Below are 72,089 nucleotides of genomic sequence, written 5' to 3'. Positions count from 1 at the left end.
TCCCCACTCCGATACAGGATACTCAAATGGCTCAATCATCCCATCAAGCTCATTTTACCGACCTCGGAAGGATGACAGGCTGAGTCAAACCCACCTGGTTTGATTAATTATCCATCCATCCATCCATTGGGACCATACTCTGTCCAGAGTGTTGCTGCTGCCGAAGGAGTCTCCTGTACTTTTGGGCACAATCGTGGATGGGTCGTTCCACAGGATACTCAAATGGCTCCATCATCCCAACAAGCTGGGACTGATTTTGCCGTCCTCAGAAAGATGACAGGCTGAGTCAACCCGACATGGTTTGATTATGTTTGTAACCATATCCTGATGCTGTGTGGACTATGATTGCCCACTGACGGACCTCTGGAAGCTTATATATGTTGCTGCATTTGAGCCTGGGGAGTAACTGCTGAAATCTATCTGTCTGGGTTCTTCCTCACATCTTTGCTCTTTCTTCTTTTCACACTTCTTTCTACTTTTTTCAATTCTCTATATTCATTCTACTTCTTGCTTTTTCTTTTCATTTTTTCTCTTTTATTCTGTCAGGAGATAAACATTGCCCGGATAGGTCCGGAGACAGACAACTGTAATATTGGGGGGAGGGGAGAGAGAGGAGGCGGGGAGGGGAGAGAGAGAGGAGGCAGGGAGGGGAGAGATTGGGGGGGGGAAAGAGGCAGGGAGGGGAGAGAGAGGACGGAGGGGAAGCGAGGAAAGAGGGGAGAGCGAGGAAGGGGATGGAGGTGGGGAGAGTGACGCCTCACCAAACATTGTTATATACTTTGGGAGGGAGGGTGTGAAGAGGGGTTGAGATATAGAGAGATATAGATAGATATAGAGATAGAGATAGAGAGATAGAGAGATAGAGAGATAGAGAGATAGAGAGATAGAGAGATAGAGAGATAGAGAGATAGAGAGATAGAGAGATAGAGAGATAGAGAGATAGAGAGATAGAGAGAGAGAGAGAGAGAGAGAAAGAGAGAGAGAGAGAGAGAGAGATAGAGAGAGAGAGAGAGAGAGAGAGAGATAGAGAGATAGAGATAGAGATAGAGATAGAGATAGAGATAGAGATAGAGATAGAGATAGAGATAGAGATAGAGATAGAGATAGAGATAGAGATAGAGATAGAGATAGAGATAGAGATATATATATATATATATATATTGGAGGAAAAAACAAAAAAACTTGAGGGGTGGAGTTGGCATTAGCAAAGAGAATGATATATTATGCAAAATGACCAAACACACACACACAAAAAAAAAAAACTCATGTCAGAACAGCTGAACACATAATGACACAACATAGTTTGTAATGTTATCCGGTGGCACATCTGCAAAAACTTTGCTATTGAAGTTCCAGAAAATTTGTGGGAACATTAACCCAAAGCAAACACTGAAAATATGGAAGTGCCGCTCAAGTACGACCGAATGATCCCATCGAGCATGAACATCGAAAACAAACCATTGCAACCAGATATCACACTTAGATACAAAAAAGAGAAGGCGACATTGCTAATTGAGGTGTTAATACCAGTTATTTTGAACTAAACGATGCAGAAATCAAGAAAATGACCAAATACCAAGACCTCAAGAATGAAGTGAAAAGATCCGAAAAGCTGAAGAATGCCAAGGTTGTACCAGTGAGAGTTGGAGCTACGGGAATGATGACGAAGAACCTCACAGAGATGCTAAAAACCATCCCTGGGAATATTACGACAAACAAACTACAGCTGTCCGGTGCTCAGTGACGATCCTGAAGAGAACCCTCGGCACAAAACTTTATGAACAGAAAACTTCACAGCTTGATCCATGAATCGTGACCCCTTACCAAAATGAAGGTGGATACTTTGAGCCCACGCATGGAGGACTCCATTCCACATTCTGAAACCCCATATGTGGACACCAATCAACGACACACACACATTGAGGTGGCGACTTTGAGACCTGGTACATCTCCGTTTTACCTCCTGAAACCCACCCACCACAGGTGGAGATAGCCGGTGATGGGGAATATTCCTTTTTCAACAAGTTGCCTTTTCTTTTACTGTACTCACTGTTTTTTACCCATGTACTCGATGCCTTTTTATATACACAATTCCTTATATTCATTTCTTTGAATTCAAAAAGTATATAATCACATTTTTACTAAGACCTATAACCTAATGTTTTATCTCCCACCTATCCTCCACTCCCCTTCCCTGTCTGCTTCTTAGTATTTTGCTTGATTCTCACCAAGGCGAGCTATAGGTCATCATGCTCTCTCATTGTTATCCCAGACCCCTCCACTCCTACCAAAGCATATATATATATCAGGAAATGTAAACTTAGTTTAGTGCAAATCATCATGGATGTTTACATCTCAGTGTTTTGGACTCCGTGGTTCCGCGAAATAAATGTTCTTTGATGAAATGTACTTTTCCTTGTGGACAGTGGATTATTTGTGTATTGCAAATCGAGTTGTAGGATTTACACCGAGTCGGTTAAGATAACAAAATTCCACAACACCAGCAACAACAGCAACTTGCACGCACGCACACGCACAGTGAGATCTGGGGTGGGAGCATTTAAAACCCATGCTATCTTCCTGGCAAAGGTCTGTCTGCGTACATGCAGCGACCTTTGCACCCCATCGGTTGGCTCACTCTGAATCTGATTCGTATATGCTAGCCCCTCAACAGAGGGGGGGGGTTGGAAGAGAGATAGAGGGGTAGAGAGAGAGGGAGGGAAGAGGAAAAGGGGGAGAGGGAGGGAAGAGGAAAAGGGGAGAGGGAGGGAAGAGGAAAAGGGGGGGAGGGGAGGGGTCAGAGAGAGGGAGAGAGAGAGAGAGAGAGGGGGGGTCAGTGTTGGAAAGAGGGAGAGGGGTGGAAGAGAAGGGGTATGGTTGGGATGGAGAAAGGTGAGGGATTCCGGCAGATGTGATGCCCAGTTTATCGTCCATCTGAGAGACGGCACACACGTTGATGAATCACCCTGCCTGTGAAAGACTGGGATGATAGTTTATAGCTGGATCGGCATTTAAATCCAGACGACAGAGTGAGCATGCATACCTCTCGGCTTTCCCACCATGGTGTGGCGATTCATAATTTCATAACAAAATATTTTCTCATTGTGATCATATAATATATTTTGCCTTCCTACCTCCGGGCCAGAACTGCGGAATCTCCATGGAAACTTGTAGAACACGTGCCAAGTGTTCTACAAGTGGCTTCACTTCAAGTAAAAGTGGCTTCACCAAGCAAGACACGAAATGGTTGAAGAAACTTTTAAAAGTGAAACGTTTTTTATTTGTATTTATCTATGCTGAAGTGACAGGTCATATAATGGAAGAAGAAAAAGGGAAAACGCCATGGAAAATAAAATTGCACATTTCACTGAACAACAAAAAATTTTTACTGGAGATGTGTAAAGTGATTTAGACTAATTTGGGTACGCTGATTTCAAAAATCATAACCGTTTTGCTGTATCACGTCAGGATTTTCAGGAACAGAAATATTCCCATTGCCTAGAAGTCAGGATTTCAATGAAATTTACAAAAATTCATTTATTCATTTATTTCATCATGAATGCTTCAAAATTATAGAAATTACAGAAAAACTCCACTAGAATGTAATTAAAAATGCTTTAGGCATTTGGCTTTGCGTTTGTGCTGCTCTGTGTCAGTTTCACGATGCAGGAACCAGCAGAAATCGCCCATCATGTTCGGGTTGTGCCGCCCTTGGTAACGCGTCTCCATGAGTGAAATCTCTTGGTGGAATCGCTCGCCGTGCTCGTCCGAGACTGCTCCCAAGTTGTCAGGGAAGAAGTTCAGGTGCTGGTGTAGGAAATGGATTTTCAGGGACATCCTGGAGCCAAGTTTCCTGAAGGACTCCAGCAGCTGCTGCACTATTTCTTCATAGTTGTCCGCGCGCTCGTTCCCCAAGAAGTTGTCCGTCACAGCTTGAAAGCTCCTCCACGCTGCCAGCTCTTTGGAGTTTAGAGTTGTCGGAAAAGTTTCGTCCTTCATAATCTGTCGGATTTGCGGTCCAACAAAGACACCAGCCTTGATCTTGGCCTCCGACAAGGTGTTGCCAAACTTTTCCTTGAGGTATAAAAACCCACGCCCATTCAGATCCATTGCCCGTACAAAACTTTTCATCAAGCCGAGCTTTATGTGGAGTGGTGGAAGGAAAACCTTGGCTGGGTCGACAAGGGCGACATGCTTCACGTTGTGTCGACCAGGTACATGCTCTTTTCGCTCTTCCCAATCTTTCTTCGTCCAGTGATTCTTGTCGTCTCTGCTATCCCAGAGACAAAGGAAGCACATGTATTTCGTGTAGCCTGACTGCAGCCCTAACAACAGCGCCACCACTTTCAAGTCTCCGCAGATGTGCCAGTTGAAGTCATTGTACTTGATGGAATCAAGCAGCTGCCGCATAGTCTCATAGGTCTCTGTCATGCCGAACGCGTGAGCCAGTGGGACTGATGGTTTCTCGTTGCCATTGTGGAGCAAAACAGCCTTCAAGCTGTTCTTCCCTGAGTCGATGAAGAGGCGCCAGTCTGCAGGATCGTGATCACACCCAAGTTCTTTCAACAGACCGTTGATGTCACTGCAGAATGTCATCGTGTCTTCCATCTCAAAGAACTCAGCCATGTCTCTGTGACGTGCTCTGAACAAGGATATCTTGGTGTTAGGTTCAAGTAGATTCCACTGCTGCAGCCTTGATCCAAGCAGCTCTGCCTTCGCCTTTGACAGCGAGAGATCTCTTACAAGATCATTTAAGTCTCCCTGGTTCAGAAGGTGTGATTCTTGAGTGTCGGGTTCCAAGGTTCATCATCACCATCCTCTTCACCACTGCTTACAGCTATGTTCTGATCAGCTGGAGGTGTTGGAATGGGGTTCTCGTCATCATGAGGCACAGGTTTACGAGCAGAGACGCAGTCAGCGTACTTGATGTGACCTTTATTCTTATTGTTGAAGCCGGCGATGCTTGTGCAGCAGAAATAACAATCATCATGATGATTCTGCGGCTCACGCCATATCATGGGCACCGCCAATGGCATGCTCGCGCGCTTGCCCACCAACCACTGAGTCAAGGTTGTGTGACAGCTTGTGCAGCAGATGTGTGGTGCCCAGCTCTGTTCTTGGTCCCCCACCTTACACCCGAAGTAGTGAAAGTAGGCGGCCTTCATTTTCACTGCTGTTGATATACTTCGCTGTTGATCATTTTGGTATACCGACCACAGACATAACAGAAGTTGTCAGGATGATTGGTACAGGAACGCCTACTCATCTTTATCTGAAAGAAAGAAATATAACACAAGTTAACAACAATTGTACGAAATAGACATGTTAAAGACATATGTAAATTTCATTGAAATCCTGACTTCTAGGCAATGGGAATATTTCTGTTCCTGAAAATCCTGACGTGATACAGCAAAACGGTTATGATTTTTGAAATCAGCGTACCCAAATTAGTCTTAATCACTTTACACATCTCCAGTAAAAAAATTTTGAAATTTGTTGTTCAGTGTTTTCAGCAAGCCAGCCACTGCCTGTTGCACCGCAGAACAACACGTGGCCAACGCATGTGAGTGACCCTTGAACTTTGGTAAAGTCAATGGATATACAGTATTCAGTGACTGTGAATATTGTAGAGTACTCAAGAAACTTAAGCACTCCAATGAAACAGTTGATAAGAAATGACTCAGTTGGCATGCGATTAGCAATCACCAAACTGTCATATTAACAAGCTCAAATGAGCTAAGATCCTCGTCCTCTTAATGATGACGTCATAAAAACGAATATGACGTCATTGTGATGTAATGATTTCGAAGATAATGGTATAGGCGATTTCCATTAGCGGCGATATTATGACGTCAACTTTTTTTCTCGGAAGAGTTTCCAAAATCGGAGATGGTTACTGCCTGCGCGTGGGCTTTCTGCATATACATGGCAAGTTTCGCAAAGATCCGATGAAAACTCTGGGTTGTGAAACAAAAAATGTCAAAAAATAGGAATGACGTCATAAAAATTGATATGACGTCATAGTGATGTATCATATGTGCGGTAATTAATCTCTGCTAATGCCCTGTTCGATTCCCGCAAACAGAATTCAAAAAGCTGCCTGTTTTGGAGATAATTTTTTCGGCGATTTCCATGAGCGGAGATATTTTGACGTCATAATTTTTTTTCTTGGAGGAATTTTCAAAATCGGAGATGGTTACTGTCTGCGCGTGGGTATTTTTACATATATACGCCAAGTTTCAGGAAGTTTCGATGAAAACTGTAGGCTGTGAAACAAAAAAGTCCACAAGAAGAAGATGAAGAACAACAACGTGAGTAAGACTGAGAGATCCTCCACGAGGATCTAAAAATACACCTTCCAGAGATGCCCAAAATGTCAAATATGTCCGAATTGGACAAATGAACACTTTTTTCGGAGTCAGAACTGCTTGCAAGTTCAGTTCTGGAGCTTAAATTTTGTAATTCTGCTTAGTTTAAGAGATTCCCATGGTGATCGCATGTGCGGAAATGAAATAAAGCAAGAACACTGACGTCTCCTAGCTTTTATAAGCATTGTAATGTCCCCAGCAATTCGTAGTTATGATGAATAGGCATTCAATAATACGAGTGATGGAATTGAATAAAAAAAAAAAAACTTTGTCGTTAAAAAACGTTGCGGCCTGTTCCAAGTTAAGGCATGGCTGAACAGGCCCAAAAACATGGCGGCTTCAGACCCCAGCGAGGTTACCGAGAAAATGCCTGAGACACCATAGAGAGCGGTGACCGAGGATGTGCCTAATAAAGGATATAATTAAATAAAGCCGTTAATTATCTTCAAAAGGGATGTTTTAATTAACCCAAGCACCCAATTTTCACTCTTGCACTTCCTTCTTAGTCCGCTTGCAAAGTTTCAGGCTGCTGGGTTTGATAGTTTTGGAGTTATGGAGGAGACACACTGACTGACGCACTCACACACGCACGCGCGCACATGCACGCACGCACGCACACACACACACACACACACACACACACACACACACACACACACACAGACATTTCTCAGTATAGATACTTTTAAAAAGAAAGAAAGAGAAGTAAACCTCAACATTTCGGGTTTCATGGCTTAAGACTTTTTATGATGAAAAAAAGGATAAAAAATAACCATCAAACATCCAGCCAGAAATCAATAACAAATCAAAACAAGAAGCGAATACTTCGACATCGCGCGGCTGGGGGCAGTAACAGTCTAGGTTAAGAATGATGAAACAATTTTGCAGTTATAAAATTTAAATGTAGACACGGTGAATTAGCATGCATGATGGGAAGAGTTGTGACGTTGGACAAATTTATATTTATAGCCCTCAGATCAAAGGGACGTGGCCATAAGTGTGACAGAAGACAGTATATAACAGTATATAACAAGAAGACACAGGACAGAATAGCCAATTATATAACAGAGCGATGTCGCCGCGCTGTAATAATGCAGCATTTCTTTGATTAAAAGAACCCCTTGTAACTGTTAAAGCTTTAGACACCATTGGGTAGCAAGCATAAGCCATGATTTCTCGTACATGTGAACTAAAAAGAGAGTTTGAAGCATAAAATACATTAAAATTAGGAAATTTCACACAAAATATACATGTATGCGATCCCTGGATAATGGTGGCTGTCATCTCCGGATGTACGGTGAATTAGATTCCAAGATGTTTGGAGTTGTGACGTTGGACAAATTTATATTTATAGCCCTCAGATCAAAGGACCATAAGTGTGACAGAAGATGTGACAGAAGACACAGGACAGAATAGCCAATTATTTAACAGCGTGATGTTGCCGCGCTATAAAACAAGGGCAAATGTGTCCAAGAGCCGCGTCCTAAAAGTTTTGTCTTCACCAGAAATAGAAGAACAAGAAGAAGAAGAAGAATAACAACAACAACAACAACAACGCGGAGCTCTCTTAGAGCCAACGTTCACAACGTGACGCGGCTAAAAACTTATGTGCCAAAAAAACCAAAAAAAAAAACAATGAAGAACAACAGTTACAACGCTGCGCGTCAACAACTAACGGAACAGGAAGATTATCACTTCCTGCTCAGAAAATCAACTTCCGGCATTACACAGAAAACGATTCAGCACAAAAAACGTCGCTCTTCCGCATTAACCCCACCCACAATTCACCCGGCAATCTCCACGCACAATCCACCCGGAAATCTCCGCCCACAATCCACCCGGAAATCTCTGCCCACATCACACCCAACAAGAAGTGTGACAGAAGACAGGACAGAATAGCCAATTATATAACAGCGCGATGTCGCCGCGCTGTAACAAGAAAAAGAGTAACCAGAGATTGCAGACCCTCACCAGTACTTGTTTTGTGTGGCGTTTGTGTTGTTTTGTGTGGCGTTTGTGTACTGGTGTGTTACATAATTATTGAGACATAATTACAACTGCCACTTTATAACTGCTGCCAGTGATGACCGGGTACCAAGACATCCCACTTTGATGCAACCCTGCTTTGATTGGACACCTGACCCTGACCTATGATGTTCACTGTTATAATTCAATTAAATTTAGAAAGGGATTAAATAAATTCAATTCAAATCAAATGGAAGAACAAATAGGTACAGTCCTGCATTGGAGTCATCAGAAGAAACCCAAACAAGCAAAAAGCAAAGATGAAGTCATCAGGAGGAACCTGGAGAGGATTCGCATTTCAGGTGCTACTCCTCTACCCACAAACCCACCCAGGCACAGCCAAGTGAGCCTTATTCAAAAAAATTCAAAAATAACCTAGATCCCCAAAAAATTAAATAATGCTGGCTGCCAGACAATATTGTTACGAATCTGGAAGCCATGTGCACACAGACAGCCAGAGTCCTCATAGTTCAGTTATTTCGACAAGTATGTGTTTATAGTTAGAATCCTTCCTTCTGTCTAATGGGAATTACATGTGTACACTGAGTTTTTTTTTTAGCTCGGTTTTTACAACAACAACTACTTCTACATCCACTACAACAACGCCACCTCCCTCATTCTTCCCGGTCGCCATTGCCCACGTGTTTTTGGCTGAAGGTGTGGGCGAAACCTCCATCGCCTCAGATCGAGGCTCCGCCCCAAGGCAGGGCATGGATGTTTCCTCCGGCGAATGAGCGAAGTCGAGCATGACACGCACGCCCCAGCCAATCGGGAGGTGACCACGAGTCATCCAACAACCCCTCGTCCAATCATTAGGCGAGTAGCGAGGAAAAGAAACCCCTCCCACCTCAAGAAGAGTGGTGCGGACCAGGGTTCGGCAGAGAGTGATGGTGGCGACTGCCTAGCGTCTGGAATGATCGGCGTGTTCTGTCGGATGGTCTGGGTCTGCCTCGCCTGGTGTCGCCCGATCAGGGAAAGCTTGTCCGGACTTGATCGCCGGTCGCCTCGTCATCTCTCGCTTCGACCGCCTTCGTGCTGGCTGGCGTCTGACGCTCTTTCCCTCCTCCCTGGAGCGTGGTGCTGCGTTGTTGTCGGCGGGTTCAAGTCCCGCCACCGGACAAGCTCGACCAGACCGCACGAGGCGGACAGGTGCAAATAAAGGCCGCGGCCATTGAGGTCCATGTCTATTTGGGTGTGCGTGTATGTCCGTGGGCCCAGTCTGTTAAGTAGAAACTGTCTCAGTGCCCTGTGTTCATTGTACATTACATTTTCATATTCGGATAACTGCTCTTTGCGTGCTCCCCTGCCCTCCCCGATTATTGTTATAAATAAACCCCTGTTAAATGTACCAGCTCGTTTTCTGTGCTTTCCTTCATTGGCCTAGCAAGGTGCGTATTGAGAAATAGTAATGCCGTTCATGCCGTAAATTGTTCATTTGGTCCGGCACGGCTTTGGTAACTCCCACTCGGTTACGCCGGATCCGAGTCGGTGATAGCGACTCGAATCGGACAAAGTCGGCCGAGGGTGTGGTTTCCCCGGTAGTTGGACGGCGTGAGTACTTAGGTAAATTGGAATTATACAAGTGGACCCTACCTCATGCCATCGAAATATTGGTGACCACGGTCCTCTAAGTGACCCGTGACCTTTCGGAGTTGTCCGAGAGTCACGACCTAAATTCCGGGTGTTCGGTGGGAGACGACTCCACTGCTCCACCTAGTGGTCGTTCATCGCCACCGAACCCCGGCCCACAACAATATGTCTGATGAAGTTGAACTTTAAAACATGTATTCCCCATTGCGACTAGTTTCACTTCGATTGAAAGTTCACATAATTGTGAAGTTTCACTTCGATTGATGAAGCGGTTCCAGAAAAAAACATTATTTAATATTTTTCTTCAATCCAATATGGCTGCCACTCCATGTGACCTATCATATTCCTTTACAAACCTGTACACCCAAGGTTTGGGGAACATTTGCGTGAAGTTTCCCTTCGATCTGTCCAGTTGATCTGAAGAAGAAGATTTTTATAGGTTTTCAGATAAATCCAATATGGCTGCCAAACCATGTGACCTTTGATATCATGTGTGTGAACCTTTTGTTCCGCATGGATAGGCGGTCATACGTGTAGTTTCGCCTCGATCTGTTCAGCCACTTTAGATGAGATTTTTGAAGGTTAAAAAACAAACAACAACATGGCTGCCGAATCACGTGACTGATGACGTCATCAAACTTTTTTCTGTGCACCATTTTATCCCTGTACGACCCTCAAAATATTTCATACTGATCAGATGTAGCACTCTACATATGTAATTATGACGTCATAACGAAGGCACCTATGATGTCATTAAAACAAAAACTCACTTATTCCCCATGAGGAGTACATGCTTTGTGCCAAGTTTCAATTTTTTCCGTGGTGCAGTTTCAGAGATGGAGGTCCAAATTTTTGCGTTTTTCCAACAGAGCTGTTACACCACGTGACCTATGACGTCATACTTATTATTAAAACTTTCTACATGAGCTGTCACAACTATGGTGAAAATTTCGTCTCAATTATCCAATAATCAGTGGTGAAGAAAAACACTAAATTTCTGTGCAGACAAACAGACAAACAAACAAACTGACAAAAAACAAACAAACTGACAAACAAACTGACCCAAATTCAACACCCTCTCTTTCAGCGAGGCAAACAATAATCAAACAAGAAAAAGAGCAATCATAGATTGCAGACCCTCGCCAGGACTTGTTTTGTGTGGTGTGTTGCATTGTGTTGTGTAGTTTTGTTGTGTTTGTGTGGTGTATTTTGGATGGCGTTTGTGTACTGGTGTGTTACATAATTAATAAGAGACATAATTAGAAATGCCACTTTATTACTGCTGGCAGTGATGACCGGGTACCAAGACGTCCCGCTTTGATCGGACACCTGACCCTGACCCATGACTATTTTATTTTTATTCATTATGAAATTGAATTTAGAATGGAATTAAAATAAACAAGTCTGAAGACGACGATGGTTCACGAGCGGTATTTGACGATGTAGATTGTTTCAGAAGTCAAGGATGAGACAATGTGATAATGTTTGACCAAGTTATAAAAATGATCAACATGATGTGGTACGAGTGACAGGTTATTAGCTGCAAAATGTCGAAAACCCGGTTTTGTTCAACAACTTAAAAAATTTGACCTTTGCATAACCTTTAAAGGTCACAAAACAATGTTGTGGACATTAAAATAAGGAAACAGGATACGTACTACAGCTTATTGGAGTCAGTTCGTCGAAGAAGGTCGAAAACCCGGTTCGATTCCCACAACTTTGAAAATTTGACCTTTCTGAACTTTAAAGGTCAAAGGTCAAGAATTATGACTGGATCACCTTACGGGATCAGATGCAGCAGAGCGTAACTGCCACGGATGTACCGGTTAGAAAACAGATCGTTGGGGATAACGTTCCGGCGAGGCTAGGATACGGACCATGCTGGACCAATGAAGGAAAAGATGAAAATGAGCTGGCAACATTTCTATATAATGCATTTATTTAAAATTAGGCAAGGAATGGTATGTGGTACATTAAATGGAGTTTATTATTATGTAGAGGAGAGGATAGCAAGGACTTGTGGGGTGCGAAAAAAGGCAAGCAATTTACAAAAGCAGACACGGAGCAGACTTATCCGTATTACTTACACACAAACCCAAGAAAGATGAGATTGCCAGAAGAAAGAGAGCAGATGAGGATAAACGGCCTCGCAATACCTGGCACGGTTGGCCGACCAACACAACCCAGTACGCTTTCAGGAAGGTAGGAGGGAGAAATACTGGTGTCTAAGGTGTGGGAGTGGGAGGTGCGCTTTCCGATTGGGCCGCGGCGGTCCGAGCCATGTCCTGCCAGGTTCCTGGGGCCCGAAGCGGTCTCATTCGCACATCCGGCGCAACACGGCCCCGAGCCCCACAGTGAACTCGCGGACCGCCACCCTCCACCGTGACCCCCATCCCTCGCCGCCCGTCCTGCCGTGTTCTGACAACTGGATGAGGGTCGTATCAATCCAGCGTGCCCATTCGGGTCATCCCCAGCAAGATTCGGTTGGTGCTGTTAACATACTTGGCTTGTCTCTGCATCACACAGTCCGAGTGACCTGAGCTGCGCAGCACGCCTTTATTTGGTGGCGAATTGTATCAATACAGAGGTACGAGGAGGCGTAGGATAATTTTTCCCGTGTGCGGGAGATGTAGGTGGTCGAGGTGGTGAGTTTTTGGTGAGCGAAGTTTGAGCAAGGTGAGACACCGTTTCTAATTGGCACGCAGATTTGAATGAAAGGGCACACTGGGCAGCGTCTTTGTTCTTGTCATGATTCTTTCATGGGAAACTGCTTGCTTGCTTGATTTGAACCATGGATAAAAGGAAAGGGTTGAAATGGAAATCAGAATAGAAGATAGAGATATAATTATTAGAACTAGCTATTAGACCCATGCAACACACTTCGTCCTGTTAACTCACTAGACATGAGGGGAAGGTCTGACTGCATGAAGACTAACAAAATAACTGCCTGGGGATCATTGTATGTTGGGTGCCATTGCCTTAGAGGCATGTGGTTTTCCAGAACCGCAACAATATATTACTTAAATCCAATATGGCTGCCAAACCATGTGACATCAATTATTCCTTAACAACCATGTACACGCATGCCTTGCGAACGATTTGTGTGAAATTTCCCCTCGATCTGTTCAGCCGTTCTGGTGAAGATTTTTATATGTTTTTGGGTAAATCCAATATGGCTGCCAAACCCTGTGACCGATGACATCATATGTGTGAACCTTTTGTTCCTCGTGGATAGGCGAAGATTTTTTTTTAAGTTTGTAAAAAGCAAAATAATAATATGGCTGCCGAATCACGTGGCCGATGACAACATGAAAATTTTTTTTGACCATTTTATCTATAGATGACCCTCAAAATTTTTCATACTAATCAGATATAGTGTTCTACATATACAATTATGACATCATAACGAAGGCACCTATGATGTCATAAAAATTACACTTATTCCCCATAAGGAGTACTTGCCGTGTGCCAAGTTTCACTTTCTTCCTTTGTGCGGTTTCAGATATACAGAGGTCCAAAGTTTTTCCGTTTTTCCAACATGGTGATCAACCGACGTCATGAGTATCATTAAAACATTCTACATGAGTAGTCGCATCGATGGTGAAAATTTCGTCTCAATCCGACAAGCAGTTGCAGAGAAAAGTTCTGTGTGGACAAACAAACAAATGGACCCAAATACAATGCCCTCTCCTTCGGCGAGGGCAACAAGGCAATAACAATGAATGAAACTCAACAAGAGTCCGGCCACAAATCGATTAAAGGAAAATCAAAGTTCAAAACCAAAACTGTAACCACAGATGGCTGATCCCCATTAATTCAGCCACCCCAGAGGGGGACAACAATGAAGGGTGGGGAACTTTCCCTCGGAGAGTGAGAGTGGGAGCGGGAAGGAACAAGTGGGGAGGGGGAGGGGGAGGGGGATAGCTGGGGAAACCCTCCTCGTGATCTGACATGTCCTGTCCCCTTTCTACACTGGCCCTGGATGGGCCATCATGCTCGGGAGGGCTCTTCACCCTGCAGGCTTCTTCGCATTGGTACGTTGGTGATAAATACTCTGTGGGGCTTGGCCTTTTTTTGTTCTGGTATTTTCTACTTTTGTACTGGGAGGAGGACTTTTGTACTGCCAGCCTCTCCTCTGGCATTTATTCATTGTCCATTCTCCCATGTTTATACCGGCATCCTCGTCGGAGGAGCCATTACTTTTAACCCCCAGCAACAGTGCCTCTTGAATGGAGGTTATTCCCCTCCAACCCGCCACCGGAGCAACCACCTATTCCATAGTGTTCTCCCCTCCCACCTCAATGGGCCCGGCACCTGACATAACCACACCCATGACCTTTGTTGCTGGGGGTGAGGGGACTGCAGAGTCCTCATTGCTCTCCTCCCCTCTTTCTTCCATCCCTTCTCCTCCACCACCACCCCCACCTTCCCCATAGACACTGTGGGGAGGGAAGAATAAGACGGGCAAAGCAGGTACCACCCATCGACAGGAGGAAGTAACTGGAACGAATGGGACGCAGAGTTTATAAGAACTCTACGCCCCATTGACTGGTCATTGTGTGTTGCTGATTGGCCATTGTGGCCTATTGTTGTTCTGTCGCTTGTGGTGATCTACAGCTTTTGAAAGGGATGATTGTGCTGATCTTGTTCATCTGTTCTCTGTCCAATGATTCACTCTACTCCTCCGTCAGCATAATGACCTCCCACGATGCCCCCATCATTTCTGTGATATTCTATCTCCACATAAGCTTCAATCAACTAAATCGTTCAATCATATTCAGCTTCAATCAACCTCAGTATATGAAGGGAACCCCCCCTCCCCTCCCCGTAAACCCCATTGGACCCCAAGTTTTTTTTAACAGCATGAACAAACTTTGGTACATCACGGGTGACGATGGTTGTGGTCACGTTTCATCAGAACTGCGTGTGCAGTTTCTGAGAAGAAAGCAAATATCTATTTTGGGGGGCAATCCAATCCCCCATAGTCTCCTTTGGGGCCCGATTTTATTTTATTTTTTAACGCCGTGAACAAGCTTGAGTACATACAGGGTGATCAGGGCTGGATTCAGACCTTTAGAGGCCCTAAGCACTGAAAATATTATGGTACCCCCATATACTGTATATGTAATCCAAAATAAAAACAATGCTAAACCGTAAAATGAAATTTTATTTTTCGAAATGAAACAAAACTTACACTAAGGTATATTTACAGTAAACGCTACGGCATCAGTATTACATTGCATAAAAAAATGTGTAAAAAAATAAATTCTTGTATAGGCCTATGTGTTTTTAGATCCTCCCGGAGGATCTCTCAGTCTTACGTTGTTCTTCATCTTCTTCTTGTGGACTTTTTTGTTTCACAGCCCACAGTTTTCATCGGATCTTCGTTAAACCTGCTATGTATATGCAGAAAGTCCACGCGTAGGCAGTAACTATCTCCGATTTTGGAAATACTTCCGAGAAAAAAAGTTGGCGTCATAATATCGCCGCTAATGGAAATCGCCGATACCATTATCTCCGAAACTCGGCAAGCTGCTTGAATTTTGTTTGTGGGAATCAAGCCGGGCATTAGCACAGATAATTTATCGCAAACCTGATACATCACAATGACGTCATATTCGTTTTTATGACGTCATCATTAAGAGGAAGAGGATCTTAGCTCATTTGAGCTTGTTTTTTCATTTATTGTGGGGCCCGCTTTTTGTGGGCCCTGGGTTCAGCTGCAACATTTTCACCATGGTCCATTCCATTGTAAATCTGGCACTGGAAAAAAAATGTGGGGCCCCTCTTCCCTTGAGGCCCGAAGCACGTGCTTATTTTGCTTAATGGTTAATCCAGGGATGAGGATGATGAAGGTTGGCGTCAAGTTTATGATTATTCCACATTATTCCACAAAATGGTCATACAAAACAGGAAAAACCCTCTTCACTTGCAGCTACAAAAAAGTACCTCTTCCCTTGCAGAAACTGCTGACGATTAACATATTGCAGCAACTATGAGTATATTGTAAACCGCTCCTTCCCAATTACATATCCGTGTGATGCTTGGCATAATCGCCAGGTGTCAAAGGAAGGGAGTACTCAGTTTTTTACTCTGTTTGTTTTCTTCTTGTTTGTCAGGGTGATATCTCAGCTATCCTTTGAGTAAAGAAGTTGAAATTTGGGGACAAAAGTGAAGATGTGCTTTGGCAAAAAAAGTTTTTTTTTTAATATATGAATTTATTGATTAATTACTTAATTATTAATTGTTATTTATTTTATTTCTCATCCAGGCAATTTCTCAAGCATATTTTGAGCTCGGCAGCTGATATTTGGACATGACAGTCACCAAGTGATATGGCTATTAAAGGTATTTTTGATTTATTGATTAATCAATGAATTATTCATTTTTTGATGAATTACTTCATTTTCAAAAAGTTACAGATTCGGATGAAACAGTGGTGGTTTAGATATGCTATTCGGCAAGTGACTGTTCTCTGTCCTCTGTGTGTGTGTCATTGTGTGTGTGTGTGTGTGTGTGTGTGTGTGTGTGTGTGTGTGTGTGTGTGTGTGTGTGTGTGTGTGTGTGTGTGTGTATGTGTCAGTGTGTGTTTCTCATCCATAACTCCAAAGCCATGAAACCTTGCAACCTTAAACTTTGCATGCATACCAAGAAAACTCCATGGAAGTGCATGAGTGAAAATTGGGTTAATTAAAACACCCCTTTTGAAGATAATTAACTACCTCATTTAATATATCCTTTATCAGGCGCATCCTAGCTCACCGCTCTCTGTGGGGTATTTAGGCGTATCCTAGCCTAGGTAACTTAGCTCGGGTCTGAAGCCACCATGTTTTTTGTCCTGCTCAACCATGCTTCGGCTTGGAACAAGCCGCAACAAATTTTAACGATAGTTTGTTTTTTGATTCACTTTCCTCACTCATATTAGCAAATGCCTGTTCATCATAGCTACGAATTGCTGCATACATCACATTTGTAAGTGCTATAGTTTTTAATTTAGGACCTCAGAGTGATTTCATGCATTATATGATACAATTTTCCACGACCTACTCTCAAGGACGAATTAAAGTATATCATCAAAATATTCTTTCGGTTTTGAGGATCGCATATTGCCCGGACTAAATAAGCGTCGAAATCTGGAGTGAAATCTGATACATTAAAGAAATAACGAGTCTTATAACTCAGCTGATATACCGATTGACTTAAAGCAAACCAGGTTATGGTCCCTGCATCACCTATATGTACACAACAAAATGTGAAATTTCCAAAGCATTCAACTTATCCTTTTCTACTCTTTGGAGAATTATATTGAGTGAACAAAATATTTAGGAATGCGCCAAAATTAACGAGCTTCATTGAGCGAAATGATTGAATGCATTCACTGCGAGACCTCACTCCCTGTCCACCAGAGGGACTGCTTATCCATAGCATCTGCCAGATCTGTGTCGATATTTTCAGAGCTTTCACAAGATGCTCCACAAGGAATCAAAGTGTCTCTGGTGAAAAACGGACGTTTTAAAATAAATTTATAACGTTTGTGCAGACTGCGAAACGATGCATCAGGTGACGCGTGCACAGACGAGCAGGCAACGTGGCGGATTATCTACAATGATTATTTCATGGGCGATTAAACTTTGCGATGTCTCCAGGGTTGTTCTACATTAAACAGCAACTCCATTGTGGATAAAGTCATTATTTCAACGAACTGATTTTATTTCTTTCACTGATGTGGGTGCAGTGAAGACTGGCTTTAAAGTTAAAGGGATCCTATGTGGTATGTAGCCACATCTTGGCCAGCCGTTCCTTGTCAACCATTTAATCGGAGTGCTTACTTGAGTGCTTAAGCCACTTGCCGAGTGCCATGCAGTTGATAGCAGTACCGTGCCATGTCAGAGCGAGTAGTCCGCGCTCGCCATCCCGGGCGAGTGGTCCTTGCTCCGCCATTCCGGGCGAGTGGTCCGTGCCCCATCATCCCGGGCGAGTGGTTCGTGTTCCATCATCCTGAGTGAGTGGTTCGTGTTCCATAATCCTGAGCGAGTGGTGCGTGCTCCGCCATCCCGGGCGAGTGGTTCGTGTTCCATCATTCTGAGCGAGTGGTTCGTGTTCCATAATCCTGAGCAACTGGTTCGTGCTCCGCCATCCCGGGCGAGTGGTATGTGCTCCATCATCCCGGGCGAGTGGTTCGTGTTTCATCATCCTGAGCGAGTGGTCCGTGTTCCATCATCCTGAGCGAGTGGTCAGTGTTCCATCATCCTGAGCGAGTGGTTCATGTTCCGCCATCCCGGGCGAGTGGTCCGTGTTCCATCATCCTGAGGGAGTGGTCCGTGTTCCATCATTCTGAGCGAGTGGACCGTGTTCCATCATCGTGAGCGAGTGGTCCGTGTTGCATCATTCTGAGCGAGTGGTCGGTGTTCCATCATCCTGAGCGAGTGGTTCGTGCTCCGCCATCCCGGGCGAGTGGTATGTGCTCCATCATCCCGGGCGAGTGGTTCGTGTTTCATCATCCTGAGCGAGTGGTCCGTGTTCCATCATCCTGAGCGAGTGGTCAGTGTTCCATCATCCTGAGCGAGTGGTTCATGTTCCGCCATCCCGGGCGAGTGGTCCGTGTTCCATCATCCTGAGGGAGTGGTCCGTGTTCCATCATTCTGAGCGAGTGGACCGTGTTCCATCATCGTGAGCGAGTGGTCCGTGTTGCATCATTCTGAGCGAGTGGTCGGTGTTCCATCATCCTGAGCGAGTGGTTCATGTTCCACCATCCCAGGCGAGTGGTCCGTGTTCCATCATCCTGAGGGAGTGGTCCGTGTTCCATCATTCTGAGGGAGTGATCCATGTTCCATCATCGTGAGCGAGTGGTCCGTGTTGCATCATTCTGAGCGAGTGGTCCGCGCTCCGCCATCCTGGGCAAGTGGTCCGTGTTCCATCCTCCTGAGCGAGTGGTTTGAGTCCCATCATTCTGAGCGAGTGGTCCGTGTTCCATAATCCTGAGCGAGTGGTCCGTGCTGGCCCATCCCGGGCGAGTGGTACGTGCTCCGCCATCCCGGGCGAGTGGTTTGTGTTCCATCATCCTGAGCGAGTGGTTCGAGTTCCATCATTCTGAGCGAGTGGTTAGTGTTCCATAATCCTGAGCGAGTGGTCCGTGCTCCGCCATCCCGGGTGAGTGGTTCGTGTTCCATCATTCTGAGTGAGTGGTTCGTGTTCCATAATCCAGAGCGAGTGGTCCATGCTCTGCCATCCCAGACGAGTGGTTCGTGTTCCATCATTCTGAGCGAGTGGTTCGTGTTCCATAATCCTGAGCGAGTGGTACATGCTCCATCATCCCGGGCGAGTGGTCCGTGTTCCATCATCCTGAGCGAGTTATAATGAAATAACACCTGATTTCTGAGCCGGTTGTGTTTTCGTGTTTTCTTAATTACCGAGTCAAATTATTAAAGATTAATGTTTGTGAACATATCCCTGAAACATCTATGTAAATGCAGTGCTGTTTTTCGGTGAAATATACCCAAGGTTTTTGGATTGTATACAGTCTATACTGGAGTCGGTAATCACACTGACTCCAACCTGCCGATTCCCGAAAAATTGCTGATATCGGCCAAACACGTGTGTGTGTGTTTTTGTTGTTCATAAAACATAGCATATATTCTCTTTCTTTCTCTCTTTGTCTCCTCCTTGCTTTACCCCTTCCAAATGCAGTGCAGCACCCTCCTCCCACACCTCTCTCTCTCCCCTCCTCACTTTCTCTTTCTCTGTGTCTGTCTGTCTCTGGACATATCCGGACGGTGGTTATGTCTGGACGGCGTTTGTTTCTAGACGTGTCCAGATGGGAATTTTTTTTTGGGAGTGGGGGGTCTTAATTGCTGGCGTTGCCGGGCAATGCTGGGTCCCTACTCCTGCCCCTCCCCTCCCTCCTCTCATTCCACCCCTCCCTCTGTATCCTCCCACCCCACCCTTTCCCCACCCCCTTCCGGACTCCCACTCCCCCCTTCCCTTGACAACCCTGATGAGTGGAGATTCGCTTTGGGGCTTCCTACTCTGGGGATGTGTACAGTGCAAAAATGCAAGTTATCTCCACAGCTGACTTGCACTACCCTCTGCCACCACCACTAGGTGGTGCTACACGATACACTTTTACATTGATAATTTTTGTCGACCTTCCCTCCTTAACCCCCAGGCCAACAGATGAAACCAAGTAGTCCATGCTCACCACGAGGTGGAACTTGGTCACTGTGCCAAGTTTGGTGGCAATTGGCTCAGTAGTTTTGGTGTGATTGGTGTTACACACACACACACACACACACACACACACACACACACACACACACACACACACACACACACACACACACACACACACACAATGACATTTATTTATTAGATTGAAAGGGTTGAAGATGAACATGACAGACCAGTTCGGCTTGGAAATGTAACAGTCAGCCATAGCACGTCATTGCCTGCAATGTGGCCACAAATTTGACTTTGATGGGACACGTTTCCTGGACACGACATCCCACAAACAACGCAGATTGATACTGGAGGCATGGCACATCAAGAGTCGAGAGGGTGGTTTAACTGGGGAGAATGTGGTCATACCCACCTCTGATACAAATAGCAAAAACTGGATGGTGCAAGGAACTGGACAATGTGAGCAAATAAACAATGCTCCTTGTCCACGCATGCACAACACCTAATGGAAACTCCACTCATCATACAACCCTCAAGTCACTATGTCCAAACCGGGCACAAATCCAGCCATGTCCATGCCCCAAAAACACAAAAACAACAATCACACACACCCACTCACCCACTCACCCACACAAATACACCGGATCACAGATAAGTAATAAAAATAGCAGAGTCGACTATCAGTGATGCGAGTTGACGTTTATTTGCTTAAGTTTTGGCAAAATAAAAACACTCCAATTGACCACGTGCACTGGCACATGACCAGAAATGAGTGGTCGCCTCATGGAAAAAAAGTGGACACAAGCTCTAACTGCAGTCCATTGAGGAACGGGCTTGGAGGAACGCAATGCACAAATTCCCCTGTAAGCAGGATGAGAATCACTTGAGCACAGGTGATGCTCTATCTCCTCACGGATGCCTCACAGATAGGACCCCTTCTCCAACCTTAGTGCACGAAACGTTTTACGCCTCAGCTCCCTGAACAGCACAGCTCTGTCATTCAGCCTGGCCCTGCGACTCTGGTCAATGGTATCCAATGTCCCTTGAGACAAAATTATTCTTCCCCCGAACGGTGAGTTCCAAGACATCGACCAGCAAAATCAAGGACGATGGTCTTGAAGGCACTCCACAACTCTTCAGGATCCCCCAAAATAACCAGACCCCAACCAAAAACCCACTCAAAAGTTCACAAACTCCGCAGCGACCATCTCATCCTTGAGCTTGCTAACATCCAGCCTAGGTTGGGATTGTACCATTCTCCTGGATTTAAGCTGCAACTTCAGAGTTGCAACAACAAGCCTATGGTCAGTATTGAGGAAATAAGCACTCTGGTGTACCCTGCAGTTCTGGATCATCCTCCAGCAACCATCAACGAGCACATGGTCACTCTCCTTTGCCACACCACCAGCGTTGGAATACCAAGTCCAGTGCTGAGCCTATGGGTGCTAAAAGCATGAACCAGCCACCATAAGTCCATGACTTCTTGCAAAGTCAAGGAACTTAGTGCTGTTGTAGTTCACAGTTCTAGACCCATGGGGACCAACACACGTCTCATAACCATCCCAATCAGTTCCAGTTGATGCAATGAAATCCCCCAAGACAAAAGAGTATCTCACCTGGGGCACTGATTAACCACAGACTCGAGCGTGGCATAGAATGCGTCCTTCACGGTGAGATCACTGGCCTCAGTTGGAGCATATTCAGAGACCAGGTAAATGACACCCAAGGAGTGACGAATCCTTAGTCTCATAATACGCTCGTTGACCGGTGTTACCTCAATTATCATTGGAGTCAGCTTATTGGACACAGCCACAACAACTCCTTGGGCATGGTAACCATCAGAGCGACCAGACCAAGAGTAGGTGTAACCACCCACCATGATCTCACTGCAATCCGGTCTCCGAACCTCAGAGTGTGCTGCAATACCGATGTCCAAATGCTTGAGCTCAGATGATCATCCTCTCTTTGAGAAAGGACATTCCAGGCACCCACCTAAAGGGACGACCTCAGGTTAACTCAAGGGGACCCCAGTCTGGTGTACGACACATCAGCACCACCCTGACACACACTACCGTAATCTGATCCGGGAAGGTTACCCCGTGATTTTCCTCCCATAAAAGAGTGGGGGTCCCAAAGGCTTTGCCCCACTCCCGTCATTCAGTGAGCTTCCCTTTGGAGGGCAGCTGCACAGGAGGTACTCCCATGGAGTGGGTTTTCAGATTTATTTTTGCTTTCAGTACATTTTGCGGAATTTAGTACAAGGAGTGGCGGCGCAAGGCGAAGAGAGAGGTGGCGAAGGCTAAGGAAAAGGCATATGGCGAGCTGTATGAGAAGTCTGATACAAAGGAAGGGGAAAAGGATTTGTACCGATTGAGCAGACAGAGGGACCGAGCTGGGAAGGATGTGCTGCAGGTTAGGGTGATAATGGATGCAGATGGAAATGTGCTGACAAGCGAGGAGAGTGTGTTGAGAAGGTGGATGGAGTACTTTGAGGAGCTGATGAATGAAGAAAATGAGAGAGAGAGAAGGTTGGAAGAGGTGGAGATAGCGAATCAGGAAGTGCGGCGGATTAGTAAGGATGACGTGAGGACTGCTATGAAGAGGATGAAGAGTGGAAAGGCGGTTGGCCCAGATGATATACCAGTGGAGGCATGGAAATGTTTAGGAGAAATGGCAGTGGAGTTTTGAACCAGATTGTTTAATAAAATCTTGGAAAGTGAGAAGATGCCTGAGGAGTGGAGATTAAGTGCACTGGTACCGATTTTTAAGAATAAGGGTGATGTGCAGAGCTGTGGTAATTACAGAGGTATAAAGTTGAGAAGCCACACCATGAAGTTATGGGAAAGAGTAGTGGAAGTTAGGTTGAGAGGAGAGATGATGATTTGTGAGCAGCAATATGGTTTTATGTCAGGAAAGAGCACAACAGATGCAATGTTTGCTTTAAGAGTGTTGATGGAGAAGTATAGGGAAGGCCAGAAGGAGTTGCATTGTGTGTTTATGGATTTAGAGAAAGCTTATGACAGGGTGCCAAGAGAGGAGTTGTGGTATTGTATGAGGAAGTTGGGAGTGGTAGAGAATATGTGAGGGTGGTGCAGGATATGTATGAGGACAGTGTGACAGCTGTGAGGTGTGTGGTCGGAATGACGGACCAGTTTAAGGTGAAGGTGGGACCAGTTTAAGGTGAAGTGAAAGTGGAACTGATAGGGACGGTTATGAGGTGTGTGTTGGTCCCCATGGGTCAGGAACTATGAACCAGAATAGCACTAAGTTCCTTGACTTTGCAAGAAGTCATGGACTTAGGGTGGCTGGTTCATGGTTTCAGCGCCCACAAGCTCATCGCTGGACTTGGTATTCCAACGCTGGCGGTGTGGCAAAGGAGATTGACCATGTCCTCATTGACGGTCGTTGGAGGATGATCCAGAACTGCAGGGTCTACCGGAGTGCTCAGTTCCTCAATACTGACCACAGGCTTGTTGTAGCAACTCCAAAGCTGCACCTTAAATCCTGGAGAATGGTACCATCCCAGCCGAGGCTGGATGTTGCCAAGCTCAGGGATGAGAGAGTAGCTGAGGAGTTTGCGAACAGGCTGAGTGGACACTTGGGGGGTCTGGGTGCTTTGGGGGGTCCTGAAGAGTTGTGGAGCGCCTTCAAGACCACCGTCCTTGATGTTGCGGGTGGATGCCTTGGAGCTCACCGCAGGGCAAAGAAGAATTTTGTCTCTCAAGGGACACTGGATACCATTGACCAGAGTCGCAGGGCCAGGCTGAATGGCAGAGCTGAGCTGTTCAGGGAGCTGAGGCGTAAAACTGTACGTGCACTGAGGGTGGACAAGGAGGCCTATGTGCGAGGAATCTGTGAGGGGGAAGAGCATCACCTGTGGACAGGTGATTCTCGTCCCGCTTACAGGGGAATTCGCGCATTACGTTCATCCAAGCCCATCCCTCGGAGCACTACAGTTCGAGCAGAGAGTGGTAGGCTCTTGACAGAGGAGTCTGAAGTGAAGGCCCGCTGGGCCGGTTACTTTGAGCGGTTGTACCAGGCTGATCCCCCAACTGTTGAGTTGGACGTCAAGGGTGTTACAATCCCTGTTGCTGACCCTCGAATCAACTGTGGTCCACCTACGCTTGTGGAAACACGGGCTGCGGTGAACCAGTTGAAACGGGGCAAAGCTCCAGGGATCTGTGGCATCCATGCCGAACTTCTCAAGGCTGGTGGAAATGCTGCACTCGTGTCGTTGCATGCAGTTTTGTGCTCTGCCTGGAACACAGGCATCATCCCAACTGACTGGAAGAGGGGCCTTGTTGTCCCTCTCTGGAAAGGGAAGGGTGATCGCCAAGACTGCAACAACTACCGAGGGGTGACGCTGCTCTCAGTGCCGGGCAAGGTCTTTGCTCGGATAATTCTCGATAGGGTTCGCCACCATCTGCTTGAGCACCAGCGTCCAGAGCAGTCAGGCTTTACACCAAAGAGGTCAACGATTGACCGTATCCTTGCACTTCGTGTCCTCACCGAACGCAGACGAGAGTTTCGGCAGGGGCTGCTTGCAGCCTATGTTGATCTCTGTAAAGCGTTCGATTCAGTGAATCGGGATGTACTCTGGAGGATTCTTAGTCTTCGTGGGGTGCCACCAAAACTGATCGATCTGATGTCTGAACTCTACTCTGGTACTGAGAGTGCTGTGAAGTGTGGTGGTACCATCTCTGACTTATTTCCAGTTGTTACTGGAGTTCGTCAGGGATGTGTACTTGCCCCCACACTTTTCAGCACTTGTATGGACTGGATTATCGGGAGGATGTCGGAGAGATCAAGTTGCGGTGCGTCATTTGGGAATGTCAAGATCTCGGACCTTGACTTTGCAGATGATGCAGTCATCTTTGCGGAGACTTTAGACATCCTCTTGGGGGCCCTCGAGGTGCTGAATGAGGAGTCGGAGCCGTTGGGATTACGGGTTTCTTGGGTCAAAACTAAGATCCAGGCTTTCGGTGACATCTTGGATGCTGCTGTCCTGTCTGTGTCTGTTTGTGGTGAGGATGTTGAGGTCGTGGAGAGATTCACTTACCTTGGCAGTGATATTCATGTCTCTGCTGGCTGCGAGTCAGAGGTCAATAGACGTCTGGGTCGGGACTGGGGAGTCATGGATTCACTGGATCATGGGGTGTGGCGCTGCCGGTACCTGTGCGGGAGGACGAAAGTCCGAGTCTTCAGGTCCTTGGTACTTCCAGTCTTGCTCTATGGGTGCGAGACTTGGACTCTGACCAAGGATCTGAGACGGAGACTTAATTCCTTTGGTACCAGGTCTCTTCGGAGAATCCTTGGCTATCGCTGGTCGGATTTTGTGTCCAACGAGCGGTTGCTGAGAGAGACTCGGATGAGATTTGTTACCTGCATAGTCCGTGAGCGTCAGTTGCGGCTGTATGGACATGTGGCTCGTTTTCCTGACTCTGATCCTGCTCACCAGATTCTCTCAGCGAGGGAGTCTCATGAGTGGAGGAGGCCAGTGGGTCGACCACGTGCCTCATGGTTGCAACAGGTTGACCATCATCTCAAGGAGATGGGGATGGGCCTGGCATCTGCCTGGGGGATGGCCAGACGGAGGCCCCTGGAATACCGGCGGAAAGTGGACGCAGCGACGTGCTGTTCTGGCACATGCTCCCATTCCTGACCTGACCTGTGGGATTGCATCAAGGATCAGCTTTGAGCCCTTTCCTGTTTGCAATTGTGATGGACAAGTTGACGGACGAGATCAGACAGGAGTCTCCATGGACTATGATGTTCGCGGATGATATCGTGATCTGTAGTGAGAGTTGGGAGCAGGCTGAGGCGAGCCACGAGAGGTGGAGGTATGCACTGGAGAGAAGGGGAATGAAAGTCAGTCAGAGTAAGACGGAGTACATGTGCATAAATGTGAGGGAGGGTGGCTGAATGGTGCGGTTGCAAGGAGTTGAGGTGGTGAAGGTGGATGGGTTTAAATACCTGGGATCAACTGTCCAAAGTAATGGAGAGTGTGGTAGAGAAGTGAAAAAGAAAGTGCAGGCAGGATGGAGTGGGTGGAGAATAGTTTCAGGTGTGATTTGTGATAGAAAGGTATCTGCAAGAGTGAAAGGGAAAGTATACAAGACGGTAGTGAGACCAGCTATGTTGTATGGTTTGGAGGCGGTGGCGCTGACAAAAAGACAGGAAGCGGAGCTGGAGGTGGCAGAGTTAAAGATGCTGTGATTCTCATTGGGAGTGACGAGGATGGACAGGATTAGAAATGAGTATATTAGAGGGACAGCGCAGGTAGGACGGTTTGGTGACAAAGTGAGAGAGGCGAGATTGAGATGGTTTGGACATGTGCACAGGAGGGAAGCGGAGTATATCAGGAGAAGGATGCTGAGAATGGAGCCACCAGGTAGGAGGAGAAGAGGAAGGCCAAAGAGGAGGTTTATGGATGTGGTGAGGGTGGACATGCAGGTGGTTGGTGTGACAATGGAAGATGTGGAGGACAGAGCGAAATGGAGATGGATGACGCATTTTTCAATGCATGTGGATTTTGCGGAGTGAAGTGTTTTATGGTGGCTGGAGTGCAAATCCTTCCACCAACCTCCTTTCAAAAAAAGTAACCCAACTGCAGGAAGATGTTCGCAGACACAGTTGGGCACTAGAAATGGGTGGCCGTTGGCTCACAAGGAGCTCCTCCGCCCTCCCCATGCTGAAGCCTGATGTACATCACCATCTGCGTGACATTATCAGGAAAATTATCGTCAACATGCATTGGGGAGTATCTTACCCAAGCCATACTCTCGTTGTTGTACACACACACACACTGGGGTATTCAGCGAATGTGCTCGAGTGAGAATTTCGTTTTCTGTACCCAAGGACCTGTCCTGTCCATAAGACAAGGTCTTATGTCGGCTTCAACACTGGACACACCAGTGGAAAGTTTGAATGGCTCAATATCAGACATGTGTGAGACAATTTCAGAACGCACAGCTCCATGTTGTTGTTGCAAGCCAGTGATGACGTGTAAATGAGTGAAATAAACAGTTACCTCTGATTCATTGAACATTGACCACTCCACTCGATGCAGTATGTTGAAACAGAGATGAAAGGAACACTAAATGTCAGTTCAAATATTTATACAATTCAGAGTTAGAGTGGATAATCCCCTGTTCAGGCTGTTCTATGCGGTGCCAGATGTCCACGTAAGTAGCAAATCTGCCACCAAGAAACCGTGACTCGAGAAGGTTCTTGATCACATGGTTCGCTTTTACCTGATGCAGTGACTGGAGGAGAGTTCGCGATCACGTGTGTCCCATGTGAAGAACTCGTACGTTGCTATTATTTTATTTTCATCAATACAACACTGAAAAACAAGGGATTTCCCGAGGCATGACATTTCTGCTGATATTATTTGATGTCCATATGTATGATATTGAGGGAAATGCATCACAGCCCAGCCCCCATCAGACTGATTGACAGTCGTACAGTCGCACCCACCCCTCGGATCCTACCTATTCTTTTACATAGGAATATAGTTTTTCATACGTTTCGTGGAATCCTCTGAAGCTATTAAAATTACAATACCAAAAGTTGAATAGGGGAAAAGGGGGACGACAACGCCAACTCTTTGGCTTCCTTGTATAGTGATGAACTTCTTTCCATTCCTTACACATTTCACAGATCAGTAAAGATCATGCAACATAAAACTGAACGAGCAAGATAAAAACAATTAGCTGAATACCTAAGAACCAAAAAATTTAATTTGGATTGGCCTCTATTTTCCCCACCCAAAGTATTTCATTGGTTTCATATTGTTGCGGTTCTGGAAACCGCATGCCTCTAAGGCAATAGCACCCAACATACAGTGATCCCCAGACAGTTATTTCATTAGTATACGTGCAGTTTGACCTTTCCCTCATGTCTAATGGGTAAACAGGACAAAGTGCGTTGTTTGGATCTTATAGCTATGTCTAATTATTCCTCTTTCTTCCTTTCTGCTGCCATGGTAGTATGAATGTCCTCGCAGAGGACAAAAGAAGCATCAACCACACGATGGAAAAACCCTCCGTTGCAAGAGTATTGTGTCTAAGGGAATAGTAGAACCATACATTCAATACCAACGCTGTACAGGACACACACGGCATGCCCTTTTCAACCCTGATTTATATCCAATCCTTTCCTTCAATCCATGACACAGATCGGGAAAGGCACCATGCTCAGGCAGCCGCCTGCGAGGATCACCACTGTGATAAATAACCGCATGCACGATAGCGGACCCACGCGCAGCCCCGTGATAATTACCATCGCACTGTACGGGGAATGCATAGTGCACCTCTTCATTCAGGTCTGCGCGCTGTTTACAATTATATCTCACCATCGACCTTCACTTGCCACCTCGGCCACCAATATCTTTCCACACCTCCGCCTTGATGGAGCCGCCACCAAGCGGAGGTGCAGATGCACGGCCCAGATCGCTCGGGCCGCGTGGCATGCCATGGAGCGGGCGCATTAACTGGCGCGGCCCTCAGCCTGGCAGAGAGCACAGCCCGGGAGTTCAGTGCGGGGCGGTTCATGTTGCGGTGTTCGGAGCAAGACAATTCTACAGCTCAGCGATGTCTTGCTGGATGCACCAATGAGGCCACTTCCGGCCATGGGAGCCGGGCAGCGCAGGGCCAGGTCCCAATTGGAACGCACGATTCGGCTGACGATGCATCGCTTCGGGGCGGCGCTCCACTCTATAAAGCTCCGCGGCCTATAAAGGACGGATCGCGAGGCCGTCCGTCGTCGTCGTCCTCTTACTCTTTGTCTGGCCTTGGATCGATCTCTGCATTCGCCTGCTGCTCTTCCAGTCCCATCTGCCACTCCGCCCACTCGCTCTTGATCTCTGCCTTCCTATCTCTGGAATCCTTGCATTCGCCGTCTGGATCTGCCTACTCCATCTGCTTGTCTCTCGACCTTTGACTTCGCGTGCTGGCTCCACCTAATGTACTCCCTCATGCCTGATGGCCTTGCCCATTCTCTGGACCGGTGTACGCGCTGCGCCAGCACCGTAACCAAGCAGATGACCAGCCAACTCTCAAGGAGGGATCACTCAGCAGAGCATCCCCCAAAAACGTACTGGGTAGTGCGGTCGGTCAACCGTGCAAGGTATTACGAGATTGTTAACCTCACCTCCTCTCCTTTCTTCTAATTAAATCCTCTTTATCGGGTTTTGTGTGTGTGTGTGTGTGTGTGTGTGTGTGTGTGTGTGTGTGTGTGTGTGTGTGTGTGTGTGTGTGTGTGTGTGTGTGTGTGTGTGTGTGTGTGTGTGTGTGTGTGTGTGTGTTTATGTGATGGTGCCAGTCCTAGCTTTAAGTTAAGATTGTATAAGATATATCGGTATAATTATGGTCTGTGTCTGCTTTTGTAAGTTGCTTGTCTTGCTGTCGTACCTCACAAATTCCTTACTGTCCCTGCTTACACACAACAATAAATCTATTCATTGTACCACATGCTTTTCCTCACCTGCCTGTAATAAATACTTGAGTAGAAATGTTCCCAGCTGGTTTTTGTCTTTTCTTTCATTGATCCAGCATGGTCCGTATCCGAGCCGAGCCGGAACTTTATTCCCAACGATCCGTTCTTCTAGCCAGTAAGTCCTTGGCAGTGTCGCTCGGCTGCATCCGGAAAGGTGACCTGGTTCGGACATGGCGTACCGAGGGCGTGTCCCCCAGTAATTAGATCATGTGATTAATTAGGTAACTGGTTTAGACGGAGGACCCCAGGTCAGTGGTTGAGTTATTGGCGTTCACGGTCGATTGGAAACCCGCCGCGTCATGGAGTTATCTGTGTGCAGCGGCCTGCGATTCCAGACAGTCTGGTGGGAACTCGAGATAGCTTCTGCCCCTCGTGGTCTTCTCACCCCGACCCCGAGTCCGCAACAATATTATTCAATACAATGCAATCATCATATGATGTCATGTTCAACACTTTAAGCCATTTTGAGTTTACGTAGGTATTTTAATGTCACAAAATACCATTTCACAACCTTGAGGTGACAGGTGGTTTTATGAAAACACACAAATGAAGAAATACAAGCTTTGCATTGTTAAGATGTTTCTTAAACTTTTGAGTACGATTGCGGTTTCCACCACACTTCTCAGACTTCATTTTTGAAATTCTTCACCAATGATAGTTTGAATGAATAACTTCAATAGTGAGTAACATGTTCCTCAAAGTGATGCATATCTTTTGGTAAATAGTGTGCCTGCGATTTCTTCAACTCTCACCACATGGAAAGCAAGTCAGTGCTCTCGAGAGATGGATGTGATCAGAGTTCATTCACGATATCAGTGTTCCTCTGTTCTGTGAATGAGAATACAATACCATGAACAAAATTCATTGTTGATCCGATTAATTGATAAATTCTAACTTATTTTTTAATCGGTAAACATTCAACATGGCCTCGTTTCATCATTATCATTTGAATATTCTGTACCTGTTATTTGTTGCACATTATTTATATAATGCTTACACGACTCGTAAGCGACTAAGAGTAACTTGATTGTACTGTACAGTTTGATGTTGTTTGAATAGTATCAACCATCGTCTTATTGCTGGAATTAAGTTAAACTGGAACAAATGCTGGTATGTTTGGATAATAGTTTTGCAGAGAAGACGTGTCAGTTTCGGTGACGAGTCAGTGTCGGGAAACTGAAGTATTTTGTCACATTCGTATATAAACACCATCACTCCTGCATGACAGCACAGGTTTCAGTGCTGTTCTCATCCAGGTGAGTGAGCTGCATTGTTATGTGTAATCTGTCTTTGGTAGCATGTTCAGGATGGAATAAAAAGTATATTTTGTGCCTGTAATCTATTTCCAGATAATCTGATCCCTGAGCGAAACAACTTTACTAAAATCAATGATTGCTCCTTAGGTCTGATAACAATGTCATCGAATCTCAATTGCTTTTGTTTTTTTCAGGACATTCGGTGAAAACTACCTTTTGGTGCCAACGAGGGTAGGGCTGAGTTGTGTAGCTGTTCATAAACATTAGCAAGCATCCTCAAGTACGGGCCATCTATTTACCACATACACCAGGGTTTGGGTCTGCACGGACATGGTGTGTACAATGGCAGCATGGTGGGTTAAACGATTGTCTTAGCTCTCAGGTATGAATGTTGATATAAATTGTTGGAATCCCGACTGGGTTGGAATCCCGACTCGACTATAAACTGTGAGTAGTGGCACCGCGTTGTATCACAAAGTGAAGGATCCATTGGTCATTGATAAGCTGGGTGTCCTGTATACTAGCATTAGCTCATCGCTGTTAAAGATCCCAAGCTCTGGTGACGATTCAGCGAGTTATTGCCGGCATCCTGAACAAATAACAAATTCATGCTCGTCAGAACCGCACGCCTGGCCAGTTCGTTCGTGAATGGTTTTAGTGAAAGCCCATCATGTCTGTACCTGATCCACACCATTTTGACTGAAGAGGTCAATTTACTGAGCTTACATGTAATAATCGTCTTCCTTTAATAACATTACATGACTTGGCATTATATTGTTGCGGCCACTGGTACCGAGACACCAGCTTGTCACTCAGGGGATTAATCCCCGGTTGTCCTCGGTAGAGCCGGACCTTGGGCCACCGCTCACAATTAACGTTGTGGTACGGTGGGTTGTTTTAAAACCACGAACGCCACCCAGTCAACCATGAATTCCAGTGTCCACCTTCTAATTATTCCGTTTAACTTGGTCACGTGGTTACCTGAGCGGGGAACGCGCCCTCGGCAAAGCACCAATATTATGTTGTTGTTCGTCTTTCGGCTGCTCCCGTTAGGGGTCGCCACAGCGGATCATCCGTTATGATCCGCATACTGACTTGGCACAGGTTTTACGCCGGATGCCCTTCCTGACGCAACCCTGGTCGCCTCTTACGACACAGGGATAAGGATTGGGTTTCACCATGATTCCGGGCTGCCCTACACCCTCTCATAGCGCGGCCCAGTGCAGGGCTCCCGTCCTCAAGCGATCCTCCAACCCAAGCCTCCGAGTAGCCGGATTACAGGCGCACGCCACTACGCCCGGTTAAAGCACCAATATTATCTGATTAGATATTAATTAGGACGGCCAAACGTTTTATCCGCTGGTGTGTGCCGACGATTTTTTTTGGTCAAATCTGTGGGAATTATCTCCCAGTCTATCTCGGTTCAAACAATGCTAGACCAATGGAAGGAAAGGACAAACATGGACAGGTTGGAAATCGACAAATAATTTATTAATAATAAAATAAATATATAAAAAGAACTTTTTATTTGCTGATGTAAATAAAGAATGAATTTCAAAGCAAAATCAATCAAAATGCCAGGAGACAAAGAGCAGATGCTTATCGGGGGTCGACTTACAGCTAAACACAGACAAGAGTACCCAACAGATCATCCAGGGGGAGGGGAGGGGGAGAATCGTCTCGCTCACCAGAAGGTCGTCCGTGAAGCGAAAACGTCCTGAAATGCGTGTGTGCGTGCCACGTCCGTCGCCAGCACCCAGCTTTGCCGTGCACCCTCTCGCGGAGCAGCCTTGAATGCCAGTCGAAGTCTGGTGGGCACCGAGATCATCCGTCGCGGGTTTAGACCATGGTGTTGTTGTTGACCGACCCGTGCCTCACTTGTTGGCGGCGCTGCTCACACTCACACGCGCTCCACACGCTCGCTTGCCGAAGCACTGGGAAGGACGAATCGTCTCGTCGGCGCTGGTCAGACACCCACACATGCACCACATGCTCGCTTGCCCAAGCACTTGGAAGGACGAATTGTTTCGTCAGCGCTGGTCAGACACCCGCTTCTTGCTCGCTTCTCTCCCCCTTTGCTTTTTTCCTCTCTCCTTTCGCTTTTTCTCCTCACGCTTTTCTCTTCACACTTTTTCTCTCCTCTTTTCTCCTCAGAACGTACCTCTCGCTCGTTTTTATATCTCCGGGCCGTCTCCGTGGGGTGCCGTCCGCCCCAAGCTCACCCCGCCCCACTGGCACGCGATTACCATGACGACCCGTGCGCTCCCAAAAAAGGCGGGCGTCGGAGCTCACGAAAGATTGCCGCTGAGGAAGAATGTGGATGGGCAGCAGAGCTCATGAAAGAAATGAGTGTAAACGTGTCTGTCGTAAAGAAAAAAAGCTTTCCATAAGAGAGGAGATCTATCCTTTACCCTTCTCAATGAATCACATTTAAGATCCCATTAGACATGGGGATGGGGCTAATCTGAACATGCATTTCAGGAAATAACTGTCTGAGGACCTGGATGTGTGGATGCATTCATCAGACCGGATTGTGAAATCCGTAACAATATATTCCTTACACAATTCACAGATAAGCAATGGTCATGCAACTTTCTTTTCACAAAATATAAAATTTTGTGCAGTTAAAGAAAAGTTTACCAAAAACAAAGATTTGTTTTGGTATGCAGAGTCAAAGCTCATGGAAGGGCTCGACCACTGAAACGGATCAGGATGCAACAGGACAAAGGGAACTGCACAGAGAGGGAGGAGGGGGCAGGGGGTACTAACAGCTGACTTCAAGGACAACATAGAGGGAGACTTGGACAAACATCAGGAGTGGGGAGGAAAGGAGGCAGGAAAAGATGCATGGGGTGGACAAGATGGATACAAAAGGAAATGATTGAGGAGGAAAAACTGGAAATTTGGAAGGAGCGCCTGAGGGTGGTGGTGGAGGTGGGGGGGTTAGTCACCGAGCCAGAGCCAAGCGAGCAGTCACCGAGGCATTGCTGAGGAGTTGCCAGGTCATCGCAGATAAAGTTTTTTACACCCTCGGCGTTCGGTTTGTGCTGCGTTCTGCAGCAAATCCTCATTAGCATTGATATTTACAGACTTTCTCACACGCAACGTTAAGCTATTATCTCACACATTCTGTCTCTCCCATCTCGTCTCATCTACAGAAGATGCACAAACTAAAAGAGCAACTGCAGAAACACACCTCCTTCACTCTTCCTCTTCTGCATCACACTTGCACCTCATTTACACCTTCCACTCACACACCATAGACACCCCCAGTTTTTTTTTCCTTTCTCTCCCCTCCTAAGTGACTGGGAAGCATAGGTTTGTCAGCCACGCCAGGTATTGAAAAGGATCGTGAACACCTCAACTCCCTCTCATCTTTCTTGCACTCTGATGTCCTCAGGTGTGTGTCTGATGGCACATGTATTGTTTGCATAAGTTAAGATTGTAGAAGTTTTAAATATTGGTTTAGCTCTGTCCTGTGTCTTCTCTTTGAATACAACTGCATTTCTTTTGCTGCACCCCACAAATCCTTGCTTTCTTCTGCTGAATAAACCTTTCATTATTGTTCACTTATTTTTCCTCGACCTCTCTTCATGAATAAATTGCTTATGTTATAAATGTACCCAGCTCGTTCTGTCTTTTCCTTCATTGGTCCAGTGTGGTCCACACATTAGTTTAGCTGGGAAATTCTGCCCCATTAATTTTCTTTTGTAAGCCAGCGCACACTCACTGTATCGCTCGGCATTAATCCGGTTGTGTGCTGAGGGAATGACACCCCCTTTGGTTCAGCCATCCACAGGTAAAGTATCACGCGAGGTAGTGTAACCCTGCCAGGATTGGCAGTGCCAATCGGTGTTCATGGTTGCTTAGCAACCTGCCAGTGTGCGGAGTTATCTGTGCTCGGCAGCCTCAGGACCAGGCGTTCGGGAGGGACCCAAGTGCTTCCCCTTGTGGAAAGCTTCGAACCCCGAATCCATAACAATATGTATGAGCGAGGATTCAATTCCGGAATATTGGAAGGACAGGATTACTTGTGCCGATTTGGAAGGGGAGGGGTGATGTTCAAGATCTGGGGAAGTACAGGGGGATTATGCTCTGAAGTCATGTAATGAAGGTGCTGGAGAGGATTCTGGACGAGAGGATAAGGAAGAGTGTGGAGATGGACATCAGAGAAGAGAAGCCGGGGTTTAGAAAGGGGAGGGGGACGATGGATGGGATGTTTGTGCTGAGGCAGCTGGGAGAGAAGAGGTTGGAGGTGCAAGGTGAGATGGCATTGGGATTTGTGGACCTGGAGAAGGCCTACAACACTGTCCCGAGAGAGATGATGATGGCGACACAGATGGATGGGAGTGCTGGAAGCAGAAGTCAGGTTGGTGGAAGAGATGTACAAGGGAATGAAGTAAGAGTTTGGGTTGGTCCTGGGATGTCTGAGGAGTTCAATGTGAATATTTGTTTGAAGCAGGGAAGCTCTCTCAGCCCACTCATGTTGGTGATGGAGCTGGTAAGCAGGAAGGTGAGCTCGAGGGCTAGTATGAGGAGAATGTTGTATGCAACAATTCTGGCTGTTGTGGTGAAGGGTAGGCAGAAGATGCAGGAGGAACTGTGGGAATGGAACGAGGCATTTGGGAAGCATGGGCCGAGGATGAGTTTAGAGAAGGAAAAAACTTGCCTTTTCGCAAGGAAAAACACAAAGAGAAGAGAAAAAAAACCCGTGATGGCGAACACGGCTGAGTTTCTCTTCCCCATCGACCACGCCTACGCAGCAACGGTTCCTGTCATTGGTTGGTAAAAAATGGCCACAGCAACGTGTCCTGTCATTGGTTGGTAAATAAATGGCCATAACTTGGGAAGCACTCGTCCGATTAATATCAAACCTTGAAAAGGCACATCTTCAGGTCCCCAGCAATATACCTGGCAAGTTTCAATTAGATCGGACCAGTGGTTGTCGAGAAACAGCGGTCGCAGACACGCAGACACGCAGACACGCAGACACGCAGACACACGCAGACACACGCAGACACACGCAGACACACGCAGACACACGCAGACACACACAGACACACAGAGACACACACACACACAGACACAGACACAGACACAGACACAGACACAGACACAGACAGACACACACAGACACAGACAGACACAGACACAGACAGACACACACACAGACACAGACAGACACACACACAGACACAGACAGACACACACACAGACACAGACAGACACACACACAGACACAGACAGACACACACACAGACACAGACAGACACACACACAGACACTCACAGACACACACACAGACACTCACAGACACACACACAGACACACACACATTGCTGGAATTATAGATAGATTATTGTGATAAAGGTCCGTGTAAATTAATTTGTGAATAAATCCCTGAAAACGTCACAACGGCATCGTGATATTAACAGGTTCTTCTTCACTCACAATGTGCACTCCACCTGCCACGACCTCTTCTTCCTCTACTTCTTCTTCTTCTTCTTCTTCTTCCGTGTGGTCAGATCGTCAATCATTCAAGATGTGAACCCAGATCTCAACCATTCTCAGGCCTGCTGATCAGGCTGTGCAGGAGCGTTCGAACCTCCGACCAACCGGTGGATGGAACACTCTTCCACCAGGTTGTTATGTTTGTAACTCAAAGCTCGACACAGAAGTAAACCCGAGTTCGTTTATTTCCACTCCACAGCACAGTGCCTGTGAAATAAGGGGAAAGTAAAGAATCACATATTGTCATATTACGTCACAGAGTAGCCCATGATTCTAATAACACAAGAGTTGTGTCGATCCTCACTTCCACATCACACTCATCTGATCTCATCAATATCTCCCAATCCTCAACACGGTGAGACCGGCATTGAGATGTATATAAAATCTCGGCAGGAGGTTCCTCCTTCTGACTCCCCATTTATTAATCTTTCCTTCACTCTTCCTCGTCCTCTGTCGCCTCTGCGAACACAATGAATTTGTTTGGGGAACTTGTGACGAGAGGATCGAGTAAAACTGAAAACGAAGGCCCGAGAGTATCTGCTCGAGTCCGGCACCGTGAGGGTATTGTTGTCATGGAGACCGCCATGTTGTTAAGCGGTGTCGAGCGCTCCGTTCCGTTGGAATGCGTACTTGGACTGCAGGACTGCATGGAAACCGCGAGGTCACAACCCTGGTCTGTTGTGTTTATCAATGACTCGGAATTGATGAAATCGGAGAAAAACTTTAAAACGGCTGAGAGATGAACTTTGAACTGCGTCGTCATTAAAACAACCAAACAATGTAAACACAGGTGGTTTGAATGAGAAGGATGAAAGAAAGAACCTTTCCTGAACCGTCAACTTTCCTGAACCATGATAAGACGCTTCACAGTGTTGACACCAACTTCAGCACGGCAGTTGCTATGTGGATAAACTACTGAGGAGAGTCGATGATGTACACCCCAGTCCTTGAGGAATTGATGTGTAGCGACGGTTGTGAATTCAGGACCACCATCGGAAGCTAATTCATCAGGAATACCAAATGTGACAAAGGTACGTCTTAGGCAAGCGATGAGTCCACCTGCACCATGTGAGGCTCTCTCAACTATCGGCCAGTTAGAATACCGGTCGACCACCACCAAGTAGTTGCATCCTTTGTAGTGGAAGTAGTTGGCACACATACATTGGATTGGATAATCTGTAGGTGTCGGGGGAGTGGATGGCGCACTTGGATTGGAGGGTGCAATCCGATTACAACCGTAGCACCCAGCACGAAGGGCCGCAATGACAGGGGCGATGCCAGGCCAGAAGATGGAGGACTCTGCTCTCACAGTCATAGAGATGACACCTTGATGGGCAGCGTGCAGAGCGGCTAACACCTAGTCCCTGAGAGACGGTGGTATAAGGACACGATCCTTGTAGAGTATGACACTGTCAACTGTATGTAGACTATATCGAAACTGGAAGTACGTGCGTGGGGATCCAGGGAGCTCATGATGGAATTCAGGGACACCTGACTCGATAAGGTCAACAAGGCTCTGTTATTGTCACTTATTATTGTCACGATGCATGTTATTGTCACTGGCTGTTGCGGTTCGAACCCTGTCCCATGTTAGAGATTTGAGGCGAGGGAGGACATAGCAGACGTGGGAACACACCCATTGGGGGTTTCTGGTGCTGATCTACGTAAGTCACCCAGGAGGTTTTTGGAATGCGTCAGGATGATGGGCATGGAATCAATGGCCGCCATATCATCAGTGAGGGTCAGTTTCACAGGCTCTCCAGTACGTTGGCGTGAGATGCAGTCTGTGGCGCGATGTCTAATCCCCGGCACATGGACCATCCGAAACCTGTATCGCAGGGTCTTCTCCTTTAAGTTCCTAAGGCGAGCGTTCAAGATATCCTCTAGACTTCGATCATTAAAGATTTTGAGCAGAGGTTTGTGGTCGACAGCGATTATGAGGTCTTCACATCCCAGAACAAAGTATCTGGCCTTATCTGGGGCATCAGCAACTGCAAGGGCCTCACCCTCAACTGGTGCATAACATGATTCAGCAGGGTGGGTGAATCTGCTTCCCAGGAGCATGATTTTCCATCCTGTGTGACAACAGAAGGGCTTTATGTTGGTGCAGGTACAGTGTTTCTGCAGTAGCCAGAAGCCAATGCCAGTCTTGGACCAGTCTGTAGCAAGGCATGTGGGCTTGCTGGGGTCGAATATCCAGACACCCTCCTCGATCTCACTGGCGATGACAGCTTTCGATTCTTCAAATGCATCCTGGAGGTGCTCATCCCACTTAAACGGTGTACTGGGTTTAAGTAGTTGCCGGAACGGCAATATCTTCTCAGCCATACTGAAAGCGTATGACACTTGATTGACAAGTCCAAACTCAGAGCGTACATTGTGATGTCCTTGGGTGTTGGGAAATCGAGGATTGCGCGGAGGTATTTCCTGCAAGGACGGACACTATTGGGAGTTATTTCGAACCCAGCAAATTCCACTATATCTTCACCAAACACAAACTTGTCAGGGTTCAGGGTGATTCCATTCTGTCCACAGGTGTCAAGCCACTGAACAGCCTGGAAGAAACTGTCTGCCATCGAGTCAGACCATAGCAAGATGTCATCAACACATTTGGTTTTATTGGGGATGTCAGACACGATCTCGTCATAACACCTTGTATATCCATCGCCAGATGCAATATACCCTTGAGGGGCTGTTTTGTAGCGGTATCTACCCCAGGGTGTGATGAAGGCGGTCAGGTATCGGTCTTCTCTGCAGATGGGCATGCTATGGTATCCGTTCCATGCATCAAAAACCGTCTTCTTCTTACCGTTCGGAACCGATCTAGCCTGATGAAAGGGTGATGGCGTGTGATGTGTTTCCCGTGTAGCATGGGCGTTGAGGGCCTGGAAATCAACAGTGCGGCGTGGCTGGCCATTCTTCTTTGGACAGACAACCATTCTATGGCACCAGGTGACGGGTTCACCAATGGGGACTGGCTCAAGTACACCCAACTGTACATCGTGGTCTAGCCCAGCTTTGACCGCATCCCGCCAGTGTAGTGGGACTGGTACTGGTGTGTGGTGTGCCACTGGTTCAGCATTAGGATCCACCATCAGTTTCATGGGTGGGCCATCCATTAGAGGCAATGTTTGATGCTCACAGGTGTTAAATGTGCTTGACTTGTAGTATTCAAGGAAATACTGTTGTAGATGCAGGCGATTAGCATCAGTTGCGGGGAACGGCAGCTTTGTCGGGGGTGGTGGGGGACGACGACGCTGAGGGCAATGGCATGCTATGGTGGGGTCTTCCTGTAAGACTGCTGTTGCGTCTGACTGCTGTACTGTCGGGCCTATACCAATCTTGGGGAAACTATCCAGGATGATGTCATGGGCGGCACAGGCTTCTCTGCTGAGGAAGAGCTTGTCAGAGCTATCTGTGACATCGGTCATTTGCCGAGTTTCAACGGCCTGACCCCGTTTGTCTTTGCCCGACAAGCGGAGTGCAGTGGCCCCAAGGATATTGATGCCTCCATTGTTGGCATTGTGCATTCTCATGGTTACTGGGATGAGGTCAGATTTGTGCAAGCCAAGACGGTGGATAACCTTTATACCAGCAAGGCAACTCTGGCACCCTGCGTCTGCCATCACGGGGACATGGTCAAGGGTGATGGAATGCTCACAGTGTAATCGACCTGAATTAATAATGTTATCAAACTCATTACATTCATGCCCAGATATGTTAGGAGTTTAATTCGACTATTGTGCTGATACATGAACAGTACATAAGGTATCAAAACACAGCATTTTCATTGTTATTAGAAGAGGCACTCATGCGTTTAGGTTTGTTCCTACTGCGACATACACTCTCCATGTGATTATCGCGATTGCAATGCCCACATCTGTGACCATATGCCGCACATTCTGTCTTGCGAACGTGGGCTGGGGCGCTCTTCCCGTGTCCCTTTTTGCCACAGTAGGAGCATGGGTCGTTTCTGTCCTTGATGGTTACTTGCTTGGCCTTTTGATATACGCTGCGAGCTGCTTCCACTGAGTGTGTGTGTCCAGTAGTGTAGATGCTGACCGTTTGCCAGATTATTTAGCCTCAATGAATTGGAAGATGTCCTCCAGGGTCATGTCCTGTTTCTTGTCACCAAGGAGGTCAAGCTGGATCTCAGGGTCGGCAATTCCTCGTGTAAGAACATCATGCATGATCGCTTCTGTGTAGCTAACTTCAGCGTCACAACTCGGGCATTTGATTAGGAATTTGCATATTCCCGCTTGACCACATAGGTGGGCCGCAAAGCTGTGCACTGTTTCATCACGGTCTTGACGCATATTATGTAATGTTACTCTGGCCACCATAGTGTTCTCTTCGCGAACAGCAAGTTTTTTAATGGCTGCCATTACCACCTCTATGGGTTTGTTTGAAAGGCTACCACCTGTCGATCTTGTTAGATCCTTGCGCAGGGGTTCGTCACAGCACTCTAGTAACTGCACCACTTTATCGTGGCCAGTGACTTTGGTTGCATCGACGTATTCAGACCATCGTGACTCGAAGTAAGCCCACTCTTCACTGGAGCCAGCAGCGATGATTGTGGGCCTTTTGACTTTTTCAGCCTTGGCGGCATGTCCAGGGGCGTGTATGGCACTGTGGGCAGTGATGAGTGTGGCCACGATAGCAGGATCGAGATCTTCAGTGGTGTAGTCACAACCGGCGATTGGGCATCCTACCGCAGGCATCGTGGCCTTGGTTGGGCGAGGTTGGAGACCGTGTTCATAAATAAGACTGTCGTTCTCTTTGTTAATCCAGTTGGTGATTTATTGCAACATCAACAATGAACACTGTTTGAAAGACGTAAGAATGAACATGATCATTAATAATGACTAAGAATCCTCTATAATCTCCTCCTATTATTCTGTGCAGAATCATTTTGATGAAACAGTATGAAACATAATTAACGCTCTACCGCACGTCTGCCTTCCCTTCTTCTCACCTCATCCTGTCTTCTCTTCCCCCAACCCTCCTTGCCCTCCTACCCCTCTCACCTGCTTTCTCCTCCACCCCCCCCTTTAGTATTCCGTTTGCGAAGTGACAGGTGGTATTTGCCAGTGAAGAACATAAATAGTTCTTTAAAGACTCTTTTACTCTTTTTGGTTTTTTTACTCTACAGCAGTGTTTCTCAACCTATTACAGTATACGGACCACCTTGGTGTCTCTATTTTTCTGACAAACAACTTACCCCCCTTTTTCACAATAACATTTAAAAATCATAAAATAATAAAATTACCCCCGTGTGGGGGTGACGGTCATCTCTATAATACCACAAGTTCTCAATGTTCAGTTATGACCGAAGACTACTGCGCAGCTCGGTTAAAGATGACTCGGCATTTTGGCGTGTGCGCACGAAATTATATTTTGAAAATAAATGCCGACGTTTACATTTCGGGTTTTGAAACTTTTGCCCTTCGGCGGAAAATGCATAAATATAAAAGGCTAAAAATGTGTTTCATATTGTTACGGCTGTGGAAATTCGCAAAACACCATGAAGGGCCCGAAGGTGAGATAACTCTAAGTACATGTGTAGTTAGCCCCAAACCCGTTGTTTAGAGGGAATTTATGTGATTCATTCGGGCTGCGACGCTTTGAGATAGCCGTTTTTCTGTTCTATCTTTATTTTGAACCAACCACGTCTCAACCGCCATAACCATCAAACCACCACCAATAAACCCTCCACCACCCTCACCTCTCTCCTTCTTCGGCCATTCCCGCACCTCCTGTGAACACTGAGCGTCGGGCTGTATTGGGCTCGTTCAAGATACGCACCGAGCCGCGAGTGCAAATAGCAGCCTTTCCGAGGGAGAATTCGGATCGAGAACGCTTACACGCCCACTTCTGATCCGTCCAATTAGCAAGCGCGGAGCGGCTTGGTCCCGCCTCCAGGTGCGTCCGTGTGAAATCAAAATACGCAAATTCTAGGATCAGGGGAGGTTCACGCCCACTTTTCCTCCGTCCAATTGGCGAGCGTGGCTCTGCCCCCGAGGTCGTCCTGATCCGGAAATTTACATATTGTTTTCTCTGCCGGCCTGTAAAATGGCGAGCGCAAGGCGAATCGTGGAAGAGTCCATTTTTGGGGGGAGGGCAGAGTGTGGCAGCAGCAGAGTGTGGTGGAGAGTGGAGTCGGGTGGCGAAGGCATCGAGTTGGGTTCTGCAGTCGGCTGAGGAGAGTTGTGGGAAGAGGCCAGGGAGCTCGGTTCCGAGGCGAGAAGGAAGGCGGTCGGCGACGAGGTCGCGGTGCGAGATCGCTCGCCGCGGGACCAAAGCCAGCCAGCCATTCTCCCTCCCCCAGGGCATCAACAATTCCCCCTTTTCCCCCGCGCTGAGATATTGCAACAAAGGGGGCCCCGTTCCCACCCCACTCCAAACGTCGTGCCAACGAAACCCGCCAAGGAACGCGGAGTCGGGGCACAGCCACGCGACCACATCTGCGACTCGTCCGCCAACGCGTCACGAGGACGCGGGTAGGACCCACCCGGTCTCGCGGACCTGGCCGTTAATTCAGGTCACGCGCGCATATTGGCCTACAGGCCCGTCTTCCCCCTTGTCTATGAGGGTGGCTTCTTTCCTTTGCTTTTGAGTAAATGTGTGTTGGCGCCGTCTGTAAAGTAGAACTGTATGTGTTGCCGTGTGTACGCGTATTCGGTAGTAACTCTGCGTCGTTGTTTCTTTTGTTGTAACTGCTATAGGTGCATTTTGACTGTTTGTTTGGCTGTATATGTGTGCTCTCCGTGTGTCACGTAATAAATGTGCATTGTGTGAACTGTTTTCCCGTTTCGCTTCGTCTTTTCTTTATTGACCCTCTATCCTGCTTCACGTAAAGGGTGCGTAGTGGGCTTAATACGCCCGATAATTAATCGGAACCGTCGAGGCCGACGATAACACCGTTCGGTTATCCCGATAGCACGGAACGGACCGCTAAAGCGGTTCGTGTCCGGAGTCTGCCTGCGGCGAGGTACGATCGCCCAGTCGACCATCCGCGCAGGTACTTAGGTAGATCGAATTTGGCGAGCAACCCTATCCTGCGCGGGTGGGCAATTAGCACGGTCGTGGTGGGGTTAAACCCCCACCCGTGACTAGCTCCCGGCGTCGTTCCGAGAGGGTCACGACAGAATTGTCCGTTCCGGTGGGCGAGGCGGCCGCCATTCGAGTCGAGCGGCCGATCGCATGCCGGCGGGCGCGAATTCGCAACAATATTTATATTTCATTTCTCCTTCCTTCCTTCTTTGCGAATCGCATCGGCGTTTTTGGCCATCTTCCAGATCACGTGACGATCAAACGGGAAGGAAATTCAAAAATCTGTCTCGTTAAATACAATATAATATTTTTTACTGTTATATCATAATCAATAAACAGTTGCCGAATATCTTGTAGAATGGCAGACTAGATATTTTTTGAAAATGGTGATTTTTATAACTTACGTGACCTTGTGACCTTGAACCCGGACAAAAGTTATATCGTTGTGCAACACTCATCGACCTCGACTCACATACTAAGTTTCATCAAGATCGGAAAGAAAAATTGTTGACGTACGGACGGATGGACATTTGGTCCGGCTTTATTAGCGAGATGACCTAAAAGGTAAGTAAGCTAAACCAGCAAAATCTGTGGATTCAGAGTTGAATGGCGAATCTCTTACCTTGAAGACGTTGAACATGTTGCTCTTCTATAATCGAGTGTCATGTCTTGAATGTGACGAGAAACTGTTTCATTTGAAATAATTGGAGTGGAGGCAAGCTGTTAGAGGCCTGTTCCTGTGGGTCCTATTAGAACTAATGCTATTGTTTTACTTTCTCTTTCTGGTGCATTCATAGCAAGCATGTGTTGTAGTGACCTGTGATGCCTCATGTACAATAAAGGATGATTAACCATCGTCTTTTATTGCTGTGAAGCCTTTATTTTTATTCAAATCATCAACACATTCTTCCAAAGGCGACATTACAGGTGAGCCTTTTACATAGCATTTATCGATTCGAGTTATCTGTTTCGAGCAGTACTTGCGAGAAGCCTTAACATTCTTACAATGCTCAAGATGGGCCCTATCCAACAGAGGCAAGCTCGATATAAGTTGGATGCGAGATAGCTGGTGGCAGAAGCGTACAAGTCCCTGGAAGTGAGGCGTTCCGGTCTCTCCTTGTTCCTTTTGAAAGACATATTCGGTTAATGGCGGAAATGCTTCTAATTGGGCCTTAAGTTCTGCTTCGCTGAAGGAGGGATTGTTACCTGTAAACACCCACGCCTTATAAGGGGAGTGGTTGTTAGGACCAGAGGCGGAGACGACTGGCGTCATGTTAGATCAGGAAGATTATTTGGGGGTCCAAGTGGCCTAAAGTCTATAGTACTAAGGCTCCACCTTGTGCTGGCGCAATAGACTTTGGTTGTTATCTCGCCTATGGGATCGCTCTCGACCAATTGACAAGATCAAGTGTACTGTATCTGTTCTGTGATGGTGCTGCGCAAGCGTTTTGGATGGAGGTAAAGAACTGTTGCTATCCCATAACCCTAACCACTATTCTAGGGGTTTAGATTTGATCGATGTACCAGTCGATGTACCAGTTTTTTTAAATTTTTTATTGCTTTGGAGCCAAATAAACATTTACACATCCCTCACACAGGGCATCACAACATCTTCCCCAACTGTGTGGGGTTTCTTTGACTTTGCAATCCTCAGTGAAATCAGGAAAGATGCTTTCACACCACAATTAAGTCAAATTGTCATTCTCCACATTGAAAACTCCTGATGGCAAATTTCCCGTTTCTTTTGTTGAAAAAAATCTCAACGTGGCTTCTTTTCACAATCAGGATGCTTTGCAGATAAATGGCGGTGAAATTCCACGGGTTTAAGTGCTTCGTTTGACAATACCTCCTCACAAATAACACACTCACTTTGATTCATCCTTGGATTCAGTAAATGTAAATCCGAATGCTAAATATTCTGGATGACATTTCTGACAGGGAGACTTTCTTTTCTTTGAAGGTGGCTGAGATTCCTCTTCCAGTCAAAGGCCCAGGCTGGTACCCACTACCACTCGCTCGTATAAGAAATCTCTCCATTTTGCAATGTACTGTGTGTTCACTGGTCACCGAGTCGAACCAGTCATGATATTTTTTTTTAAGTACACTCCGGAAATACGAAGACGAGTTAGGTGGGATGCAATACAAAAGTAGAAAATGATTGTACAGTGTTCAGCATGTGACAACACTGTGGGGGCTGCGATGTACTTCGTTGTTGAACATGAACGGAAAGTTCATATTTGTATCTATTTTGGTTAAAATGGCTGCTTTGAATGGTTTGGCTTAGAATTGCATCAAAAGCCAACAAATGCAGAAGAGTATTGTATAAAGAACACTATGTATATATGTATATATATATATATATATATATATATATATATATATATATATATATATATATATGTATATTTTGAAAGTCAAGGAGAAAACTTGAACGACCTGCTGTTATTAAGTGAACATGTACAACCTGAAAGATTTTTTTTTTCTTGCAGTAAGTCATGAACCACAAGTGGTCTGCAGACTATAAGTTGGGAACCAATGCTCTACAATAATGGAAATGATAATGGTTGGCAGAGGAGATAACAGGAAATTATGGATTGCTGTGAACTCAGTTTTTAAAATCAGGATCATGAATGAGATAACTCCTCCAGTCTCACTTTGCAGATGTTTGCAGTAGATGGATTCTCATTAATATAAAAGCCCAACGTAAAATGCTTTTTTGCTTCTTCAACATCATTTTGCGACTGAAGGAACAATCCAAACTGAGAATGCAAAATCTGAACATTTTCCAAACTCTTCGTACATTCTTGGTCAGTGAAAAGATCATTGTAGAGATGACGTGCCTGATCTATCATTCCAATGTCAGCATAAATTTTTGCAACATTGCACATTGGCATGACAAATTTCTTTTCAGACACAGCAAATGATTTCTGGCAAAAGTAAATGGATTTGCCCAAGAAACATTTAATTTGATCTTGTTTGGTCTTTGATGCCATTCTCTCGTTTTTCAAAAGTCTGGCTTTCTTGTAGTAAACTTTCCCCAAAATGTACAAAATTGTTGGGTTATTGGAGCTGATATTCAAACCATCTTGAAGGATTCTGATTGCTTCATCCAAGCCTTCTGAAGAGCCTTCACGTTCTAAAAATAGGCCACAGTACTTCTGAATGGTAGGATGGTTTGAGGCCTTGTGCAAGGCTTTCTCCAAGTGCAAATATGCCTCTTCATGTTGCCGTTTCATTTGGCAACGCAAAGCCAGATGTACAGAAGCCATACTGTTTTCTGGGTCAAGTTCAAGGGTACGTCTGAGAAGTTTCTCTCCTTCCAAAATATATATTCTGAAGCAATCCTTTCGATTGTATTTCCACTCCAAACGACACAATGCAATGGCACATGCTAAAGTCCACTGAACATGATCCGGTTGACTTTTCAATGCTTCTTTGAAACATGTTACAGCATTGTTGTAATGATCAAACCCACAGTGAAACAAGGTCCAGCCTTTCTCAGCCAGCACTTGTGGATTCTCCTGTGAGGTACAATCTCTGCCCTTGGTTTCACAGCTTATCTTCTGTACTTTGTTGAGATAAGAATTGGCTTCCTGCTGGTTGTTCATTTTGTAATAGACCCAGGCATAATTGCTGTAAAAGACCAGATTGTGTTCACTCATTTCCTGATGGGATGTCTTGTGAGAAGCTTCTTCAGCTGCAGCGAGGTGCTGCAGAGCATGAGACCAACTATTCTTCATTGCAGCAATGAAAGCAAGGAAGTTGGGTGCTGCAGGTTTCCAAACTTCAGAGTTGTATTTCATCTGAAATTCAATTCCTTCTTCGAGCCATGAGATTCCTCGAACAGATGCTTCCAGGTTCCAGGTGAAGTGGCATTCCAGTTGTTTCAGCTCTGCTTCTAAACCTTGATCGACCATATCAGTTTCTGAAAAACATTGAGAACGAAAAAGAGCAACCAGATTACAGCCCCTCGCTAAGAGTTGTTTTGTGTGGAAAATAAATGGAAGGTGCACTAACTAAATTAAAGGTAAAAACGAGTTGAAGGGTCTTAAGTGTCTAAAGTTTACTCTAAACGGTCTTAAAACATCAGTAGACGACCTGTGAACTCGTTGGGTTCCCGTTATGACAGTGGTTGATGAAAAAAAAAATCATTTCAAGAAAAAAAGATAGCTCCAGCGAATTATACCGCTGAGGTTGTTTGCATTGATCAAATTCTCCCGAAGAGGACTTGAATGAATCGGGAATAGATTTTTTAATAATTTTTTCGTTGCCCGATTTGAACGAAACTTGATACTGCACACCACAGGGGAATGGTGAGTCAGGCAGCTCTAAAATGTTTGCGCTATCGTGTACCGTATTGGCTGTATTTCAGGAACATATATATATATATATATATATATATATATATATATATATATATATATACATACATACATACACACACACACACAAGATGAGAGTTTTAGTAATATATAGATTATAAAGTGTGAATGTCTAATGGTATAATGGGGTAGAAAGGAGTCTTAGGAGTTGTAAAGGGTGAAATGAGGTCGAAATGGTCTTCGCGTTCTTGTGGTCTTAAAGGGTCAAAAAAGGTTTGGGGATTCTTAAGGTTCGAAATGGTCTGAAGGTCTAAACGAATCTGAGGGATCTTAGGGTTCTAAAGAGTCTAACAGGATGTAAAGGGTGTAATGGGGTCAATAGGGTCTTACATTTTTAAAGGGTCGTCGGGTTATAAAAATCTAAACAGTCTTATGGCTCTCAAGGTTCTGAAAGGGTTGCTTGGTTCTCAAGGGCCTTGGAGGTGTAATGGTTGTGAAGGGTCTTCGGGGGTCTCAAGGGTCTTGCAAGCAAGGATAACCTTACACAAAAATGCTGAAACTTTTGTGGATGTGGTTGATGGTTTTCGTTGATTGGGGAGAGAGATGACTTGGAAATGCAACTACTTTTTACAATGACAAATTATATATTTTGTTGAAAGAAACCTCGACTCAGATTCTGCAACCGGTCGATATGGCATCAGCCCACGTGTCCTAAAATCCTGCTCCTCTGCTCTTGCTCACCCTCTCTCTGTTCTATTAACCCTCTCATTTGCCCAAGGTCATCTGACATCTGCTGGGAAATCAGCAAATATTACTGCCCTGCATAAAAAGGTACAAAAACAGATCCCTGCAACGACAGACTAATCAGCCTTCTCCCAATCATTTTCAAGGTTATGGAATCCATCATTGCTTCAGACATTAAATCCTTCCTCTTCTCCAATGGCCTGATTTCCGATCATCAATTTGGATTCAGACCCTGTCTTCTTCCCAGGATCGACTGCTTCTGCTCTCCCAACAATGGATGGAGATCCCCCATGCCGGACATGAAATCAGAGCCATATCACAAGACATATCGTGTGCTTTTGACACGGTCTGGCACCCTGCCCTGCTCACCAAACTCGCTTCCAATGGTGTCCAAGGACATCTCCACACATGGCTCACAGACTTTTTCTCCTGTCGCAGTTAACATGTGGCTCAAAATGGAGTTCTCTTATCCCCTCTTCCTGTCCAGGCTGGAGTTCCTCAAAGCAACATTCTGGGGCCTGTTCTTTTTCTGGTTTTCATCAATGATCTCTCCAACTCTCTGGAAAATTCTCTTTATCTCTTTGCTTATGACTCCACCCTCTGCCGTACCATCTGTCATCCCTCAGATCGGCATGCAGCAGCTTCTTCGCTCACTCCAGATCTGGGTTAAATCACAAACTGTTCCAACACATGGAACATGTCTTGCAATCCAGACAAATCTCACACTCTCACTCTATCTCCCCGAAAGGACCGTTTAGAACCCCCCCCCCCCCGCTCATCTACTTTCTCAACAATACTCTGGAAGAAGTTCTTTCTTTCAAGCTTCTGGGTCTCACTGTCTGCCATGATCTTTCCTGGGAAAGCCACATTTCCAACCTGGTCTCTAAAGCCAGTCGCTGACTGGGAATCCTCAGTCATGTAAAGTCCATCCTCAGCACACCTGAGCTACTGACCACATACAAAGCTTTTGTCCGCAGCCTGATGGAGTACTGCTCTCCCCTCTGAGCTGGTGCTCCTGCCTCTCACCTTTCTCGGCTTCACGCTGTAGAAACAAAGGCATTTAGGATCAATGGTGTCTCCTGCGATGAAGCTGAGTCTTTGGGTCTCACTCTCTCACCGCAGGTGGGTCGGTGATCTTTCTGTCTTCTACCATCTCCTCACCGGTCTCGCCTCCCCTGCTCTGTCTGGGATTTGTCCCCACCATATTTCTGCAGGGTGCTCAAGGTCCATCAACAACCCCCTTCTTGTAAAACTACCAAAATCACGAATCACTGCTCAACTTCTCTCTTTCATTCCTCTTTTTCCCACCTTTGGAATAAACTCCCACACTATCTTCAATCTTATTCTTCCCTCCAGGCCTTCAAAACAGCTGTTCGCCAACTGCTCTTATCTTTCCCCATCCAAATTCTCGATCTTTTCTACCCCCGTTAATCCACCCCAAACCCACCTCCTTCAAATTCCCTGCTTTCCTTCCTGACAGTCCCTGTGGTGTCCATCTTGTATACCCCATGTTCCCCACTCCATCCCTCTCCCTTCCACAGATTTCCTAATGTCTCTGTTCCCCACTGTTTTGTCCTTCCCACGCCCGCCCCTCTTGTCTCATGCCCCCCCCCCCCCCCGCTGTGCGTTGTGTGTTCGCTCTCATACGAGCCTCGATAAGGTATACAAAAAAAAGAAGTTGCATGACCATTGCTTATCTGTGAATTGTATAAGGAATGTATAATGCCAAGTCATGTAAAGTTATTAAAGGAAGAGGATTATTACATGTAAGCTCAGTAAATTAACCTCTTCAGTCAAAATGGTGTGGATCAGGTACAGTAGGGCTGTCATTATTTTATTAAAATAAGGACAACCCTAAGGTACAGACATGATGGGCTTTCACTAAAACCATTCACGAATGAACTGGCCAGGCATGCGGTTCTGACGAGCATGAATTTGAAATTTGTTCAGGATGCCGGCGATAACTCGCTGACTCGTCACCAAACAGAGCTTGGGATCTTTAACAGTTGAGTAGAGGGCACCCAGGGCACTGGACTAGTCGGCCAGAGTAGGCCATGGGTCCAAGGAGCGGGATAGTGTACTGGGCACAGGTGACCCATCGGAAACTGGACCCGTAGCGCCGAGATGCCACATGGGCATATGCGGGGGAGTAGCCGGGAAGGGCACTCCCTGTGTTAATAGGGAGCAGGTATGCTCGGAGACAGCCTCAGGGCCCGGGGATGCCGTAGTTAGAGTTCGGCAGACGGAAGTCCCTGCCAGTTAAGCCACACTGCCCAGCCACAACATTGTGCAAGGGCACGAGAGAAAATTTGTGGGCAGGGCCCAAAGTAATAATGGACACCAACACAGGCGACGGGAATCGTGGTTGCTTGAACCGATAGTTTAAAGTGACAGGCGTGTTGAAAAGCCCCGGGCATAGTTTAAAGTGTAAAAAATGCTAGGGTAGTTAAAAAAAAAATGTACCCCTTCGCTGGACTCATACTGAGAAGATTGCTGAACTCTGTGGAGGTTGTTCTAAGGCTTTGTTGGGCCTCGAGGCAGGACACTAGTCTCTCCCTTATTCCCCTCCAAAAAAAGATCTTCGGGGTTCGGAGTCGACGGACAGGATAGGTGAGCCAGACACAGTAGGAGGGTTGGGGACAAGCATTATAAAGAAAAATATATCTATTAAGAAAATAATAATAATAAAATAAAAATGAATAAAAAGGGGGAAGTCTAAATTTTCTTGTTGCAAACTAAGGGAGTGGGTATGGGTAAAGACAGGTAAAGGCGATAGGTTTGGGGGAGACAGTAGGGAAGGTCAGAGCCCGTTTTCAGAGCGGCTGGTAAATAAGGTGCCCTGAAGCTTTGCATAAAAGAGCCCAAGTATCAGAAGGCATTAGGGGATCTTGGACAGCGATGGATGCTCTCTGCAGACCTGTATGACACAATACAGTTCACCTGTCATATGTGTGCCACTAGATTACCAGTTACTGAGGTCAATGACATGCGCTATCAGCTTTTCAAAGCAAAAAAGAGGTGACATCGAATCAGGACAGCTTCCTCCTTGTAATGATTGTCTTTACTTTCATGCATTAAGGGCAAACTACCAATCCTGCATATGGCGTCGTAGCCTCCATAATTATCCATCCATCCCAAGTCCTGAAGGTCATGGTTGGGTCCTGAATGAAGAAGGGCAACTTATCATTCAATGGATGAAGGGCCCACCTGCCCCAGATGTTGTGCTTGAGTTTATGTCATGCAAATGCTCACGAGTATGCAGTCATCCTGATTGTCAGTGCATGGCAAATGGGCTTAAATGCACAGAGATGTGCAAGCTACAAACATGTGACAATATGAAGAGTGACTCAGAGGTTACCATGGAACAGGACAGTTCAGATGAGGATGATGCCAGTAATGAAGAATAGTGTACTGGTACTTGCAGTAAGGAAATTAAAGGTTTACTATTATCACAACTATCTTATAAATATTCTACAGAACTAGAATGGTTACTAATGGTGTTATTGGAAATTAGATAGAAGTAGGTAATGTGACATGGTGGTGGTGGTTGCCTTTTGTAGTGCATCTCAAAGAAATCAGGACCTTTGTCTTTATTGTGTCAAACTGTGTGGTATATAATGGTACATTTTTCATCAAGGCCTATATAACAATACAATGCTGTTTAAAGTGGTATATATGTTACAGCATTAACTCATTTAAAATGTTTGAAGCACTTTTGAAATGATGAATGGATTACAAAGATAATCCCCAAAGTATGCACGACACTAGTGTTTATACATTTAGTATAGTAATATATGAATCTAATAATCACAAAAGAGTATCTTAAAAAACATAGTTTAGCTATATTGTAAAGATTTAAAGATAAGAATTCCAGGACTCGGGAAAAAATCAGTTACTTTCCTTCATTTTTGTCATTCTGGGGGTAGTGAATCTAGTGATAAAGATTGGTGTGCTCTGGCATTATAAAGCGACCACATAGAAAAGTCGACATCGACTTTTTGGACTACTCAGATGTTTAGCTATCTAAAATGCATTATAAAATCTGGTGCCTCCTGATGGCAGTCATGAGCCAAATTTGAGGTCTGGACTCAAGGACTACTTACAAGTTCGGTTAGTACTGTGCAGGGAAGTGAGGTTTAGTGACGAGTCATTGCTGGGAAATGGAACACATGTCACACGGTAATTCCTATATAAACACCATCACTCCTGGATGAGAGCACAGGTTCCAGTGCTGTGTTCTCATCCAGGTGAGTGAGCTGCATTGTTATGTGTAATCTGTCATTGTTAGCATGTTCAGAATGGAATAAAAAGTATATTTTATGCCTGTAATATATTTCTCGATAATCTGATCCCCGAGCGAAACACCTTCACTAAAATCAATGATTGCTCCTTCGGTCTGATAACAATGTCATCGAATCTCAATTGTTTTTGTTTTTTTTCAGGACATTCGGTGAAAATTACCTTTTGGTGCCAACGAGGAAGTGCTGAGTTGTGTAGCTGTTCATAAACATTAGCAAGCATCCTCAAGTAAGGATAATCTATTTACACACATACGCCAGGGTTTGGGTCTGCACGGACATGGTGTGCACGATGGCAGCATGTTGGGTTAAACGATTGTCTTAGCTCTCAGGTATGAATGTTGATATAAAGTGTTGGAATCCCGACTGGGTTGGAATCCCGACTCGACTATAAACTGTGAGTAGTGGCACTGCGTTGCATCACAAAGTGCACGATCCATTGGTGATTGATAAGCTGGGTTTCTGTATACTAGCATTAGTTAATCGCTGTTAAAGTTTGAGATATTTTTCCTTTTGTCTCAATTGACACGTTTCGCTCAAATAGACAATGTCTTTTTCAATGTCTATCTCACATTGTCTATTTGAAATAGAGAATGTCTATTTGACCGAAACGTGTCAATTGAGACAAAAAGAAAAATATCTCAAACTCTAAAAGAACAAGACGATGACGATGATGAAGCACCGAAAACTGGAAGATTTCGCATTTCCGAGAAGCAGAAGTTTTTTTGATGTATTGCATTTGAACTCTGATTTTCTGCACAAAGACCCAGATCAATGGGAAACTGAAGATAGTTTCGTACTATCGTCAGCAAGCTGAAAGTTGTGAATGACTGTGCAGAGCGTGGTGTAGCCCTGGCGACTGAGTACAACAGTCTTATTACGTACGATGAGGAGCAAAAGCAGTACCTATTACAAGTGGTAACTGATCACCAAAAACGATTCCTGGACTGTAAGAAATCAACTTTGACCAAGTGAATTATAGCTCTTGTCCCGTCTGTTCAAAGACTCTGTCTGCAAACTGCGGAGTTAGAAAAACGCGAAAAATACATAAAATCTTGATTTTTTTTGACTTTTCAAGTTTCACTGAGATGGACTGGAAAAATCTTGCCAAGTTCAACAATATTTTTCTGCAGTACTGCAGATTCTAATGCACCAGAAAACATCATACATTACATGTTAATGTCATTTTGGCACAAAATTTAAAAAAAGAAAAATATAAAATGAATTTCTGTTTTTTCAAATTTCGATGGACGGCAGCAACCCCTAAAATATTTTTTTTCGGGTTCATATATTTTTTTTAAGATATTTTTCTCTCATAAATATCAACCTAAATTCGGGATAGCCCCTTGAAATTTCCGAAAAAAATAAAATAAGGACAGCCCTACTGTACCTGATCCACACCATTTTGACTGAAGAGGTCAATTTACTGAGCTTACATGTCATAATCCTCTTCCTTTAATAACTTTGCATGACTTGGCATTATACATTCCTTATACAATTCACAGATAAGCAATGGTCATGCAATTTTTTTTTTGTACACCTTGTTGAGGCTCGTATGAGAGCTAACACATAACGCACATAGGGGGGCATGAGACAAGAGGGGCGGGAGTGGGAAGGACAAAACAGTGGGGAACAGCGACATGAGGACAGTGGTTCCCAATCGTCTTCTATGCCCCACACCCCTAGGAAATGTTCGATTAATGTTCGCACCCCCTTCAAAAGTAATATCACATTTGAAGATGAAGAAGTCTAATTTATAATTTTTGAACCACAAATTGAACCACATACAATACTGCGGGTGAACAAATTGAACTTAAAAAAAATAAGCTTTTAACTCAGTGCATAAAATGCAAGTATAAATTTAGAAAGTGGATTCTAATTTATTCAGAAAAAATTGTAAACAGTAAAATCAATCCCAATTGTGAACATAAAATTCAATGACTTCTTTGCTCCTGCTTCTCATTCACGATTTTGTCAAAACGTGGAACTTTCTTGCTGACTGCCATCCGTAGGTCTGCCTGTGGATTCAGGCGATTCCTAGATTTTGTCTTGATTGACAAAAGAGAACTGAATCCACATTCACACAAGTATGTTGTTGCAAATGGAATGAGGACACAGAGTGCTTTTCCACCAAGTCTTGGGAACATATCCAGTGCTGCACACCAAAACTCCTCCAAAGTCTTGCTGTCAAATTGCATTTCAAGAGTTAGATTTGTCCGCAAATCAATAAGATCTTCCTTCAGCTCCTCATCATCTGACATTTTCTCCAAATTATAGGAATACGGATTCATGATCCATTCTTCTGAAATCTTCAGGTCTCCAGCAGCAAAATATCCATCAAACGATTCTGACAGCATTTCCAAATGAGCCACAATTTCTTCACGCACAGTAGGAGTTATGGATCCAGCATCATCAACAATCTCTTCTAGTGAAGGAAAATTTAAGAGACTGCCTCTTTCCATCCTTCGACGCCAAAGATATAACTTTTCTTTTAAGGAATTCAACTTTTCACAAGCCTTCAATATGTTTATCCCTTTTCCTTGAAGAGAACTACTCAGGTCATTCATACGAGTGAAAATGTCAGCTAAGTAAGCCAGCATTTGGGCGAATTCCTGTGATTCCAATGCCCTAACCAGATCACATTCACGCTCCTCCAGACAAACTTTGATTTCTTCCCGCAGTTCAAAGAAGCGGGTTAAAACTTGTCCTCGTGACAACCAACGGACTTCTGTGTGGAAAAGCAAAACTGAATGCTCACACAACCCAGATCCTCACAAAATGATTTGAAGATGCGATGGTTCAAAGCTCTCCCCCTGATCCAGTTGATGATCTTCACACAAGTATCAAGGACTTTCTTCAAATTTGGAGGCAATGTTTTTGATGACAAAGCATGCCGATGAAGAAAACAATGGGTAACTTGCAAGTCTGGAATCTCCTTTTTCATCAATGCAGAAATTTAAATAGTACTCAAAACACACGTTTCGACACCGTTTTACAATTAATTAATGTCAAATATAAAATACTAACTTCAAGACTATTAAACAAGCAATTGTTAAATCACCATTATTCTGCAAAAGTGCCTAAATACTAGTTTTCCGAAAGTTTATAATGTTCACGATTAAATTCTATTAATAAAGTGTTCACTAGTGGTAGTACGCAATAATACGTATGGCGGTCAATGTGCTAAGATAAATCACACTTAGTATGGAGAGACAATGCAAATTTGTAACACGCTGCAACAGTTTCCCAGCCCATCACCGCGTGTACTATAACCAGTCACTCGCCCGTAAAAATGATCAAAGACAAATATCTTGTGCCTACAGTGTAGGCGTAATGATGTACAATGATTATGTCAGATGTTGCGTTATAATGATTTTAAAAGCAATACTCTGACAATCAGTTACTTTACTTGTATGTTAATTCTGTTATTCTCTCCTTTTGATTAAATAGTCGTAAACGAGATTACTATCTACGCAACACAACCACCTACTATCACTTCTCAAGGCACACTGGCAGCTGGCTGAGTGATGACTCGTGACTCGTCACTCAAGGACACAAGCCACTCTTTGTCGCACCCCCTGAAATTCCATCTCGCACCCCCAGGGGGTGCGGCCACCCCAGGTTGGGAACCCCTGCATGAGTAGATCTGTGCAAGGTAGAGGGATAAGGCAGGGAACATGGGGAATACAAGATGGATATCACAGGGACTTTCAGGAAGGAAAGCAGGGAATTTGAAGGAGGTGGCTTTTGGGGTGGATTAACGGGGGTAGAAAAGATCGAGGATTTGGATGGGGAAAGATAAGAGCGTGTGTGGGAGTTTATTCCAACGGTGGGAAAAACAGGAATTAAAGAGAGAAGTTGAGCAGCGATTCGTGATTTTGGTAGTTTTACTGGAAGGGGGTTGTTGATGGACCTTGAGCACCCTGCGGAAATATGGTGGGGACAAATCCCAGACAGAGCAGGGGGGAGGGGCGAGACCGGTGAGGATAAGGTAGAAGACAGAAAGACCACTGACCTGCCTGCGGTGAGAGGGTGAGACTCAAAGACTCAGCTTCATCGCGGGAGATACCATTGATCCTAAATGCCTTGGTTTCCACAGCATGAAGCCGAGAAAGGTGAGAGGCAGGAGCACCAGCTCAGAGGGGAGAGCAGTACTCCATCAGGCTGTGGATGAAAGCTTTGTATGTGGTCAGTAGCTCAGGTGGGCCAAGGAAAGACTTTGCATGACGGAGGATTCCAAGTCGGCGACTGGCTTTAGAGACCAGGTTGGAAATGTGGCTTTCCCAGGAAAGATCATGGCAGACAGTGAGACCCAGAAGCTTGAAAGAAAGGACTTATTCCAGAGGATTGTTGAGAAAGTAGATGAGGGGGGGGGGGGCGGGTTCTAAACGGTTCTTTCGGAGAGATATAGAGAGAGTGTGAGATTTGTCACGATTGAAAGACATGTTCCACGTGTTGGACCAGTTTGTGATTTTACCCAGATCTGCAGTGAGCGAAGAAGCTGCTGCTTGCCGGTCTGAGGGATGACAGATGGTACAGCAGAGGGTGGAGTCATCAGCAAAGAGATAAAGAGGATTTTGCAGAGAGTCGGAGAGATCATTGATGAAAACCAGAAAAAGAACAGGGCCCAGAACACTGCCTTGAGGAACTCCAGCCTGGACTGGAAGAGGGGATAAGAGAACTCCATTTCGGGCCAAATGTTAACTGCAACAGGAGAAGAAGTCTGTGAGCCACGAGTGGAGATGTCCTTGGATACCATTGGAAGAGAGTTTGGTGAGCAGGGCAGGGTGCCAGACCGTGTCAAAAGCACATGATATGTCTTGTGATGTGGCTCTGATTTCATGTCCGGCATGGGGGATCTCCATCCATTGTTGGGAGAGCAGAAGCAGCATATCCAGGGTAGAGGACATGGTCTGAATCCAAATTGATGATCGGAAATCAGGCCATTGGAGAAGAGGAAGGATTTAATGTCTGAAGCGATGATGGATTCCTTAACCTTGCTAATGATTGGGAGAATGCTGATTGGTCTGTAGTTGCAGGGATCTGCTTTTGCACCTTTCTATGCAGGGCAGTAATGTTTGCTGATTTCCAAGCAGATGTCAGATGACCTTGAGCAAATGAGAGGGTGAATAGAACTGAGAGAGGGTGAGCAAGAGCAGAGGAGCAGGTTTTTAGGACACGTGGGCTGATGCCGTCTGGACCGGTTGCAGAATCTGAGTCGAGGTTTCTTTCAACAAAATATATAATTTGTCATTGTAAAAAGTAGTTGCATTTACAAGTCATCTCTCTCCCCAATCAACGAAAACCATCAACCACATCCACAAAGGTTTCAGCATTTTTGTGTAAGGTTATCCTTGCTTGCAAGACCCTCTAGACCCCCCGAAGACCCTTCAGAACCATTACACCTCCAAGGCCCTTGAGAACCCAGCAACCCTTTAAGAACCTTTAGAGCCATAAGACTGCTTAGATCTTTTATAACACTAAGACCCTTTAAAAAGGTAAGTCCCGATCGACCCCATTACACCCTTTACATCCTGTTGGACTCTTTGGAACCCTAAGATCCCTCAGATTAATTTCGACCTTCAGACCATTTCGAACCTTAAGAATCCCTAAAACCTTCTTTGACCCTTTAAGACCACAAGAACCCTAAGAGCATTTAGAGCTTATTTCACCCTTTACAACTCCTAAGACTCCTTTCTACCCCTTTAGACCATTAGACATTCACACCATATAATCTATATATTACTAAAACTCTCATCTTGTGTGTGTATATATATATATATATATATATATATATATATATATATATATATATATATATATATATATGTATGTATGTTCCCGAAATAAAGCCAATACGGTTCAAAATAGCGCAAAAATTTTAGGGCCACCTTACTGACCATTCTCCTGCAGTGTGCAGTATCAAGTTTCGTTCAAATCAGTCAACGAAAAAAATTATTAAAAAATTAATTGACCATTCAGTCAAGTACTCTTCTGGAGAATTTAATCAATGTAAACAACCTCAGTGATATAGTTTGCTGGAGCTATCTTTTTTTTTTCTTCAAATGATTTTTTTTTTCATCAACCGCTGTCACAATGGGAACTCAATGAGTTCACGGGTCGTCTACTGATGTTTTAAGACCGTTTAGACACTTAAGACCCTTCGGCTCGTTTTTACCTTTCATTTAGTTAATGCATCCTTCCATTTATTTTCTACACAAAACAACTCTTGGCGAGGGTCTGTAATCTGATTGCTCTTTTTCGTTCTCAATGTTTTTCAGAAACTGATATGGTCGATCAAGGTTTAGAAGCAGAGCTGAAACAACTGGAATGCCACTTCACCTGGAACCTGGAAGCGTCTGTTCGAGGAATCTCATGGCTCGAAGAAGGAATTGAATTCCAGATGACATACAACTCTGAAGTTTGGAAACCTGCAGCACACAACTTCCTTGCTTTCATTGCTGCAATGAAGAATAGTTGGTCTTGTGCTCTGCAGCACCTCGCTGCAGCTGAAGAAGCTTTTCACAAGACATCCCATCAGGAAATGAGTGAACACAATCTGGTCTTGTACAGCAATTATGCCTGGGTCTATTACAAAATGAACAACCAGCAGGAAGCCAATTCTTATCTCAACAAAGTACAGAAGATAAGCTGTGAAACCAAGGGCAGAGATTGTACCTCACAGGAGAATCCACAAGTGCTGGCTGAGAAAGGCTGGACCTTGTTTCACTGCGGGTTTGATCATTACAGCAACGCTGCAACCTGTTTCAAAGAAGCATTGAAAAGTCAACCGGATCATGTTCAGTGGACTTTAGCATGTGCCATTGCATTGTGGCGTTTGGAGTGGAAATACAATCGATGGGATTGTTTCAGCAAAAAAATTTTGGAAGGAGAGAAACTTCTCAGACATACCCTTGAACTTGACCCAGAAAACAGTATGGCTTCTGTACATCTGGCTTTGCGTTGTCAAATGAAACAGCAACGTGAAGAGGCATATTTGCACTTGGAGAAAGCCTTGCACGAGGCCTCAAACCATCCTACCATTCAGAAGTACTGTGGCCTATTTTTCGAACGTGAAGGCTCTTCAGAAGACTTGGATGAAGCAATCAAAATCGTTCAAGCTAGTTTGAATATCAACTCCAATAACCCTACAATTTGGTACACTTTGGGGAAAGTTTACTACAAGAAAGCCAAACTTTTGAAAAACGAGAGAATGGCATCAAAGACCAAACAAGATCAAATTAAATGTTTCTTGGGCAATTCCATTTACTTTTGCCAGAAATCATTTGCTGTGTCTGAAAAGAAATTTGTCATGCCAATGTGCGATGTTGCAAAAATTTATGCTGAGGATGGAAAGATAGATCAGGCACGTCATCTCTACAATGATCTTTTCACTGACCAAGAATGTACGAAGAGCTTGGAAAATGTTCAGATTTTGCATTCTCAGTTTGGATTGTTCCTTCAGTCGCAAAATTATGTTGAAGAAGCAAAAAGCATTTTACGTTGGGCTTTCATATTAATGAGAGTCCATTTGCAAAATACATCTGCAAAGTGGGACTGGAGAAGTTATCTCAATTATGATCCTGATTTTAAAAACTCAGTTCATAGCAATCCATCATTTCCTGTTATCTCCTCTGCCACCCATTATCATTTACATTATTGTAGAGCATTGGTTCCCAACTTGTAGTCTGCAGACCACTTGTGGTTCATGAGTCACTCCAAAAAAAAAAGAATATTTCAAGTTGTACATGCTTACTTAATAACAGCAGGTCGTTCAAGTTTTCTCCTTGACTTCCATCATCTTCATATATATATTGTGTTCTTTATACAATACTCTTCTGCATTTGTTGGCTTTTGATGCAATTCTAAGCCAAACCATTCAAAGCAGCCATTTTAACCAAAATAGATACAAATATGAACTTTCCGTTCATGTTCAACAACGATGTACATCGCAGTCCCCCACATTGTTGTCACATGCTGAACACTGTACAATCATTTTCTACTTTTGTATTGCATCCCACCTAACTCGTCTTCGTATTTCCGGAGTGTACTTAAAAAAAAAATATCACGACTGGTTCGACTCGGTGATCAGTGAACACACAGTGCATTGCAAAATGGAGAGATTTCTTATACGAGCGAGTGGTAGTGGGTACCAGCCTGGGCCTATGACTGGAAGAGGAATCTCAGCCACCTTCAAAGAAACGAAAGCCTCCCTGTCAGAAATGTCATCCAGAATATTTAGCATTGGGATTTACATTTACTGAATCCAAGGATGAATCAAATCGAGTGTGTTATTTGTGAGGAGGTATTGTCAAACGAAGCGCTTAAACCCGTGGAATTTCACCGCCATTTATCTACAAAGCATCCTGATTGTGAAAAGAAGCCACGTTGAGGTATTTTTAAACAAAAGAAACAGGAACTTTGCCATCAGGAGTTTTCAATGTGGAGAATGACAACTTCACTTAATTGTGGTGTGAAAGCATCTTTCCTGATTTCATTGAGGATTGCAAAGTCCAAAAAACCCCACACCGTTGGGGAACCTGTTGTGATGCCCGGAGTGACGGATGTTTAAATGTTTATTTGGCTCCGAAGCAATAAAATATTTAAAAAAAATACCTCTAACAGCTTGCCTCCACTCCAATTATTCCAAATGATTCAAGAAATGACACACGACTGTAGCCTGACTGCAGCCCAAACAACAGCGCCACCACTTTCAAGAAATGACACACGATTATAGAAGAGCAACATGTTCAACGTCTTCTAGGTAAGAGATTCGCCATTCAACTCTGAATCCTCAGATGTTTCTGATTTAGCTTACTTACTTTTTATTTTCTGATTTTTAAATGTTAGTGAAAAAGGGGGTAAGTGGTTTGAAGGAAAAATAGAGACACCAAGCTGTTAACAGCTTGGTCTGTATACTGTAAGGGGTTGAGAAACACTGTTGTGGAGTAAAAAAAAACAAAAAGGATAAAAGAGTCTTGAAAGAGCTATTTATATTCTTGACTGGCCAATACCACCGGTCACTTCGCGAACGGAATACTAAACGGGAGGGGGGGGGTGGAGGAGAAAGAGGGAGAGAGGGGTGGGGGGGGAGGAGGGGTGGGGGAAGAGAAGACAGGATGAGGTGAGAGGAAGGGAACGTAGACGTGCGGTGGAGCGTTAATTATGATTCATACTGTTTCATCAAAATGATTCTGCAAAGATTAATAGGAAGAGATGGAAACAAAATAATGTCTGAAATCCATTTTCTACCTGTCATACTATCAACATGGTCCAGAGACAAACACCGCCCGGAGACGTCTGGACACAAACACTGCTCGGACACATCCAAAGAAAAACTCGCGTCCGGAGTCAAACTCCCATCCAGAGACAAAAATTCCGTCCGGGGATGAACTTCCATCCGGACATAAATACTGCCCAGACGCGTCCGCACACCATCACCGCCGGACGCGTCCGCACACCATCACCACCGGATGCGTCCGCACACCATCACCACCGGACGCGTCCGCACACCATCACCACCGGATGCGTCCGCACACCATCACCACCGGACGCGTCCGCACACCATCACTGCCCGGACGCGTCCGCACACCAACACCGCCCGGACGCGTCCGCACACAATCACCGCCCGAACGCGTCCGCACACCATCACCACCCAGACGCGTCCGCACACCATCACCAGCCGGACGTGTCCGCACACCATCACCACCCAGACACGTCCGCACAGCATCACCACCCGGGCGCATCCGCACACCATCACCGCCCAGACACGTCCGCACGTGATGACCGCCCGGACACGTCCGAACACGATCACCATCACCACCCGGACGCCTCCGGCCACCATCACCACCCAGACGCGTCCGGGTATCATCACAGCCCAGACGCCTCCAGAGACAGACACCGCCCGGACTTAAACACCGCCTGGACTCATCCGGAGCCAAGTTGTCCAGAGACAAACTCCCATCTGGATATCCATTGGGACCATACTCTGTACAGAGCATTGTTACTGCCGAAGCAGTCTCCTGGGCTATTGGTATAATCCTGGACAGGTCCCCACTCCGATACAGGATACTCAAATGGCTCAATCATCCCATCAAGCTCATTTTACCGACCTCGGAAGGATGACAGGCTGAGTCAAACCCACCTGGTTTGATTAATTATCCATCCATCCATCCATTGGGACCATACTCTGTCCAGAGTGTTGCTGCTGCCGAAGGAGTCTCCTGTACTTTTGGGCACAATCGTGGATGGGTCGTTCCACAGGATACTCAAATGGCTCCATCATCCCAACAAGCTGGGACTGATTTTGCCGTCCTCAGAAAGATGACAGGCTGAGTCAACCCGACATGGTTTGATTATGTTTGTAACCATATCCTGATGCTGTGTGGACTATGATTGCCCACTGACGGACCTCTGGAAGCTTATATATGTTGCTGCATTTGAGCCTGGGGAGTAACTGCTGAAATCTATCTGTCTGGGTTCTTCCTCACATCTTTGCTCTTTCTTCTTTTCACACTTCTTTCTACTTTTTTCAATTCTCTATATTCATTCTACTTCTTGCTTTTTCTTTTCATTTTTTCTCTTTTATTCTGTCAGGAGATAAACATTGCCCGGATAGGTCCGGAGACAGACAACTGTAATATTGGGGGGAGGGGAGAGAGAGGAGGCGGGGAGGGGAGAGAGAGAGGAGGCAGGGAGGGGAGAGATTGGGGGGGGGGAAAGAGGCAGGGAGGGGAGAGAGAGGACGGAGGGGAAGCGAGGAAAGAGGGGAGAGCGAGGAAGGGGATGGAGGTGGGGAGAGTCACGCCTCACCAAACATTGTTATATACTTTGGGAGGGAGGTTGTGAAGAGGGGTTGAGATATAGAGAGATATAGATAGATATAGAGATAGAGATAGAGAGATAGAGAGATAGAGAGATAGAGAGACAGAGACAGAGACAGAGACAGAGACAGAGACAGAGAGAGAGAGAGAGAGAGAGAGAGAGAGAAAGAGAGAGATAGAGATAGAGATAGAGATAGAGATAGAGATAGAGATAGAGATAGAGATAGAGATAGAGATAGAGATAGAGATAGAGATAGAGATAGAGATAGAGATAGAGATAGAGATATATATATATATATATATATATATATATATATATATATATATATATATATATATATATATATATATATATTGGAGGAAAAAACAAAAAAACTTGAGGGGTGGAGTTGGCATTAGCAAAGAGAATGATATATTATGCAAAATGACCAAACACACACACACAAAAAAAAAAAAACTCATGTCAGAACAGCTGAACACATAATGACACAACATAGTTTGTAATGTTATCCGGTGGCACATCTGCAAAAACTTTGCTATTGAAGTTCCAGAAAATTTGTGGGAACATTAACCCAAAGCAAACACTGAAAATATGGAAGTGCCGCTCAAGTACGACTGAATGATCCCATCGAGCATGAACATCGAAAACAAACCATTGCAACCAGATATCACACTTAGATACAAAAAAGAGAAGGCGACATTGCTAATTGAGGTGTTAATACCAGTTATTTTGAACTAAACGATGCAGAAATCAAGAAAATGACCAAATACCAAGACCTCAAGAATGAAGTGAAAAGATCCGAAAAGCTGAAGAATGCCAAGGTTGTACCAGTGAGAGTTGGAGCTACGGGAATGATGACGAAGAACCTCACAGAGATGCTAAAAACCATCCCTGGGAATATTACGACAAACAAACTACAGCTGTCCGGTGCTCAGTGACGATCCTGAAGAGAACCCTCGGCACAAAACTTTATGAACAGAAAACTTCACAGCTTGATCCATGAATCGTGACCCCTTACCAAAATGAAGGTGGATACTTTGAGCCCACGCATGGAGGACTCCATTCCACATTCTGAAACCCCATATGTGGACACCAATCAACGACACACACACATTGAGGTGGCGACTTTGAGACCTGGTACATCTCCGTTTCACCTCCTGAAACCCACCCACCACAGGTGGAGATAGCCGGTGATGGGGAATATTCCTTTTTCAACAAGTTGCCTTTTCTTTTACTGTACTCACTGTTTTTTACCCATGTACTCGATGCCTTTTTATATACACAATTCCTTATATTCATTTCTTTGAATTCAAAAAGTATATAATCACATTTTTACTAAGACCTATAACCTAATGTTTTATCTCCCACCTATCCTCCACTCCCCTTCCCTGTCTGCTTCTTAGTATTTTGCTTGATTCTCACCAAGGCGAGCTATAGGTCATCATGCTCTCTCATTGTTATCCCAGACCCCTCCACTCCTACCAAAGCATATATATATATCAGGAAATGTAAACTTAGTTTAGTGCAAATCATCATGGATGTTTACATCTCAGTGTTTTGGACTCCGTGGTTCCGCGAAATAAATGTTCTTTGATGAAATGTACTTTTCCTTGTGGACAGTGGATTATTTGTGTATTGCAAATCGAGTTGTAGGATTTACACCGAGTCGGTTAAGATAACAAAATTCCACAACACCAGCAACAACAGCAACTTGCACGCACGCACACGCACAGTGAGATCTGGGGTGGGAGCATTTAAAACCCATGCTATCTTCCTGGCAAAGGTCTGTCTGCGTACATGCAGCGACCTTTGCACCCCATCGGTTGGCTCACTCTGAATCTGATTCGTATATGCTAGCCCCTCAACAGAGGGGTGCGTTTGGAAGAGAGATAGAGGGGTAGAGAGAGAGGGAGGGAAGAGGAAAAGGGGGAGAGGGAGGGAAGAGGAAAAGGGGAGAGGGAGGGAAGAGGAAAAGGGGGGGAGGGGAGGGGTCAGAGAGAGGGAGAGAGAGAGAGAGAGAGAGAGGGGGGGTCAGTGTTGGAAAGAGGGAGAGGGGTGGAAGAGAAGGGGTATGGTTGGGATGGAGAAAGGTGAGGGATTCCGGCAGATGTGATGCCCAGTTTATCGTCCATCTGAGAGACGGCACACACGTTGATGAATCACCCTGCCTGTGAAAGACTGGGATGATAGTTTATAGCTGGATCGGCATTTAAATCCAGACGACAGAGTGAGCATGCATACCTCTCGGCTTTCCCACCATGGTGTGGCGATTCATAATTTCATAACAAAAGATTTTCTCATTGTGATCATATAATATATTTTGCCTTCCTACCTCCGGGCCAGAACTGCGGAATCTCCATGGAAACTTGTAGAACACGTGCCAAGTGTTCTACAAGTGGCTTCACTTCAAGTAAAAGTGGCTTCACCAAGCAAGACACGAAATGGTTGAAGAAACTTTTAAAAGTGAAACGTTTTTTATTTGTATTTATCTATGCTGAAGTGACAGGTCATATAATGGAAGAAGAAAAAGGGAAAACGCCATGGAAAATAAAATTGCACATTTCACTGAACAACAAAATTTTTTTACTGGAGATGTGTAAAGTGATTTAGACTAATTTGGGTACGCTGATTTCAAAAATCATAACCGTTTTGCTGTATCACGTCAGGATTTTCAGGAACAGAAATATTCCCATTGCCTAGAAGTCAGGATTTCAATGAAATTTACAAAAATTCATTTATTCATTTATTTCATCATGAATGCTTCAAAATTATAGAAATTACAGAAAAACTCCACTAGAATGTAATTAAAAATGCTTTAGGCATTTGGCTTTGCGTTTGTGCTGCTCTGTGTCAGTTTCACGATGCAGGAACCAGCAGAAATCGCCCATCATGTTCGGGTTGTGCCGCCCTTGGTAATGCGTCTCCATGAGTGAAATCTCTTGGTGGAATCGCTCGCCGTGCTCGTCCGAGACTGCTCCCAAGTTGTCAGGGAAGAAGTTCAGGTGCTGGTGTAGGAAATGGATTTTCAGGGACATCCTGGAGCCAAGTTTCCTGAAGGACTCCAGCAGCTGCTGCACTATTTCTTCATAGTTGTCCGCGCGCTCGTTCCCCAAGAAGTTGTCCGTCACAGCTTGAAAGCTCCTCCACGCTGCCAGCTCTTTGGAGTTTAGAGTTGTCGGAAAAGTTTCGTCCTTCATAATCTGTCGGATTTGCGGTCCAACAAAGACACCAGCCTTGATCTTGGCCTCCGACAAGGTGTTGCCAAACTTTTCCTTGAGGTATAAAAACCCACGCCCATTCAGATCCATTGCCCGTACAAAACTTTTCATCAAGCCAAGCTTTATGTGGAGTGGTGGAAGGAAAACCTTGGCTGGGTCGACAAGGGCGACATGCTTCACGTTGTGTCGACCAGGTACATGCTCTTTTCGCTCTTCCCAATCTTTCTTCGTCCAGTGATTCTTGTCGTCTCTGCTATCCCAGAGACAAAGGAAGCACATGTATTTCGTGTAGCCTGACTGCAGCCCAAACAACAGCGCCACCACTTTCAAGTCTCCGCAGATGTGCCAGTTGAAGTCATTGTACTTGATGGAATCAAGCAGCTGCCGCATAGTCTCATAGGTCTCTGTCATGCCGAACGCGTGAGCCAGTGGGACTGATGGTTTCTCGTTGCCATTGTGGAGCAAAACAGCCTTCAAGCTGTTCTTCCCTGAGTCGATGAAGAGGCGCCAGTCTGCAGGATCGTGATCACACCCAAGTTCTTTCAACAGACCGTTGATGTCACTGCAGAATGTCATCGTGTCTTCCATCTCAAATAACTCAGCCATGTCTCTGTGACGTGCTCTGAACAAGGATATCTTGGTGTTAGGTTCAAGTAGATTCCACTGCTGCAGCCTTGATCCAAGCAGCTCTGCCTTCGCCTTTGACAGCGAGAGATCTCTTACAAGATCATTTAAGTCTCCCTGGTTCAGAAGGTGTGATTCTTGAGTGTCGGGTTCAAAAGGTTCATCATCACCATCCTCTTCACCACTGCTTACAGCTATGTTCTGATCAGCTGGAGGTGTTGGAATGGGGTTCTCGTCATCATGAGGCACAGGTTTACGAGCAGAGACGCAGTCAGCGTACTTGATGTGACCTTTATTCTTATTGTTGAAGCCGGCGATGCTTGTGCAGCAGAAATAACAATCATCATGATGATTCTGCGGCTCACGCCATATCATGGGCACCGCCAATGGCATGCTCGCGCGCTTGCCCACCAACCACTGAGTCAAGGTTGTGTGACAGCTTGTGCAGCAGATGTGTGGTGCCCAGCTCTGTTCTTGGTCCCCCACCTTACACCCGAAGTAGTGAAAGTAGGCGGCCTTCATTTTCACTGCTGTTGATATACTTCGCTGTTGATCTTTTTTGGTATACCGACCACAGACATAACAGAAGTTGTCAGGATGATTGGTACAGGAACGCCTACTCATCTTTATCTGAAAGAAAGAAATATAACACAAGTTAACAACAATTGTACGAAATAGACATGTTAAAGACATATGTAAATTTCATTGAAATCCTGACTTCTAGGCAATGGGAATATTTCTGTTCCTGAAAATCCTGACGTGATACAGCAAAACGGTTATGATTTTTGAAATCAGCGTACCCAAATTAGTCTTAATCACTTTACACATCTCCAGTAAAAAAAAAATTTTGAAATTTGTTGTTCAGTGTTTTCAGCAAGCCAGCCACTGCCTGTTGCACCGCAGAACAACACGTGGCCAACGCATGTGAGTGACCCTTGAACTTTGGTAAAGTCAATGGATATACAGTATTCAGTGACTGTGAATATTGTAGAGTACTCAAGAAACTTAAGCACTCCAATGAAACAGTTGATAAGAAATGACTCAGTTGGCATGCGATTAGCAATCACCAAACTGTCATATTAACAAGCTCAAATGAGCTAAGATCCTCGTCCTCTTAATGATGACGTCATAAAAACGAATATGACGTCATTGTGATGTAATGATTTCGAAGATAATGGTATAGGCGATTTCCATTAGCGGCGATATTATGACGTCAACTTTTTTTCTCGGAAGAGTTTCCAAAATCGGAGATGGTTACTGCCTGCGCGTGGGCTTTCTGCATATACATGGCAAGTTTCGCAAAGATCCGATGAAAACTCTGGGTTGTGAAACAAAAAATGTCAAAAAATAGGAATGACGTCATAAAAATTGATATGACGTCATAGTGATGTATCATATGTGCGGTAATTAATCTCTGCTAATGCCCTGTTCGATTCCCGCAAACAGAATTCAAAAAGCTGCCTGTTTTGGAGATAATTTTTTCGGCGATTTCCATGAGCGGAGATATTTTGACGTCATAATTTTTTTTCTTGGAGGAATTTTCAAAATCGGAGATGGTTACTGTCTGCGCGTGGGTATTTTTACATATATACGCCAAGTTTCAGGAAGTTTCGATGAAAACTGTAGGCTGTGAAACAAAAAAGTCCACAAGAAGAAGATGAAGAACAACAACGTGAGTAAGACTGAGAGATCCTCCACGAGGATCTAAAAATACACCTTCCAGAGATGCCCAAAATGTCAAATATGTCCGAATTGGACAAATGAACACTTTTTTCGGAGTCAGAACTGCTTGCAAGTTCAGTTCTGGAGCTTAAATTTTGTAATTCTGCTTAGTTTAAGAGATTCCCATGGTGATCGCATGTGCGGAAATGAAATAAAGCAAGAACACTGACGTCTCCTAGCTTTTATAAGCATTGTAATGTCCCCAGCAATTCGTAGTTATGATGAATAGGCATTCAATAATACGAGTGATGGAATTGAATAATAAAAAAAAAACTTTGTCGTTAAAAAACGTTGCGGCCTGTTCCAAGTTAAGGCATGGCTGAACAGGCCCAAAAACATGGCGGCTTCAGACCCCAGCGAGGTTACCGAGAAAATGCCTGAGACACCATAGAGAGCGGTGACCGAGGATGTGCCTAATAAAGGATATAATTAAATAAAGCCGTTAATTATCTTCAAAAGGGATGTTTTAATTAACCCAAGCACCCAATTTTCACTCTTGCACTTCCTTCTTAGTCCGCTTGCAAAGTTTCAGGCTGCTGGGTTTGATAGTTTTGGAGTTATGGAGGAGACACACTGACTGACGCACTCACACACGCACGCGCGCACATGCACGCACGCACGCACGCACACACACACACACACACACACACACACACACACACACACACACACACACACACACACACACACACACACACACAGACATTTCTCAGTATAGATACTTTTAAAAAGAAAGAAAGAGAAGTAAACCTCAACATTTCGGGTTTCATGGCTTAAGACTTTTTATGATGAAAAAAAGGATAAAAAATAACCATCAAACATCCAGCCAGAAATCAATAACAAATCAAAACAAGAAGCGAATACTTCGACATCGCGCGGCTGGGGGCAGTAACAGTCTAGGTTAAGAATGATGAAACAATTTTGCAGTTATAAAATTTAAATGTAGACACGGTGAATTAGCATGCATGATGGGAAGAGTTGTGACGTTGGACAAATTTATATTTATAGCCCTCAGATCAAAGGGACGTGGCCATAAGTGTGACAGAAGACAGTATATAACAGTATATAACAAGAAGACACAGGACAGAATAGCCAATTATATAACAGAGCGATGTCGCCGCGCTGTAATAATGCAGCATTTCTTTGATTAAAAGAACCCCTTGTAACTGTTAAAGCTTTAGACACCATTGGGTAGCAAGCATAAGCCATGATTTCTCGTACATGTCAACTAAAAAGAGAGTTTGAAGCATAAAATACATTAAAATTAGGAAATTTCACACAAAATATACATGTATGCGATCCCTGGATAATGGTGGCTGTCATCTCCGGATGTACGGTGAATTAGATTCCAAGATGTTTGGAGTTGTGACGTTGGACAAATTTATATTTATAGCCCTCAGATCAAAGGACCATAAGTGTGACAGAAGATGTGACAGAAGACACAGGACAGAATAGCCAATTATTTAACAGCGCGATGTTGCCGCGCTATAAAACAAGGGCAAATGTGTCCAAGAGCCGCGTCCTAAAAGTTTTGTCTTCACCAGAAATAGAAGAACAAGAAGAAGAAGAAGAATAACAACAACAACAACAACAACGCGGAGCTCTCTTAGAGCCAACGTTCACAACGTGACGCGGCTAAAAACTTATGTGCCAAAAAAACCAAAAAAAAAAACAATGAAGAACAACAGTTACAACGCTGCGCGTCAACAACTAACGGAACAGGAAGATTATCACTTCCTGCTCAGAAAATCAACTTCCGGCATTACACAGAAAACGATTCAGCACAAAAACGTCGCTCTTCCGCATTAACCCCACCCACAATTCACCCGGCAATCTCCACGCACAATCCACCCGGAAATCTCCGCCCACAATCCACCCGGAAATCTCTGCCCACATCACACCCAACAAGAAGTGTGACAGAAGACAGGACAGAATAGCCAATTATATAACAGCGCGATGTCACCGCGCTGTAACAAGAAAAAGAGTAACCAGAGATTGCAGACCCTCACCAGTACTTGTTTTGTGTGGCGTTTGTGTTGTTTTGTGTGGCGTTTGTGTACTGGTGTGTTACATAATTATTGAGACATAATTACAACTGCCACTTTATAACTGCTGCCAGTGATGACCGGGTACCAAGACATCCCACTTTGATGCAACCCTGCTTTGATTGGACACCTGACCCTGACCTATGATGTTCACTGTTATAATTCAATTAAATTTAGAAAGGGATTAAATAAATTCAATTCAAATCAAATGGAAGAACAAATAGGTACAGTCCTGCATTGGAGTCATCAGAAGAAACCCAAACAAGCAAAAAGCAAAGATGAAGTCATCAGGAGGAACCTGGAGAGGATTCGCATTTCAGGTGCTACTCCTCTACCCACAAACCCACCCAGGCACAGCCAAGTGAGCCTTATTCAAAAAAATTCAAAAATAACCTAGATCCCCAAAAAATTAAATAATGCTGGCTGCCAGACAATATTGTTACGAATCTGGAAGCCATGTGCACACAGACAGCCAGAGTCCTCATAGTTCAGTTATTTCGACAAGTATGTGTTTATAGTTAGAATCCTTCCTTCTGTCTAATGGGAATTACATGTGTACACTGAGTTTTTTTTTTAGCTCGGTTTTTACAACAACAACTACTTCTACATCCACTACAACAACGCCACCTCCCTCATTCTTCCCGGTCGCCATTGCCCACGTGTTTTTGGCTGAAGGTGTGGGCGAAACCTCCATCGCCTCAGATCGAGGCTCCGCCCCAAGGCAGGGCATGGATGTTTCCTCCGGCGAATGAGCGAAGTCGAGCATGACACGCACGCCCCAGCCAATCGGGAGGTGACCACGAGTCATCCAACAA

The 72,089-nt window shown here is 45.1% G+C and overlaps 1 protein-coding gene, 1 long non-coding RNA gene and 2 pseudogenes across 3 annotated transcripts; 1 reads left to right on the top strand and 3 right to left on the bottom strand.

Annotated features, from left to right (window-relative positions):
* Positions 1 to 30,119: 30,119 nt before the first annotated feature.
* LOC147020846 (uncharacterized) lies at positions 30,120 to 36,969 on the bottom strand. Its single transcript, XR_015061981.1, has 3 exons — positions 36,729 to 36,969; positions 36,365 to 36,631; positions 30,120 to 30,485 (listed from the first exon to the last, which is right to left on the bottom strand). It is a non-coding gene; the product is annotated as an uncharacterized LOC147020846 (long non-coding RNA).
* Positions 31,108 to 61,885, top strand: LOC147020844 (antiviral innate immune response effector IFIT1-like; annotated as a pseudogene). The gene is made up of 3 exons (XR_015061979.1): positions 31,108 to 31,144; positions 53,022 to 53,070; positions 59,123 to 61,885. The product of XR_015061979.1 is annotated as an antiviral innate immune response effector IFIT1-like (transcript).
* LOC147020847 (signal recognition particle RNA) lies at positions 32,075 to 32,215 on the bottom strand (annotated as a pseudogene).
* LOC147020845 (antiviral innate immune response effector IFIT1-like) lies at positions 45,943 to 56,479 on the bottom strand. Its single transcript, XM_085896529.1, has 2 exons — positions 56,332 to 56,479; positions 45,943 to 47,402 (listed from the first exon to the last, which is right to left on the bottom strand). Exon 2 carries the CDS (start codon positions 47,392 to 47,394, stop codon positions 46,102 to 46,104), a length of 1,293 nt encoding a protein of 430 aa, XP_085752655.1. The 5' UTR covers positions 47,395 to 47,402; positions 56,332 to 56,479; the 3' UTR covers positions 45,943 to 46,101.
* Positions 61,886 to 72,089: the final 10,204 nt, after the last annotated feature.

This window comes from Eptatretus burgeri, chromosome 9 (genome assembly GCF_056783735.1).
Source record: "Eptatretus burgeri isolate ZD-2024b chromosome 9, Ebu_testis_v1, whole genome shotgun sequence".
NCBI lineage: Eukaryota > Metazoa > Chordata > Myxini > Myxiniformes > Myxinidae > Eptatretus > Eptatretus burgeri.
This window is presented reverse-complemented; position numbering and strand designations above follow the sequence as displayed.

Excerpts from the sequence above, each read along its gene's own strand:
- LOC147020845 (XM_085896529.1), bottom strand. The coding sequence starts at position 47,394 with ATGGTCGATCAAGGTTTAGAAGCAGAGCTGAAACAACTGGAATGCCAC.